This window comes from Paramormyrops kingsleyae, chromosome 18, assembly GCF_048594095.1.
Source record: "Paramormyrops kingsleyae isolate MSU_618 chromosome 18, PKINGS_0.4, whole genome shotgun sequence".
NCBI lineage: Eukaryota > Metazoa > Chordata > Actinopteri > Osteoglossiformes > Mormyridae > Paramormyrops > Paramormyrops kingsleyae.
The window spans coordinates 23,491,743-23,563,831 of NC_132814.1; the positions used below are offsets into that span (position 1 = coordinate 23,491,743).

Below are 72,089 nucleotides of genomic sequence, written 5' to 3' on the forward strand. Positions count from 1 at the left end.
CAATCTTTAACCAAAGATGTAATGAATTTCTTGGGCTACTCCAGGAAGAAAAAAATGCAAGAATCTCTTTAATGTGACCAATTGGGTGACGCTTTGAATTTTAATATACATTTTGTTAAGAACGTCTGACATAAGAAGGAACTATGCGTTTACTTAATGTAACTATCAGGAATAATAATTCTTTAATTTTCATTTTACACGCACAACTGAACTTCGTCGCTTTATTTGCCAAATGTCAGTATTCAAGAACTTAGATTCTCTTCCTCATTTAGGTCAGCCAACGCCATTTCAAAGGCATTAACGCACTAAGATAATGCGTTACCTGAACAGCATTGCGATTAACATTTAAACAAGAATATTTACGAGGCGAAGTTGTTCACTAGTGGTTGCTGAACCACACCGAATGAGAAACTTTTGCTGCACACACAAAAAGCATTTTGCAGATGTCGCAATAGAGGTTGGGTGAATATACATTAATTGATCAAATTTGTTTCTTGACTAAAGATGTAGGCCTCAGTTTAAGAAGTCCTGAACATTGGATAGCTGCGATATTATTTAGAATTTTGGATTTCTTCCCGAAAGTCACAGTCAAAATGGTACTTTTTGGAGATTGTAGATACAAATATAACATATAGGCCTATACCCTGTTCGAAAAGATAAAGTGTCTTTTTTATTTACATTACAATAGCGATATAATTTCAATTTTACTAAATGCACGAATCAATAAGACATTCAAGATAAAACTACTGCGTGACAGGCCTAATAAGTTCTTTTTGCTCCATCACCAACTCTTACGCAATGCTGCCATCATGCGATTGTATTTCTGTAAGCGTTGCATTACAATAACATATACAAACACTACATTGGCATAACTATTACAAAACATTTATTTTGGACGCTGCTTAGCATTCAGAGATACTTAGTTATTATGTAAATAATCTTATAAAAATTTCGGGCCTAAATAAAAATTGAATAAGCTATTTTTCATTTGCCATCTTCCTTCGCGTTCCAGAAGGGGAGGGGGCTGGTGGCCGCTGGGTTCTGAACAGCCGCTTAGTTCGATTATGCCTTGAGCCGGCCATGAGTAAATCCTGTCTTTGAACGGGGTGTACAAAAAGGAATGTCAATAAAAATCATTTGTTCCTTTAAGGTGAAATCGCAATACGTGTGTTGCGTACTACACACGCGTTCAACTTTCTATTCTAAATTTTCCAAATAATTTAGGATTAATCGAAATCTTAACCGCTTGACAATTTGCTTAATATATATCGTAAGTATAAGACTGACACACTTTTTTTTTGTAGACCACTTGAATCTTTGTAATGTTGTGCGGGTAGGAACTATAGACGTGCGGAACCATTTTTGTTTCCATTCACGTTTTAAAATAAGGTGGAACACTCCTACACATTTCCGGTCGTTGGGTGGCCGTCCACCGTCTTAAATTTTTCACTATTATGTCTTTACGTTGCCAGCTAACTAGAGATTTGTGATTAGCTGAATCTCTTTTCGTATATTTAAAAAATTACACTTGCCATATCGGCTAGCCAGATAACTTAGAATGAAAAGTAAATCATCAGAAAAGTTAGTCCATGTAGTGCCATGGATTAACAAAGCAGAATGGGACCAGGTTCTTGAATATCTATATTCAAACGATGCTGTTCTGCAGAAATACGCATTGCAGCGAATATCAGCCTGGAAAAGCCGGTAAGGAAGACGATAATATTAAACGATAGTTCTACCATTATATAATTGTTTCACACTCCTCTCTCCCTCTCTCTCTCACACACACTCTCTCTTTAATTTCTCTATATTCTTTTATGTGTGCATCTGTATATGTTGAATGTACATGATACGATATATTAGATGCAAAAAATAAAATAAAAAGGGTTTTGAATATTCAAACAGAGGGGGTGGGGGGGTGGTCAAAATTTCCAGAATTGCACGTGTCACTTTTAGCATCTTAGTTTAGTGATGGGCTGAAAACAAATGATGAAATATAGTACAGTGCATACAATATTATACGCAATGCAATAAGAGCTGTTAAATATTTTGCTCATGCGTATGGTGCGTGGGAGGCTGCATGTTAAACAGAACTCCATGAATTTCTTATGTTGTAGCATTTCGGGATGTCACTTGTATAATACCTTTTTAGAGGATTACACTGGCTCCGTCGGTAGCACTGCTGCATTGCACTTTCAGTGTCTGCTTGTTCTCACCATGTTAGGGTAATTAACAGTTGTGAACTATGCATACTGGGTGTTCGCTTGGTTTGGCCCTATGCTGTCTGTGATAGTCCAAAGCAGCCTTCATGACCTGAACAAGGATAAGCAGTTGGAAGATGTATGAGTAAACTGACAGAATACAGTTTCAAAATTATAACCTGCAGATAATGTGGTGATGGCTTCTCGTAAAGAGAAACATATGAGCAATTCAGGAAACATTTTTCTCCACCAGCATCACATGCTGTCCCGGCCACTGTTCTTGTATCTGTTATTCCTAAGATCAATTAATGCTGTATTAGCCAGAAATGGCCCTACACCATGCTAATCAATTATTGTGGTCTAAAACAAGGTGTTTGTTTCATTGGCTAACCCCTATATGTATATATATATATAAGTGCAAATGAAGTTTACACCTATCAGTGGTTGTAAAATTATATCTAAAATAGCAAACAAATGCTCTCAGCAGCTTGTGAGAACTTCTATATTGGTCATGTGAGGTTCCATTAGGCACCATCACAATTAGTGTCAAACTACAAAGTGGCCCAAAAATAGGTCTACAGTTATTTTACAACGTAAAGGTTCATATGTTCAAGTATATTTTTGCATTTACTGTGTAAGTAAATTGTAGCAACACAATGCATCCTTGCAGAGTGTTAAACAAGTTTTTTGTTTTAATCCATATTTTTGTAAGGTTTGGAAGCAGCACTCCTGTTGCTGTCGAAAGCACGGCAGATCTGGTGCGATGTCAGGTTTTGGACAGTTCAGGACAGCTGGATGCAGATGATCTTGTGCTGCTTTATGGAACAGCTCTTGTAAGGTGGGATCTTTTTAACACTTGTTTTTACTGTTAAAAAAAACTTGCATGTGACAGGTTGTGGATTTTTCTAGTATATAATTTATATGCATAAAATATTATATGCATTTTAATTGATGTATCTTTACTGTTTTGGGGATTAATCTACAGGAATGGTGAACATTGTTTTATAAGGGAAGGGGAGTTACTTCTCTATGAAAGGGATTCATACCTTTAGTTCTGTTTTTTATTTCGGCTCTTACTGGGTTACCCTTGATCAAGGTTTTGACAGGAAAAAAAATGCCCCATTCAAATTGTATTAAACCAAACATATCAGAAGAGTCCTTATTTACTTGTAAGTTATATGCATGCCTTTAAGTCAAATAAATGCCATGTTCAATGGTAATTTAGTGTTTTTTTGTATAAATGATCCAATTAAATGAAAAGTATATGCACAAATACACCTGAAACAGTTTTCTGTCTCACAGTGAGCCATTAATTAGCTAAGGTATGATTCAAGTTGATATGTAATCTTAATGTAATTATGGTCTTTGAATTTACTGTGTGTAAAACTACAGGGTATGTTCTGTTGAGTCTATTAAAAATTGTATTTGTTCTAGATTTGTTAATTTGATTACTGAACGCAAGCAGAAGAAAGTGACTACTTCTTTGAGACGGTTAGCTGATAAGGTATGTATTTTAACTCTATCAATGCAAAAAAACAAAAAGAAATAACAGCAGATCATGACATAGGGTGATACGCTGGCTCTGTTTGATGCTAAGTGAAATGATGCTAACAGGCTTATACCTTGATGGAATTTGTGTAAAAATAGTGCATTATATCTCTTAATTATTAAAAAAAAACGTGTTTAGGCTATATTACAACAGTCACTATATTCAGATTGATAACGATATAAATGTTTATAATCACAATGCGATATTTTATGGATATATTGCCCAACCCAAACTCTTGTCAACTCTTTGATTTCTGGGACTGGCTCACATGATCCTATAGCAGGATAACAATTTATTTGAAAATGTATGGATAATTAATTTAATAATAGAGCATTTGTGTGTGCACATGTGCATATTTTTGCCTGCATGTATAAAATATTAAATAATATTTTTTTAGATGAACATTCCTGAGTGGATTGTTAACCTCAGGCATGACATAACCCACCACAAGTTACCTACTTTAAAATTTTGCCGCAAAGGTGAGAATGTTTTCTTCTATTTCATTCTATTTCTAGTGAAAAATAAATTATTATTGTACTGCACATATTAAGTAGTGTTAGGAAATCTGTATTTAAGCCTTTGTGCCATTGGGATTTACTGATTCCTGTAGAATGCTCAAGAAGGTATTTGCTCACCAGCTTGTGGAAATAAGTCATAATTAAATATTATGTGTGTTCTATAATACTCTGTCAGAAATCTAGAAAGACTTCTTATTTCAGAAATACATTTTTATTTTCTAATACAGTCATTGAAAACACGGAATAGAAAACGTATCGCTAATACAAATGTTAAAATTTACTGTTGAGTAAAAAAATCCACTTCCCCTCTACCCTGTGTTTAGGCCACTGTGAGTCTTTCTGTTTTTTGCTCTGAGGTTAAGATAATGGCTCTCAGACCCTCATGCCACCTACAATCAGAGATGGATAATTCAGGTCCAGAAAGTAAAAGTCCAAACCAAGATTTTGTTTCAACCAACCAATTAAGTATAAAGAGTCATAGTCACAGAGTACTCAACTAGTTGGCTGGTTGGATTTTTACTTTCTGGACCTGAAATGTTCACATCTCTGATAATCTTTCCAATACACATAACTACTGTAGTTTTCAAAAACATCTCTAATTCTGTAATATTCTTAAGTGCCATTCACCTTTACTTTGTTTACTGTTAATTGCTTTGCTATTGTATATTAGAATGTATTTTGTTGTATTGGCTGGGGACAACTTGTAGAGTGCAGAGTGAATGTAATTTACTTTTGTTCAATTTCCTGCTTATAGGATGCAAGTTCGTTCTTGCCTGGTTGCAGCAAGAGTATTGGTCTCGGCAGCTAGGGGGGCAACTAGATGAACACTGGGATTCCCAGTCAGATAAAGAGGACGAGGAGGACCCCAGTGGGGAAGATGAACTTGCAATAAGAAAAAGAAAAAGAGACAATGCCAGTAAGAATATGGTGGTACTAGTCACCAGTCAGTTTTTGGGTAGATGTGTAATATGTTGACTGTGAAACTTTAGTTTTTGCATCTAAGAATGGCAAGCATTGTATTATGTGTATTAAACTACAACAGAACTACTGTCATAAAATTTTAAATGTGACTTTTAAGCACTGTAACCATGAATCTAACTAATGATTTTTTACTTTTCTTCTCAGAGAAAGCCAGAGAGTTACTGATTTCCTATGAAAATGAACAGTTTCAGGTAATTCCCAGCTGTAAAATACTCTTTAAAGCAGCTCTGTGTAGATTTTGGTTGCTTTGTCCTTCTAAAGGATGCTTTCTACATATTTCAGCAATGCTTCATTTTTCACTACATTGTTCCATTTCTGGGGGACACTTTGTGTCATTTTTAGTTTGTCAGTTGGTGGAAAAAAAACTCAGTGGGTAACACTGGTGTCCCACTCCTCCAGGATTACAGAGTCAGATCTTCTTCTGTTTATTTGTTCTTACCCTGTTGGCCACTTTCCCCAGTTCCCTCCCTCCATTCAATGGCATGCAGTCTGGCTAACTTGTGTCTCTAAATTGTCTTTATTTTTAATTTAACAATAAACATATAAAATACATGTAATCTTATTTATACATTTTAATTTAAATTGTACTGGTACTGCTTAGTTTTTTTGCCCTTAATTTAACTGGAAGAATTATGTGCGGCTGGCAGTTCTAGAGGGAGAAATTTTAGATCTGGCAGACTACCCAAACTGTAAAGCACTGAACGGAGGAGAAGGCTCATATACTTATATGTATGGTTAGTTTGACCACCTGTTAAATTACTCCGAATGGCATGCCGGATACCTTGATAATGATATTGAAACCAGGCCTCAACCAAGTAAATTGATCATTTTTTTATGTAGTTATTGATTGATAAGAATAATCAAACGTTAAATGTCTGACAGAATGTGAATCTCTAGGATTATCTGATGAGTTAAGGGGATAATTATAGTCAGTTGTGTCAGTCAGTGGGCTTGCAATCAGATATAAGTTTGGGTAACTCCCAGGACAAGTGGTGATATGCTTATTCTGGCAGTTATGAGATTTGATCCCATGGTCATGGGCACAGTCCTCTAACCCGCTGAGCTATGCTCAGCCCTTAGATGAAGATCTGATCACATTTTGGGTCAAATTTATGCAGTACAGACAGTCCTCAGGTTTATGAACAAGATCTGTTCTGTCTTTATGTAAATAGTGTGTTTATAGTAATAGTGTGTTTGCCATTGTCGTGAGTTGGGAAGATTGACAATGTCACATCACCAACTGTCACATTAGCAGCCAGAGTGTCAGCCAAGAGTGCATCTTCCTGGTGGGAACTGCCAGCATCACTTATATGGATGGTTTATATTCAGAAACAAAATTGGTTATATTCATTATTATCTTTCTACAATATATTTATATTTTATATCTATTATATTTATCATTATCTTTCAGTTTTTTCTGTTTGTGTGTTTTCACATGCCACTTCAACTATGTGGAACCTTATAAGAAAATTGTGGAAACAAATTAATGTAACACAGTGTAACTTACCACAGTACCAAGTTAGCTTTTTATTCAAAAATGTTTTCCGGCTGTAAAATATTTCAAACACAGCAAGCCAGGCAGTTTTGAAACAGTTTTTAATATCCAGCGCGCACACAGAGATGCACACCAATCATTTTTGCATTTCAAGCCCCCGTACTCTATGTGCTAAATCTTACAACGATAAATATATACAGAAGTTGGTACAAGATATTGGTTCAGCATTTTGAGCTGGTAGCAACTTCTGCACAACCCTTGGTTTTCCAAATTTCTTTACGGGCAAATTTTAATTAATATTTAGTTGTTCTGGCTAGAAAAAAAAACTAATTTTTTTCAGACATGGATATGATCTGGAAGCCTATTCTGCAGTCTGCAAAATGTCATTCAGCCTAGACACAATGGGTGTTAAGGTTTTATGTAGCCCAACCTGTAAATGAACTTTTTCTTTTTTTTTTTTTAACCTTCTTTCCCATACCTGCCGGGAAAAGTTGGCAGATAAGCTGGTGCTGTCTTGCGTTGTACCACCAGACACGAAGCAGAGCCAATATTTACTTCTGCTTAATATCCTATCTCTATGGAATACAAAACATTTCCATACAGTGGAAGATGAATGTCTTTTTGTGACCAGTTCCTGTTTGCTTTTCCCTACTTCACTTGTTTTTCTCTAATTTTCCACAAACACCACGAGATCTATGAGTCCAACAGCAAAGACGAGAATGACTATGATTGTCTCAGAGAATGCATGCAGAGCTCATGCAAAAGCAGCAACAGTAAAGTTCATGTCTAGAAAGTACAAATACCGACCAAGGTTTTGTTACAACCAACCAGGAGAGTATAAAGAGTCACAGAGAACTCAGCTGTTGGTTGAAACCTTGGTCTGGATTTGTACTTCCTGGGCCTGGACCTGTGCTTTAGAGTTTTTTGTTTTTTTTTTAAAACATACTACATAATGGTGAAAAGGAACCGTTATTAAAATTGCAAAGCTTGCCAAGTTCGGTTTCCTTTGACTGAGTAATATTAATGGTTTGAATGCAATAGACTATATCGTGATACTTGTGATGTGACAGTTGCAGGTGAATGAAATCCCATGTCAATATTAACATTGTACGTCGTGCAAGTTTGTCAGGGTGGTGCAGTGGCTCAGTGGCTCAGTGGGTGGTCCTGTCGCCGCCCAGCTCCGCTTTGTGTTTGTGGAGTTTACGTGTTCACCCTATGTGTGCTTTTTCGCCGGATCCTCTGGTTTTCTTCCACTTCCAAAAGACTTGCAGCTTAAGTGAACTGGAGTGCCTACATTTTCCAAATGCATGACAGCGTGTACACAGAACGCGATATATACAGTACAGTATATTATATTGTATTACTCAATGAATTGTCAGATTAATCAATTATTGATATAATCAATAGTGACAGCCCTAAAATATTTATAGTTGTTGATTTGATTTTTGTGTCTTATTTTATTTCAGTTCACAGAATGTTTTCTAGTTTTAGTTTCAGTTTCCGTTAGCAGTAATAACCCCGGAAGGGCGAAACGCCAGAAAACGTTGACAGTATAGTCTGTTGCTGGGTTTTTTTCTCTGACTGCCTTCCGTCCCTCTTCCCTCTCCTACCTTACATCTTCAGACTGAAGGTGGAAACCCGAATTGCTGGTCTCTGACTGTAAGCGCTTGCATTCTGTATGTTCGACTGGATGGCAATGCTTTAACTGGTGAAATAACGTTATATTTTTAGTTGGCACAAGTTTACAGTAGATGGCACCACTCTGAAGCGTGCTGGATTTTAAATGGCGCCTGTTTACATTGTTTATCCACAACATCTCCTTTCTAAACATGTTGAAGCTGCTGAGCTGTCTCTTATGAGAAACTCCCATGTGATTGGGTGGAATTGCGTTTCTTTCTGTGACGTGATAGGCTGATGTTTGCTCTCAATGTTTCTTTTCTACAGTTTATTGAATCTTTTGATTTTCTAATCCTTTAAACTTTATATGATGATGAATTGCCTAGCCATGTGTACCTGATATGAATGTAGCTATTCTGGTATTAAAAATCATATAAGTGACACTAAAAAGCCTTAAGAACCATTAAATTCAATACCTACATAAACCCATCTACTAAAAAAGTGAATTTCCAGATTGTGTTCAGTTTTGGGGTGGCGTGGTGGTTCTCCCTGGCTCTGAGGAGTTAGTGTTACTCTCTCTCATGGGGTTTCCTTCAGGTTTTCTGGTTTTCCCCTGCATTCCCTGCGATGGGCTCTGAACCCCAGCAACCCTACGTGGAACAAGCAGTATAGAAGATTGGATGGATGGATGAATGAATGCCCAGTTCACTTTATCATGTATAGGCCTTTGTTTTTACGTAAAACTGCATAAACACATTTTGTATATTATTTTCAGTAGTCTATGCTGTACAAATGTTTCCCAACCCAGGCCTTCAGGACCACCAGACACCCCACATTTTTGCTTCCTTCCTGCTTCCTACAGGGCAAAAATGTGGGCTGTCTGGCAGGGAGCAAAAACACAGATGGGGGGGGGTCCTCACGAACTGGGTTGGGAAAAACTCCTCTAAATGTTTTCCCTGCTGGTTAGTGTCATGGGATAGAGGAAAGGGGGAGCCTCAGAAATGGGTTGCTCTTGAGTACGCTACATATCTGCATTACAGGTTGAATACATTTGTTGTTGGAATGCTTCTGCAGCATTCCACTGAGCATCAAACTGTGCCTTTAAACAGTCATCTCTCTTTGTGTAAATACATAACTGAAGTCCCATCTTCGCTGGATGCAATATTTATAACTCCAGGTTGGCCTTACTAGTGATGTCACCTAGTTGTTTGGGCTTGTGAGAGTGGAAGCCATGTGTGTGAGGATATGGAGGTTTCTTTGTTTGTTTTGTTTTTTGCTTGTTTAATGCAGTGGCACAGGCAAAAAGTGGAAAGAACAAGCAGTTTCTGCCTTGCTAACATTGTGCAATCATTAGGGTTATGTTTTTCCCCTAACCCTCCTTCCTTATTCTAGCCTTATAACTTCTTGTTTTGGGCTTTAGAGCTTGCAGATGACTTTGGTTGTTCACAGTGATTTTCTGTGTAACTTAACTGCAGAGATTTAACTTTAAAACTCTTCTTGGATATTCAACCCCGTATCCAAGTCAGTTATTGCAGCCAATATCTGTGGCCAAGTACAATACATGGCTTCCCCTTTACATTAGAGTAAAAGCCCCTAAATCTGATACATCTTTAGACCTGCTGTCATTCCAGTCTGCGGCGGTTAATGATCGGAACCTGCTACAAAAACACTAACGCTGGATAAATTTAAGGCTTTTAAGGCTTACTTATGGATGTTTTAATGATACTTGCAGATATTTTACTTCAGTTTAATCTAATACTTTTTCTTTTTTTCTCATTTATTTTCCTTCCCCCAAAATCAGTTTCTGGCACTAGGCAGGCTGTCATTAAAATTTAAGTTAAGTTAATTTTAAATAATAATATGATAAACACTGCAACAACATGGTGATCTCAGTGCTGCTTCTTAGGAATATAAGAACTTAAGCCTCAGAGAATTAATTTAAATGGCGACAGGACTACCCACTGAGCCACTGCACCACCCTGACAAACTTGCACGACGTACAATGTTAATATTGACATGGGATTTCATTCACCTGCAACTGTCACATCACAAGTATCACGATATAGTCTATTGCATTCAAACCATTAATATTACTCAGTCAAAGGAAACCGAACTTGGCTACCACCAGTCATTTTAAGATGAAACCAAGCTTATTCCAGTATTCTACACTGTGACAGGGTAGTGTAGGACAGGGAGAGCCATAATTATATTTAATATTTATGTTTTCTTTATCTCCATCCATTTGTTTCTTCATATGGGAGTACATTTCACCTACATGCATTTCATCTGTGCTTTCACACATAATTGACTGTAGTAAAGAGAGTATGCAACTACGTTTGGGTAGCAGCCTTTTGTGGCATAAACGGTATTGCAAGATGCTTAAAAATGAGCTTGCTAATAATGTGCTAATATCTGGTCACATTGTTTTACAGACTTTTGATAAGTTGCATAAAAAGGGTAAAGATCAGAAGCAGTGGTGTAGTTCTTCCTCAGATTTGCACTGGATCCTCATTCAAATCAAAGACTTTGCCATGGATTCCAGGTTAGTACATCGATCTGCTTTCTCACACTCTTGCTTGTCACCCAGATGATCACGCCGATAAATATCCGCCGATATTTATGAATGCATGCAATTTGCCAGTTTCAAATGCTTTACTGTAATATGTGCCCTGTTTAGTAATGCTCAGACAAACATGTTGTGTTCTTCAGGGAGTAATGCCAGAAAATAGGGCATACCTGTCTCAACAGGGGGCATTTTTATGGATTCTATGCCAGAGATATGATTTGTAGAAGGTTACAAATGATTCAAGTGTGCTCCAGAATGCCAGAATTGCTGGTTCCCTACAATGGATGAAAAATGAAGAAAAAAAAATTGGATAACAAAAATTACATTATGCTATTTTTTATTGTTTTCCATCCATCCATCCATGGATGGATGGATCGATGGATGTATGGATGGATGGATGGCCTAACTGTACAAGATGTGCTTGTAGATGCATAAATAATCTGGCTAAAGGAGTGAATTGCACTCATACATGGGAGTAGGGTAAAGTTATATTAAAGAAGAGTTCCTGAATAGCTGTGCAATCATTTGTTTCCCAAAACCTCTAAAGATCTTTAGATTGATGTAGGACTGCCGCGATTAGTTGACCTAATCGATGACGTCAATGCTGCAGATGGGTCGACATCAATTTTTTAATCGACGCATCATTTTTAGAAATAAAATTACCTTTTTGATTTCTAAAATTCTTCAATTTGTTATAACAAAAGTTTTTCTTTAAAATCACTATGTAATTATGGGAGTACTTGTAATCGTCACAAAATAAGAAGGTGGTTCATTAAATTACCATTAGTATGGAGAGGTTTTTAATACCCTTTGTCGTTGTAGCTGCTAAATACGCTCCTTTATTAAAGCCATAAAGCTGTCTGCCTGCTACCTTAGAATTTCCATTGAATATGTGTTTTAGAAAACATTTAGGCTACAATTTGGGCTCATTCCACGGTGATTGACGGTGCCAGTGTGTGAGCATTGGGCTTTTTGGAACCAGTGTTGTTGTCATAAAGTACAACTGAAACGAAAATGGACACAATAAAAATTGTGAACCGAAATAATAATGAAAACTATATTTACCAAAAAATTTACTTTAAACTGCAAACAGTACCACCACTAACCCACGTATTTTAACCTTGTTTATCCACAATATCTCCCCTTATTGAATAAAATGTCAATGTGGGTTTTGATTGTGAATGTCTTTTTTTTTTTTTTGAAAATTGTTTTTGATTGCTTCTATCCTCTGTTGACCTTCTGTTGTTACATTTTGTGCTTTCCTATGAAGCAGCTCGTCACACTCAGGTCCTCACACTGCAACCTCAGCACCATTATTCCATTAATATAGGGGAAGCCCTGTTTGGCTCCTGCCTAAGCTTATCAGGCATGACTTTGTGTGAGCACTGGAGCCAAATACAAGCTCTTTATGAAATTGCAACTGCACTGACACTTATTTCAACTTGCTTAAATGAGGAAGGACGGTCAATCAGGCTTGTTAAGAGAAATGCTCAATTTATATGCTGAATTGTTTTGTTTATTGTATTTTTTAGTTTATAGTAAATGATTGTATATCAAAAAAGTTAGCAACGGTGTAAATTCTTAGTGATTTATTTGCAGCTCAGTCAGCAATGAAAGATAAATAACTCTTATTCATATTTTTTTCTAGTATAAAATATAATTACTGCCTGTGATTAAAAATACACAACAGAATATAATGTAGTTGCAATCCTCCATTGCTAAATGTTTCCACTGATATTGTATTTTTAATTTATGCTCCCCTAATTTTTTTGTGCAACTTTTTGTCTACATTATTATTTTTGTATAGCTTGATTTTTGTAATGGTCTGTTGCTTGTAATAACTGTTAGAATTGTGTTAAAATATGTGTACTTTACCGAGCGTCATCAGACTGTTTCTGCAATTTTCTGTTTAGTGATGCTTTAATAGACACACTGCTGATGGATGGATACTTAGTCCCTACCGCGGAGCAGCTGGAATCTTTGGACATCGACCCAGCCGGTGAGACGCGCCAAACCAGTGTTCCAAAGAAGATGCGTCTCTTACTCTTTTGAAATGACCACCACCGGGTTTCTGATTCCCTTTCAGACACGGTTGACCCGACCGCCCCGTCTATCCCCCGCCTCTTCCTTCGCTTCTGGCAGCCGCTGCTTAAGGCACTGTCCACCCACTGCTTTGTTTGCTTGTTCCTGGAGAAACTGTTTGCAGAGCTTCACCTTTCCAGGGAGTTTCCCCAGCACAGGACGTACTACATTGCAGGGTGGATTTCAGAGATCTTCTCTTTCAGCAGCTTCCGTAAGATCTCCATTCATGTGTTGGTTTTGGCTAAGGATGAGTCGGTTCCTTTTTTTCATTCTCCCAGACCGAGTACAAGCACTGCCAATACCAATCAGGCCTGGGAGATGTCTTTAAAAATAACAACATTTTAATTTTAAAATATTGGGATAAACGTTAACATCAAAATTACACCACGTAAGAGTATGAAAAAACATAATCCACTACTGTCTTTTTTTTTTTTTATGGATGAGTCATTGAGGCTCAGAGCATTAGATATAGTTTTGTAAATATTTAGAGATATTTATTTATATTTACAGTTATAAGCATGCCAGATGTCTCTCCAGAATTTCTTTATTTATAACTTAATATACCCCTGTGTTCAAATTACTTAACTGTGATGATAAGGGCCTGTTAATTGATTTGTTAATTGAATTTATCTAAATTACGCAGGGTCCAAACAATGTATAAAAACAATCCCTTTATTGGGTTAACTCAGTGGCAAATTTTTAAATTTTTTTATACCTGAAAATCAGATATCAATCAGTTACTATTAACAAAACTGTGTGTTAGTTTTCAAAGTGTACTCACCTATGAGAATAAGTAGCTCAACATAAAGAACTACTGAAAACTGAAATAAATATTGGATACAGTGAAATATAATTCCTTATCTATCTTTTAAAAGTATTGTATATCTCCGTAGAAATCCCAAACACAAATGCGTCTAAGGGCCAGAAAAAGGCAAGGCTCAGAGACCAGATATTTCCAAAGCAAATTACATTGCCTTGGAAAAAGCTGTTGATGATCTGCTTGGATGCACCCTGCTTGGCTACTCCGCATCTTCTCCAGCAGTAAGTCCTCAGACCTTTTTGTATAAGGATTGTTTGTTTTTAAGTTTAGCTAGACTGGTTTCCTCTGCTAGATGCAAGTACATTCTACCTGAGTAAATACGCTTAGTAAATAGTCTCATACATCCCCCTATCCATAATCAATAACATGCATACATTTGTTTGCTTAAGGATGAATTTTTATTCGTGTCAGAACTACTTGCTCTCACCTTCTCTTTATTTACCATCTCGGTATCTGAATATCTGCTCAATTCACATTTACATAAATTCAGATTCACAATGTTTTAAGTTGGTGTTCTTCGTGCATTAGTGGCAGTACTCATAGACTTCTGGGTTGGATGTGAGTGAATGAATGAACGAATTTTTACGTAGAATCATGGAGAACATGGATCCGTCTTTGCCTGTGGACACTCAGAAGAAACTGCTGCGCCTCTGCTGCATCTACACACAAGGCGCTGACTTCACTTGTTCTCCAGCTATGGAGAGGGGAAATCAGCCTGTGTATACCTTAGAGAGCCTGCAGAAGATGCTGTGGCTGAAATCTAAGGACAGCACCACTGGTGACAGCCTGTGCCCAGACAGCACATTAAGTTCACTGCAGAACACGTCGATCCCTGTGCCCATGCCAGAGGTCACGGAAGACCTACAGGAGCAACTTAGTGCAGAAATCCTGGCCGAGAGAGCAGCTGCACTCAGAGGTTCTCCTTGGCAAGTCTGTGTAGGTGAGCATAAAACATCATTCAAAAGTGTTTTCCAAACACTGCATGTAAAACAAAGTTGGAGATTTCAATGTTAGGCATTGACCATTTCATGTTTCATTGTGCATGTGCAATTATAAGTTTCCTTTAGGAGTAAACTTATATGCAAAAACAGGCTTTTTGTATGTGTTTGCTAGATAATGTGAAGTGGAAACATTTTCCACTGGGAAAAGTCCCAGGTCAATCAGAAGATGCTTCATACCTGATGGCAGAAAACTACTCCACCATGTCTGTGTTTGACCAGCATATAGAAGTTGACAAAGCTGCCCCGCACAGCAATTTCACTAGGTAAGTACTTCAGGCCTGTCTGTTATTTATTTGAATAGCATGAAATGACTTGTGAGGTTAGGAATTTAATAATATAATTTTATGTTGATGTATGAAAATTAATACAGTATGTACAAGTAAAAAACTTAATCCTCGCCAAAATAGTTTGGCTTTTTTTTCCTCCAATATTCCTCTTCTTAAGGAATTTGGCCTCAGATCTCCATTTCATTTTCTTTCTTTTTAATAGCTTCTAAAGTAAAGGATCTATTTTTTATGGAGCAAAGCTGGAAAGAAATTGAAGAGTTGCATAAAGCTAAATTAATGAATCACAAAATAACAAGGATTAGAGTCAGAGAGGAGGGGTAGCCCTGTCATGCATAGAGTATGGTCAGACATAATATTCTTGCTTATTCATTTGTAGTGACACCATGGAAATGCATTAAAATATCAAGTTATTGTCAGATTGCTCCTTGCACACTTACCTGTAGTAGAGTCTGGGTAGTAAGTGAGGTTTTGGCAGCACTATGGTAAGTGAAATAAGTCAAAATTCAAAATTGCAGGACAGAAATCAGCTTGTCGTGCAGGAATATCTCATCCACTTGAGAAATTAATGTCTGGTTAGAGCTACCAATGAAAATGAACATTAAAACATGATTTTAGTGTAAAAATGACCCTTTATTAAACTGTTCACTTTGGGCGCTTTTCCACCATACTTCAGTACCGTACTTCAAGAAAGTATAAAAATACTGTACTTCGAAGTGTTGGTCTTTCACTGGTGTAAAAACAGGTACTGAAGGACATCACAATGTAAGGCAGGTTATTTTGTACTGAATTCGAACAACAGCTATTGTATATTCCAGGTCTGGACGATATGTGATTAATAATACTAACATACAGTTCTTACATCACTAGTCAGCTAGATTGAGATCAGTCTTTTTTGTACTTACATACTGTACAGACATTATAGCATAGGGAGTTAAAGTTTTGCTAAAACATTTTTACTCTGTCACAGGAATACAAACTTGCTTGGTTAAGTACTAATTTTCTCTGTGGAAAGCAATGGATTGGCAGGTCAGATTTAATTATAATTTATAAACGTGATGAGGACAGTCTAAAACCATCTAAAGCAGTGGTTCACAAACTTCTTTGCACTATACAGATTTAAGTTTTTTTTAAATGGAAACCATTGTCCTTTAGTCTGCAAGTATTTTTACACATTATGCTTTTTTTTTTTTCTTCAGTGGTAAAGTTTTGATTTTGCTGGTTTGTTTTTTTCTGCTTTCCCATATTTCATAATGAATGAAATTCCCCTCGATTGCATGTATACAAGTATAGATCAGCAAGTAACCTGAAATGGATTGACATAACCATCCCATTAGTAGTCTTTTGATGATCACTAATTGTTTGCAATCACTAAAGTTAAAATGCATCAGTCATATAAACAATTGTATGATGAAGTATTATCAACCATGATGTTTTTTTGACTGTTAGTACTGATTCAAAAACGGGGCCATAAATAGACTAGTTCAATACATAGAAAATAGTGTGGGACATTTAGATATTTGTATCTGCATTTGATAAAAATACCTGAATGTAAAACATCCAAGGAACAAGGTAGATAACAAGATAGGTAACAACTTATTATGGTTAAGCTTGTGGTGGGGTGGGGGGGGGGGGGGAGTCTGAACCCTATCCCCTATTACCAGAAATGAGTGCTTTGTTTAGTTTGCCCCAACCATTCCTGGTGGTGTTGTCATTAATATACTAATCATGGGCATGATGACTAACTTAACTTCCATAAAGTTAGTTCTTCCATGTAAGTGATTCAAACTGATCCTTGCAAATATGGGTATAATACTTGTTGCAATGTCTTGTTACTATGTATCTAGACAAGTGTAGTTCCTTAAAAAGGGTGTGGTTAAGTAAACCTCTTTGCGTTGTGTAACCAGTTGTTACACAAGGCATAAATAAGAGGTCAGACATTTCGAAACATTGTGTTCCTCTTTCATGACCCAAGATTCCTGCATTCTGAAATCAAGTTTACTGAAACAGTTTTATGTTGATAAAATTACTATTGTCACAATGATTCCAAAAAGATGATGGATGATAGATTTTCAGTATTTCGGAGACAACAATAACCTTCAAGTAATTAAATCCACCATTGAAAGTAAGTTCCCTGTAAGTTACCTGTTCAGCTGCCTGAAACATGGAAAGTGTATGCAGTACACCTGGGCATAAAAAGGGCCAAAGCTTAATGTTGTGCAGTGAGTGTTTCCCCCCCCCCCTTCTTTTTTTTGCCCTGCAGTGTATACCCTTTGAGATACTATACTGTACTATACCATGCTATACTATTACAGATACTCATCACTTAACAACCGTGTTCTGTTACTATGACTAGGTCGATAAGCAAGGAGCCGCTCCTTACCGATATTTCAGGCAGTGGGTAGTGGGTTTGTGTCAACCATCCTTAGATATTGTTTTAATGTCACCTTTGCACCATTTATAACATTTAGTATATTTATAAATGTTGACATGTAGCAGGTAATCGTTTTTATTTATTTTCGCCAACATCTTGTACTATGGGGTGAACAATAAAGTACAAATTTGTCATCTAAATATGTAGTCTTGGAGATTGCGAACCCTAATGTGGTGAATGCTGAGGGACTGTGGGAACACGACTGAAACTGGAAAAGGATGATGCGAGATGATACGTTTGATGCTGAAACGCCGCGCTGTCCTTTCCACAACCAAAGTACTCATATAGTATACAATACTAACTGGTCAGAGAGCTGGTCATACATCTGGGTGGTCAGGAAGTGAGGAGTGTCTGTTCTGTACTGTACTGTACTATACTGTACTATGTCATGACATTATTAGATGGATAAATTGTATCATTATGAGGTATGGTTGGAGTAGAAATTATGAGGTATGGTTGGATGCATCACACTAACCGGAGTACATGTAATAACCTAAAATAGACATTTGTGGGTTTTTCTAAGCTCATGCATACAGTACGTCATTAATCAAAAATAGGCAACAAAATGGTAATAATGCTGAAAATTTGTAACACAATTAAAAGATTAACTGTACTGCAGTTTAGCATCAGTGAAATGTTCACATATTAAAATGTTGGAGGGTTTCTGATATACGCATGAGGAAGATACCTGAATTGCTCCATTTAAATTTGTTAAATGCCTCAGCTTAAATAATTGTAGTAGTAATTAAAAGAATGAAAAGATTTAAATTATTAACACACTAACCAACTGTAACTCCGCTTAACACTTTGCTCCAAATAAGTTTAAATCAAGATGACTGCTTTTTCTGAATGAAATCTACTGTGTCTCTTTAAAATAATAAGTATTAGTTAGCAGTCATCTTTAAAGGATGAGATTGTGTAGATGGGGCAATAATGTGTAGATGGGGCAAGGATTGTGTTAGCCAGTCTAAAGAGATGTTTGGAGTACTAGATTACTGTTTTCAGACGTTCCCCAAATTTATTTACAGCACTTTTTCCATGAATTATCAGCATAGATGTAAATACATTTTATTTTAACAAGTTATAAAAGGAATGTTCTCAAATATTTGCTCTAGAAATTCAGCCTAGTAACATGTTTTCTTTACATTCAAGATAGACTCTACATGTAAGCATGTGTAGTAATGAGCTTTGTAGATATTTTTATTTGTAAATTTATGTAATGTAAATGTTTTTTTTCATTTTAATTCATTCTGTAGCTCACACCAAAATCTATGTAAAAATCACTAATGTAACTAATGTTTACAGGATTATGCTTCTTCGTTCTTATGAATACCTTTTATTTTTCTCCACAGCACCTCTGGACCAATCCGTTCCAGTTCTGATGGCCCTCTTTGGACACACAATGACCTCAACAAATTGAAATCCGGCCTACAGTTGTTTTGAATAGTGATCAAGCCATTTAGTGATCGAATGAAACAGTTAACTTTTCCTCTCTGTTGCATTTCCCAATCCACAATGTTCAAAGTAGCAACTAAAAGACAGTTTAATATGTTTACAGTACCAATCTTTCCTCTTTTAAGGTTTTGTTTTTTTTCTGTTTTCAGTGTCAGACTTTTTTTGTAGATAGTATATGGATGGCTTTTTTTTTTTTTATTTGGACAATAAAACTGTGCACCTACTTCAGCAATCAAGGCAAAATACAGATTTTTTTCTTTTAAAATGGTTTATTCAGTTTAAGGCCAAAGCCCCAAGACACTTTTTGTAATCAAATAAAGGTCTTTTAATAAAGAGCTCCATAAGTTGACACCTGAATTTCCAGCACACATTTGGGTAACGTCTGTCTCACCAGCCGCTAAACTGCCCTTAAAGGGAATAAGCATGATCCATGATAAGAAACTTTAACAAGGTCTGCTGCTCGTCTTTGTCGTCTCCTAAAGGGAAGCCGGCGAACAGGAATACCAGCCAAACTCCTCCTGATTCCCCTTGGTAACTTCAAGTTTGTGCGACAACACAGTTATTCCATGTAATCAAGGGATGCTTTACCGAGCAGTTTATCGTAATTGATTGAAAACACTACATAGATTATTGGTGTGTAAACTATCCAGTGACAGGATGCCAGTCTATTGTTGAACACGTACACAGTCTTGGGAGTAACTGAAGAAAATGGGCAATTTGTTGGTTGTGAAATCTGGTGAGATTGTTGGTTTTTGATCATTACCAAGAAGTAATACTTGTTCAGCCACCAGGCTTCATTCATCTGTTTTGGTTCCTTTGTTGTGGTTAATACAATTAATGACCCAAAAAAAACTATTATTGTACCTTCTCAGTCCGTCTTCACACATCATAAATCTAGCATATGTTTTTGCACCTCATTTTTGTGTAAAATCTCACCTTTCTGAAGACGTCAACTAACTTCGAACTAGTGCAAATCTCAGCTTTGCTAAGTTTGGCACTATAAATCAGTTGCTGCTTTTTCTTTTAATCCCTATAATGTGATTCTACCAGCTGTGCACAATTCTGATTAAAGCAGTCTCTCTTTAAAACATTCAGGTTTCTACAAAAAATTTTTGCAGGTGTCATCTATACCTAGACGACATCCCATCACCAAACTGGCTGTCCATTTCCCAGCCATATCGCCAGTACCATCTCAACATCAGTCTAACGAATACATTTTGCCGTTTTACTTTTTTTCCCCCCCATCATATAGCAATACTAACCCAATTATGTAGTTACACACTAAACAATAGATCAGCATTTCTGAACTAGTGAGTCGCAGAATGTGTGATTACAAAAAAAAAAAACAAGTTATCCTCCCCAAGGAATAATGTTTGTTCCGAGGCTAATCCAGCAACAGATGACATTTTCCCCTACCTTACAAAAAGGGCATACTGTATATCAAAACAGGACACAGACTTCATTCAGCTCATGTGAATAATAAATGGTAGTGAGGTTTGTTTGTGAAACAAATGAAAAGAAAAAAACATATGTTGTCTGCTAAATTCCATGATAATCAGTGAAAGTGAGAGTCATTTAGGCTATGAACGCAATTGCGCAAAGCAACTTTGGTCTAATGACCTGTATTAATGTACTAATTTTTCTATTATTATTATTAAAATAGACAATACAAACACGTACAAAAAAATGGAAGGACATTTAATCAAATTACAATAAGAAGAGAAATATAACACGATATCCTATTAAATTAAAAAATACACATAATGATTGATACAAATATGTCATTGGATTACAAACACTCCTGTAGGTTTAGGTGATTAAGGCCATTACATGTTAAGATAAAAAAAATGTGCAGATGAAATGTACTATCAAAGTACATTTCAAACCTGCAAGTAAACAGGGTTTAAATGAGGGGACCTTCTCGGGGGGAAAAAAATTATATCACTCATCGAATTTACTGCACACAAATCACATTTTATTTGAATAAACATACACACTTTGTCATTAAGACTTACGTTTTGTTTGAGTCATCAGACCCAAATATTTATATACATATATCTAGAGCAAAAAAAGCACAGAATTTAATTGACTTACCACAATACACGAATGTTCAATACATTTTTATATTTTAGTTTGAATGCATACATTTTTTGAAATTGTTTTGACTACCTGAGAATAGCTATACTGTATGTATAGGGCAAAGTAAAAAATGAGAAAATTTGGATGTTTTTAAGATCTTTTACTTTTTATTAAGGTTAAATTAGAACCGTAAAATTTAACAATGTACCCTAAAGTAGGGATTTCCAAACTTCTGATGATGGTGGATCTATTGGCAAGCCATATATACGTTTATTAATTTCCATTTTTGTTTCTCAGATGAAAATATATAGTTTATTTTTGGAAATGACCAACCCCTCCCCTGGGGGTTGGGCACCCTGCACTAAAGCAAAGTCATTGTCTAATCTATAAAACTTACAGTAATTAAATATGACACACTTTAATCAGCTACACTATAGACTATCGTACAGTAATCTTCAGGAACAATTTATACAACACAATAATATTTAAAAATTCAGTTTCAATTCAATTCACATTATTTAAGGCAAAGATAAGTGACAAAAGAGAGTGACATAACTGTCATGTGATTTTTTTTTGCACCCAGGACTTTGTCATAATCAGTTTGTTTGAATTAATTTTATCTTTAAACTACAGAATGACACAATGACAATTCTCCCCACCCCAAAATGTTACATATTTTGTACAATACATATTTTGATTTGTGTAAAAATATTGAGATACTGTGTAAATAAATCTGCAGTATCGGTCGGGGTCCCACACTTCCGTTAAAAGATATGAGTACAGCAGCACCAAAAATGAATACACTATTACTGCACAGCATTATATTTGTTTTAAATACATAGAATAATTTTCACAAATGCACACAAAAATAAACTGAACTGTCATATCACATGTACATTTCCCTGTCAATAAACTGCTTTGCTCAGTGAGAAAATATATGCCCAAGGGCTACTCCCAGTGACACATGGTGTCACTAACATTACGGCATCTATTACGTAAATCTATTCTAAGGAAATACTGTACATTTTATAAATATTTTTACAGTCAAGAAAGAGATACAATTTGTATCAACAAGCAAAGGTTGTTTCTACACATTTAGGCTTAGCTGTTCACTGCAGTGAAGTAAAGGTTTTGAAAAGATTTAGTGTATCAAATTTTTATCGTGCTTCTCCATTTGTGCCCTCGCTCAATAGTCAGCAGTTGCCTGTTATACTACAGATTACAATTCCTCTTTACACAATTGGGAGGAAGCCAAAGTAGTAGAATGATGTTTATCTTTATTAGTACTCATAAAAATAGTGCCAATTAGAGGCATAAATCAAACATGCAGCAAGTAGTCTTTTTAATTACATTGTCCACCCTGACCCTCTTACCCTGCAGCAGAACTGCTGAGGTTATTGTGACATCACTGGCACCTGACGTCAATCAGAAATAAATCCCTTCCTTGACAAGACAGTTTTCCATATATTGTTTCATTCTTCTGAAAAGGAATTCCACCAAAATGCTGTATGTAATAGGAATTTACATCAAAACACAGTTATTATAAAACTTGCTTTTGTGATGTGTTTTCTGCTTTGGGGATTAATGCCTGCCATCTCTAGCTTCACCTAATCCCCAGTTAGGATAACCATAATACACTGTGCCTTTTTTAAAGATCAATATTGTGAAATTATGTATACAGAGATATAGTAGGTAATGATCTGTCAATATAAAAATACATGGTTGTTCTACTAAATAGACAAACTAATAGCCATAATATAAACCAGACCTCTCCTAAGCGAATGGTTTATTAAAATCTGTTTCTGAGGTAATCCATGACAGGCTGGTTTTACTGAGGATAGTTTCAGTTACACATCTTGTGAACTACAATACCTTTTTTAACATGCAAACTACCAGTCTACAACTTCCTTCTATGCTGGATAGCTTTAGTTACCCACTCTGGGCTGGGTTCAGTGGTTTAAAGCCAAATAACACAGCAGCAAGAAAACCGTTCAGCTTAATGGCAGAAACAACCCTGTTGGCGGCTGTACGCCTGGAATTTCACGGTAAGAAACAGCAAGGCAGCGTCACACTCTCTCATAGAGACTAAAGGCTGTACAATGCCTTCTTCTCTTACGTACTAAAAAAATCAATGTCATAGGTTTTACTGCAAAAAAGTTCATAATGTGCAATGAGCGATACAAGCCTTTCCGCATTAAAAACAAAGAAATGTCTTTTCAAGGCATTTGGCTGATGTGAAAGTACACACCTTCAAACCATCCGTCGATTATAGACTTGAACTCATAGTCCTATTTTGTCAATGTGCAGTCACGCACATACATGAAAATGTTTTTTTTTTTCTCATCATGACATCATGACATTAAATCAGCCACATAGAACACCTTCTGATATCCAGGTGTCTTTTTATCTGGCTGTAGCTGCTGTCTTTTCCTTGTTGCATGACCCTCTAAGTCAAAGACAGCTACCATACCTTTCCTGCAGGCAATTTAGACATGGATTTGTGGTTTATCTGACCCAATGCATAAGCAAAGGTACCCAGAGTCAGATCAAAAGCACGGTTCAGTAAAATATTGTGAGACTATTAGCTAGCTTTATAAAATGAAAAGACACAGTTGAAGCAAATAAGCTAATAGTACAGTCATGCGTCGCTTAACGACGGGGATACGTTCTAAAAAACTTCGTTGAGTTTCATTGCGAACATCATACAGTGTATTTACACACTATGCGGAATGCGGCCTACTGTTTTCTGGTAAACTTTTTTGTAAGTAGAAAAAATAATGATTAAAAATTACAGTATAGCAAATACATAAACCAGTAACATAGTTGTTTATTATCCTTATCAAGTATTATAATCTTACAGGGCTACTGTCATATATATGCGGTCTGTCGTTGACCGAAATATCGTTATGCGGCACATGACTGTACAATCAAAGGCATGAAAAAGACTGAGCAAATAATTCAGCCAAAACCTTTGGTTATGTTCTAACCAGGGAGTTACCACAGCTATATGACTTGTAACCTGCAGGTTCATGGACCTGGTTTAAAAGAACGTCTAGATCTAGACCATCAAACCCTGCAGGTTGGTGAGGTTCAAAACACATATTTGTCCAGTTTAAATACAGTCATAAAATAGATTTAAAAGAGACACTAAGAGATACATCTATGAGTACTAAGGCAAAATTAAACCACCAGTCAATACAAGCATCATTAAAAAACTATGTCTTCTTATGGCACAGGTTCAGATAGGATTTGGCAATATATCAGCATCTTACCGGTATTTGCATCTTTTTTTCAAAATCCTAACAAATTCCTAACCAGAAACAGTATTTTATGAAAAAATATTTCATATACTCCAAATATGAAGAGTACTTGAAAAAAATCAGATATTTCAATATTACATTTAACATTAAAACTTCAAATTAATAGTGGTTCAGATGACTCCAGTGAGGTGATTGAAATAGAAGGCCAAAAACGTTAAATGTCCTTGAGGTATGCATTCCCATAGGGTCCTTGTCAACTATTCCCCAAAACTCATATAATTCAAGTGTCGGTCCCGATATATCCCAATAGTGCTTATCGGGATATAAATGTATGCACAGGTAATCACAGGGTGTGTCACTTAAATATATAATATTACACTCATTTTGCCTTCAAATGACATATTTAACGGCAAGAGTTGCTGGTGACAATGATGGCAGCAAGTTGCTGTGGATCTGTCATATGTGGATTTTTCTCCATGACTGACCGTACGATGTAGGAGGGGAAGATGTTGCACAGATTGCGGTAGGTCTCATACTGATGATCTGGCACGACCTGACCCTCTACGTAGTCGGTGGAAAGGCCTTCCCAAGGCCTCATCCATATCTGCTCCATCTTCTCTGGCATACTGCGCACCATAAAACGTTCACAGCCCGACCGCATCGGGCTGTTGCTTAAGGGGTAGGAGTGGTATCGGAAGGATTCGGCCCCAAAGGGTAGGGGGTCCCAGCTGGCATGTTGCTCCCGGCATAGTGGTGGTCTCCTCTGCCTCATGGGGTTGCTCTCATAAAGGCGGGAGTCGGAGATGCTGTCCATGCGAGTCATGCCCAGGGAGCGGCCAGGCTGAGAGATCGGTGATGGGTGGGTCATGTAGGGTAGGGGGTAAATTCCTGGGCAGCTAGACCTGGCCCCAATGGATGGATGCTGGACATGTGGAGTTAGGTGGAAGGCAGGCTGTTTATGCGACATCTGCTTGGGCTCCTCCTGACCATCGCTCTGTACCCTGGTCAAAGCTTCATGATGAAATCCATGAGAAAAGGCCCGAAGCCTGTTTTGAGAGGACGTTTGATGTCTTTTTACATTCTCCTCCAGGTTACTGTCCACGGAACTCAAATACAATTCCCCAAATGAGGAGAATGAGTTACTGTTGGAGTGGCTGAGACAAGGCTCTGGACGGGTGCTATGATTTCGCTGGTGTATCACATACTCAGACTCCGTATTATAGAAGCTGTCTGTTCTGTTGTTTAAGCTCATTTTTTGGAAGTCATTCAGCATGGAATAGTACCCATGGTCACCCACGGAGTCATACTTAGTGAAATGTTCACTGTAGTTAACAGAGGAGATAGGGCTGTTGGTGACCAGGATGGGTGGGTACTGTACGCTAGGCATATGCTCCAGAGAGCTACGGATAAACTGGGAGGAGCCAGGCGCTGGACTGCTGGCAGATCGGGTATTCAAGGCAACAGCTACATGGCTTTTAGCGGGCTGCAAGGTGGGTACACTGAGGGCAGTTACAAGAGAAGGCACACAGCTGGTTTCTGTTTTCCTAGTGGACAATAGTCTCTCTTCCGGTTCACAAGCCACTGAGCGGATGCTAGGGTCTGACTGCCGCTTGGGGGCGACACGTTTCGCTTCGAAGCCGCTCTCATCTTTCAAGGCAATAGGCCCAGAGCTGCATTTGACCAAAGCTCCTTCACTCATTGTTTTCACAGCAGACATTTTGGCAAATGCTCTAAGTTCATCAGCTACAGATCGCTGAGGCTGATTCGCTCGCTCAGGATGGTAGTATCTGCATTTGTGTCCATATGTGCATTTCTTTCCTGGTTAAATCAAAGATATAAACAATTAGTAATGTTTTTAAATCTGCTGTAAGCCACAGCGAAGCTTAAGTGGTTAATTTGTTGATATACTCACCATAAGGACATGGCTGCTTTTTGTGCTCTGGGACGACGGGACATTTTCTGAGGAAATTTTCTAAACTTGGCCCATGTCGCCCCAAAGGATCATCTGGTGGCATGAACCTAAGAAATCGTTAAAATTACACTAGTTAATTGGGCAATCTGTACCATGCGGTCATTTTCAGTTTCTGAGCAATAATTAATTAATTGCGAGCAATGAAAATGTCACATTATGAGCAATATTCCTCAAATGATTTAACTTCAGTAATCACACCGTCAGGGTGAACCTGGAGCCTATCTCAAGAAGTACAAGGCAAAAAGCCAGTTTATTACGAGCCACACACACTTACAATCAAAAGAAAATTTCAGGACACCGTGTCAACCAAGCATATGCCCTTGGATTGTAGAAGTACACTACAGTACTTTGAGAAATGGAATGAATATACGAACTCCACACACTCACTGTGCCTCAAGCTTCAAATTATAGCTTTACAAAATAATGTTGGCTAACTCAACACATATACAGTACATTCATAATAAAACCAGTCAGAAAAGCAGCTGGACCGTCCTGCAGATTTCTGCAGATTTCTACAGCATCCTTGAACTTCTAAGTTCAAGGAAAGCACCTAAAGTAGTCTATTATTTGTTGTAGCTTATAAAAAAGTTAAGCTACTGTTACACAATAATGTTACTCTTTGTAAAAAACAGATATCCATCTAACTTTTTCTTACTTACTTGTCATTCACAAAAGAATACATTAGAAGACGTTCCTCTATGAACTTTTTCCATTCTGGTTTTTCATTCTGGAGGTCTCTGTAGTTGTCGTTGGATACAATGATACCATCAGAGTCACAAGCCAGTTTCACTATGAAGCGATCATCATAGCACACAACTCTTCTACCTTGGACCCGACGGGATGGTGTGAACACCAGAATCTTCTCTTTCTCTAGCTTCCTCAAGATTTCTTGATCTAGGGACCACGTAGCAATTATTTAAAATCAGACAGCATTTAAACTTTGCAAATACAAGAGACTTAAATCCTGTTTCATTTTTCAGGGCTGAAATTAATCACAGTTCCACACAAAGATGTATCCAAAGATTCTGTACATTCTGCAGTGTGGATAAACAAATCAATCAGATGCTGTGCCTTTAAGAAACACAGTCTGATCTCACTGGGGATGCCAAACATGTTTTCAGCCGTTTCAAAATTTAAATTAGCTGGATGGCAATGAAAAGTAAACAGATATTTCGTTAATATTTTACCATAAAAGAAAGCACTACATTTAGCAAAGAGTCTTCCAGTATTGAACATTAATGTTAACATTGTAAAAAAGTACATAATGTCTGTATTGCAACATAATCAAATGTCACCACCCAATATTACAGTCAATGATAATAAGCCACAGTCCAAATTGCCTTAAGAATCAGGCCTCTGATACCTGTAATAGGGGCATCAGGTCTGGACTGCTCTTTTCTCCAAGCTGGAACAAATACTGTGATATCTTTGTGTCCTTTCTCGAGAAACCAATCCACGGCCAACTGGATACCACGGCAAGAAAATACTTCTTTGTTTCCATGGCTACAAGAAATAAAATGATAAAATAGCTAATAAACCTCCAGTTCTGAAACATTCGCCTACATAAAGAACACTGGTGTGACAGGTCAAGGCATAGTTAAAAAAAAAAAGAACAGTAACATATTGACATCTGTAAGTTAGTGAGACTCACCTCATTGCCACGTTCGAGCCATCTATGACTATAGGTCTCAGGTTATCAAAACTGTCAACAGCTTCTTCCTCTAATGACAGCTTTGGACTGGCAATTTCTCTGTTACAAGCACCTCGACTTACCAAGGTGCTTGTGCTGATGCAGTTGCTGGCCGGAGCCTCCAATTCACCCTTGTTGCCCAGTCTGACCAGTTCAGCCAGGATGTCATTAATTAGGGCACTGGGTCCCAGTTTGTTCAGCACAGTTTCAATCTGTTCCCCTGAGTAGCCCAACTTCAATGCAAAATCCATCTTGGCTTGGTGCTCCCTTTCACTGGCAGGAAGACTGTCACAGAACTTGTTTTCCTCAACATGGAGATCCTGAAGAGTGCCACTCTGAGAGAAACTGGGCCGGTCCAGGCAGGGAAAGCGGCAGAGCTGCCGGTGCACTTTGGTAGAGATAAGCGGTTCTTGTTTCCTACCGCTCCCATAGCCGTGCTCCATCTCACTCTCCGAGCTGCTACCCTCGTCTGACTCTCCGCTGGCATCTTGGGTCACCTTCAGCGTGCTGGAGGCATCACCAGAAGAGCATTTCTCCATTTTTGGTTCATCCGACATGGACCACGTCTTACTCTTTGCTCATCACCTGAGGTTTCCGCTGCATGCTCCCTCACCTCAATCACAGTCTGAGACTCATATTCTATGTCCGAAGTGAGTGTCAGCAGCTCTTGGAGCCGGGCTACTGTTCTGTCCTCCTTCCTTCTGCGTTTTGCTGAAATTAGGCACAGTATATAGCCCTGGATGCAAAGAAGTAAAAGTTTTCTGAATGTCTTGGGCTTCTTAATGGCTACATAATTTCACACAATAAAAACATTATCTCAAATAACAGATTGTAAAAAGTAATATTAAACCCAGATTTAATTCAAATGAATAGTATAATAGTATAATTACAAAGAAAAATGTGTTCCGAATCACAGTAAGCCATTTAAATCACTAGAGACATTCAGATTTTCCAAACAGGAACTCATTTTTAGAGTTTGTAATTCAACTTCCTTTTTAGATTCGTAACCAGAAGGCGGCATTATCTTCGTCGTAATGATGTAAGCAATGAACTGCATATCTGCCTTTGGAGGTTTAGGGGAAATCCAAGAAGTTTTACACTGAGCGATCGAGCGATTCGTTTGCTGTCTAAAAAGAAGACCATCTGTAAAGCTGTGTTTAAATTAATAAAAAAAATAATAACCATCACTGGCGCAATAAAAAGTGTATAGACGATGACAATGTTCTTGCTGAAGACCACGAAAATTCTGCTTATGTTACCCCAGTAATGCTCATTATAATGTAATAATACAAGTCAGCTGCGCGACAATGTATAAGTACGTTTACAATTTTTTTTACTTATGAATAATTAAGTAGAACACGAGCTTGTCTGTGTGTGTGTATGTGTATGTGTATATATATATATATATATATATATATATATATATATATATATACATATATGTATATATATATACACACACACACACGAGGTATACATATGAACTACGCTCTCTAACCAAGAAGCGAATACACTGAAGGTGAAGAAAACAAACCCGTAGGCGAAATGCCGTATTTACCTCCGTGAGAAGCGGACTGTCAGATGCCACAGTTACACAAGCAGGACTGAATCTCTCTCGCCCGTCCGCCCCCTCAGCCTATTAAGTGACGATGGGCGGCGACCGAAACTCCGCGCGTCTTCAAAAAAAAAAAAAAAAAAAAAAAAAGATCCCAAGAAAATCGTCGTTGTATTTTACCGGCTAGTATGTTTTTGTGTAACACAAAAAAAGACCCTCTTTGATTTTATTGTATTAGGAACGTACTGAATAAACAAAATCTGTTTCATCCATTTAATATATGCCCTTTTAGTGTAATCAGGTAAAAGATATTGTATTACCACACTCCAGAGCATTATTTGTTGTTATAAATTTGAAGCTATGCAAAATGTTTCCTTCCTATTGCATAAATTAACATATATGCATCTTGTTGAATTATATCGAACATTGTGGTATATTGGGGAAAGTGTTCTGGCCTAAATAAAGGACTGATTGAGAGCAGAACTGCTCATCTGAAGTTTTGTAGGAATGCAAGAATACCATGGTAACTTTAGATCTGTCTGGTAGTATGTAACAAACGACAAGATCAGTCTCCTATCAGTTCAGTAATAAATGGTGTATCTCTGCAGCATTACTTTTTCAATATAGTATCTCATTCTCTCTACACACTCCTAATATAAACATAAAGGTTATCATGTGATTGCAGTTTGCTCTCAGTTCCCAAAGTTTAGTACAGGAAATAAGATATAGTGCATGCTTATGTATGTTTTTTTGGACAACTTGTGCAAAACACAGAGTATGACTGTGTATGTGTGTGTGTGTTTGTGTGAGCGGGTTTACCTATCCTTATGGGGACACAATGTCCCCATAATGTGATAAAACTCTATTTTATAAAAATCGGTAACTGCTATGAAAAAACTAAAAATGCAAAAACTCTTATATTTTGTTAGGTTACTTATGGTTATGGTTAGGGCAGGGTGGGGGTTAAGGTTGTCATAGTTAGCGTTAGCATTTTTCCCATTGAAATGAATGAGCGGTCCCCATAAGGATATGTTTACCCTACATGTGTGTGTGTGCGTGTGTGTGTGTGTGTGTGTGTGTGTGAATATATATATATATATATATACGGGTTTTACATTTATCTGATATCTGATGTCTGTTAGCTGACGGGAATAGCAGCAGTTTAGAATGCAAATGTTATTTTAATTCAACCTTTAAACAAGAACCAACAGGCTTAACTGCTAAAGCTTTATGAAGTTCATTATAATCAAAAATATCAGATTGTCAGCTACATACCATTCTGGATGGAAAATATGCAAAATATATCAAATTTGTTATTACATTAATTAAATTTTTTAATCATAAAAATGAATTCCCAGGAAAATGAATTACATATACCATACTTGCAAGTTTCATTGTCCTCAGCTGATAAAAACGTAACCAAATGTATCATTTTAATGCTACCTCAAAAATATCATTCATATAAGCAGCTTTACGTATAATTCATAAAGCACTAATCATTGTGCCATTTATTTATAAAGATTTATAAATGAGCTTTAAGAAAATTATTTCAGGTACAACATATGCATGCAAAGCATTACTTCCCTAGTCTTGCAAAGAGAAAGATGCTAACATGTAGCTGATGTAGCTTCACAAGGCTCAGTCTATGACATGCGTTTCCTAGCAACCAAGCCCTGTCATCAGCAAACTGATTTTTAGCAGTCACGACTAACAGGCAAAACACATCTTTCTCTATGAAGCACTGACAAACCGCATTTACACAGAGGCTTGTTTAAATTCAAGGATTGCAAGTATTTTTACAACACAACTTTAGATTCAAATTTATCAGTATTTTCATATTCAGCCCACAAAGCCATGTATTTGTGCTATACATTCATTACTAACCACTGCCTTTCCACAGATTGGAGGAAAAATCATTGCATATTAATAATGGCTGAAATTACAAAATAAATATTTGTTTGTCAAATAAATTGCTTAGTCTTGATACTTTTTTTTTCAACAGACTTGGTTCCTCTTTCATATTCCATATGACTATGACTAAAACCAAATCTACCCTAGTTACCAATATATTATATAATTTAATCTTGGCCTAAGCTGAACAATATTCGTTCAGTCAATTTAAGAATATTTATAATATGTAGTCTTAAGAGTATACAACACTTTGTCCAAGGATATATAGAAAAACCAGGAAAGATCCAGAGCTGTATCCATTTAGCTACACATCATGTGCACATCATAATAAAAGGATTAAGGGGAAGTAGCATATGTTGCAAAACACCAGAAATTCATCAAACTTCTTCAAATCACATTTCTTCCACTCTGATGTTTGAATTGCATGTAAAATAATGCATTGGATGCAACTGGATGGAACAGCCTTTAATGGCACCCTGAAGAATGTGTCTGTTGCTATGTTACACCTTCTATTGACATGTAGTGAAAAAGAATGTATGTGCATCTTATAATGATTTTGATTATGGTGTCTGTATGTTTTCAAGCAATTGTTACAGCATTAGCCATTGGGGAAATCTGCTAGAAGTTTTCATGTGCATATTGAATACAATAGACCAATATAAGTATTGAAATATTGAAGCATTGTTGAAATATTATTATTCAGATTGGTATAATTATCATTATTCTTGTTAGTATAACAACACATACAAATCGCCAGGGTTTTCTTCACAGATGTGATGATTAAAAAGCTACATGGTAATATAACTGTTAGGATCAGTCTTTACCCTGTGCTGTCATTTCCCTTTTTGGCCAGCAGGTGTTGCTGACCATCCCATTCGTAGTGTTTGAGTCCTTAGTGTTTAGTAACCCTCACCTCTGGCATATTACTCCTAGTCCCTAATGTTTGGTTAATTGTCAATGGTCCGCACCTGTATCTTATCTAGCTTTGTCACTATATATGTGCCTGGCCTTGCCCTATTCCTCAGTTGGTCATTGTGGAGTTTGTATGTGATTGCTTGTTACCTGCCAGTGCCTTTGTTTCCTGCATGTTCTTGCTGTTGAATGTTCACTGATTAGTACCCTGTTCAGAGTCTGTCTCCCCCTCGCATTTCCCTAGGTTTAGTTGAGTCTGGGTTAATTCTTGTTCTGCTTTCTTGCTCTTTTGTTTAGACCCCTTGTGGTCCCTTTTGGTTTTTGATTCTGTGAGTTCTGTTAATAAAATCCCCTTCTGTTCCCAAGATGTAACGTGGATGGTAGTTCTACCATGTCCAACTGTGACAATAACATCCTTTTTGTGCTCCAAACTAATTCTTTTTTTTGTATTATATATTTGTCCTATCTGGAGCAGAGGAAAAGTTTGATTTGAGTAAATTATGGGGCGGACACCAAATTTTTCATACCACAACTTCTTTTTGTTTAAGGAGACAAGTACATGATGATGCTGTAAAATTACACTCAGCGACAAAAAAAGTTAATTGCCCAGATGGTGTGGTGGAAATTACATGATTCTGTACATGGTGAAAGGTCATGTGACTGTATCACAATGATTATAATATCAGACCAAACAGACAACAGATCCCATACATGTTCGATTGGGGAAAGATCGGAGGACCTGGCTGGTCACAGCAGGACCTGAACATGACACAGGCAGTCCATAGACACACGTGCCGTGTGTGGATGGGCATTGTGTTAAAAAACTGTACCAGGGTTCTGTCCCAGGAGGGTAAGACATGCGGACGCAGGATGTCACTGACGTAGTGCTGTGCCGTCAGGGTCCCCCGAATCACTACCAGAGATGACCTCAAGTCATACCCTATGGCTCCTCACACCATGATGTCATACCCTATGGCTCCCCAGACCATGATGTCATACCCTATGGCTCCCCACACCGTGATGTCATACCCTATGGCTCCCCACACCGTGATGTCATACCCTATGGCTCCCCACACCATGATGTCATACCCTATGGCTCCCCACACCATGATGCCAGGAGTAACACCAATGTGTTTCTTCACAATGGCAAGATTGGGTCTCTCCCATTAGCACCACCATACACACACAAGACAGTGTGTGTGGGTGCTCTCACGTGCCCATTGGTTCAAACATCAGGTGACTGTGACATCTACATGCCCCACATGCATAATACGACCATCCAGCCTCACACAAACCCACAATGTGACCCCTATCAAACTCTGTCAAGTGCTGGTAATGCTGTTGAATGCATCTATAAGGCATCCTCTGTGTCTGGTGACTAGACACGCCAGCTCCTTGCAAATCGAATCGTTTACATACCCATCACTGGTCTGCACATGTACCAAATTACATGCAAATCGGACTATGTTTGCTCAACTTGCTTTTGTCACTGAGTGTATGTTTGTAGATAAAATAAGGTTACAGTGCTCCTATTGTATGTTATATTATGTGAATTAACTGCACTATTCAAAAAACACTTCACTAAATTTAAAAAGTTATTTAATATATTTTATGCCATATATATGGTATTTTAACGTAACAGGAAGATCAATATATAATGTTTCTCCCTAAAAAAACAGGTTTAAAATGAATTTGTTGTCTAATATAATTTTATTAATTACTCCCTAAAAGACAAAGATAATTTAATAAATATTTTGTGACTGACACATTAAATGAATAGTCATTTATCAGTTTATGAATTATATGAATAAATATAAAAATAAATATAAATTCATTTTATTCCATGTATTTTTGGAGGGTTTGAGTATTTGTATGCATTTTAGTTTGTGTTCATATTTATCATCTCTGTGTGTCTCTATATGAATCTTTTGCCTTATTTTTCTTATTTGCGCCATATTGGACAGAACTTCCTGGAAGAAGAGATATTGTATCTCAATGGAACCTTCCTGGTAAAATAAAGGATACATAAAATAAATATTTAAAAAATCTCAAAATTAAAGGGTTTTTTCAGGGCACATAAACAGACTGCATATTGCATAAAGAGAGGTCAGGAGCAGATGGAAAAAAAACATTTAATTAAACAGTTAATTCCTAATTTTCAAGCAATTCTAAGTTCCTAATTCAATATATTTAATCACATTTAGCCAGATTTTTAGTTTTTTTTATTCAAAATACTTAGAAAAGGGGTAACACAGTGGTTAGCACTGTTGCCTCATACCATGAGCTGGAGGTCTGATCCTCACCTCTGCTCTGTGTGAAGAGACGTTGAGGAGATTTCTTCTGTGTATTCTGCTTTCCTCCCACAAACACGTGCAGTTAGCTTAATTGGCACCTGTAGTGTGTGCATATGAATGTATTGTGATGGACCAATATCCTGTCCAGGATGTAGCTCAGTACTGTTATGCGATGCTGTATGGGATTTGTAATAATAGCTTTTCATATGAATTGGTAGTTATGTTTGTGGCTGCTTGCAGTTTCGCTATGGGTTATCACAGATAAATAAACTGATTTTAAGTATATAAGCTACCACCAAACCTACACTCCCCCTCTCCTTTACAGGTTGAGCCTAGCAAGGCCACCAGACTGGCAGCTACATGAACGCTGCCTGTTTCATAGCAACAAGTGCATGCAGCCTTCCCTCAGTAAAGCTGCGATAAAATTCAACATTTTCTGTTTTTTTCTATACTTTCTATTTCTTTTTTCAAACTGGTCCTACTGGGGCATCAAGGTGTGTCTACAATTTCACAGAATATTGACTGAGTAATAAACTGTATTGATCCAAAACAGGAAATCCTGCTTTCATGCAGCATTCATGCAGCAGCACAAAGAACAAACTGTGCGAGTGTATGGACAATAGGGACAACAAAAAGCAAAACACAAGCAAACAAGAAGAATGAAAATCAAACAAATAATAAATGGATGGATGGATGATGGATGGATGTAAGGATAGTTACCATATGCATGATTTTACTCATACTGGTCCTTAATTAAGTAGTCACTGGCTTTGAGAATATATGTGAAATGTGCATTGAACTATTAAAAAAAGGCTTGTCACCAATGAAGATCGATACTGTTTAGTGAAAGCAAAGCCAATCCATCTTCTGAAGCCCAGGTTTCAAATGTATAGATATTTCTACATGTTATCTAAGAAATCATGATGGAAATAAATAACAAACAGGAAGGTTTAACCAAAATCAGGTTATGATGCTTATGCTGAAAAACCGAGACAATGTATTTAACAAGGTATAAATCCCAAGCTATACTTCTTTTTCTTCCAAACCTGGTATTTATCATGCTTGAACAGATCTTTTTCCCATAGCATTACTGAAGTATGCAAGGGCATAGATTTGGGTATGGATGGCAGGGACATGTACCTACCAATATTATGGGAGTACCATGTGTAACTAAGCGGATGGGGAAGCTCGGGACTACTTTGGTCCCTACCAATATTATAGGAGTACAGACGCTCATTGGGAGCCCAATGAACACAATTTGGACTTACAGTCCTCTTTGTTCGTATGTCTGAAAGTTCGTGAGTTGACAGTTTGTAAGTAGAGGAGCATCTGTATTGTGTGTAACTAGGGGGATGGGGATGCTCAGTACTACTTTGGTCCCTACCAATATTTATAGGAGTACTGTGTGTAACTAGGGGGATGGGGATGCTCGGAACTACTTTGGTCCCTACCAATATTTATAGGAGTACTGTGTGTATCTAGGGGGATGGGGATGCTCGGTACTACTTTGGTCCCTACCAATATTTATAGGAGTACTGTGTGTAACTAGGGGGATGGGGATGCTCGGAACTACTTTGGTCCCTACCAATATTTATAGGAGTACTGTGTGTAACTAGGGGGATGGGGATGCTCGGTACTACTTTGGTCCCTACCAATATTTATAGGAGTACTGTGTGTAACTAGGTGGATGGGGATGCTCGGTATTACTTTGGTCCCTACCAATATTTATAGGAGTACTGTGTGTAACTAGGTGGATGGGGATGCTCGGTACTACTTTGGTCCCTACCAATATTTATAGGAGTACTGTGTGTAACTAGGGGGATGGGGATGCTCGGTACTACTTTGGTCCCTACCAATATTTATAGGAGTACTGCGTGTAACTAGGTGGATGGGGATGCTCGGTACTACTTTGGTCCCTACCAATATTTATAGGAGTACTGTGTGTAACTAGGGGGATGGGGATGCTCGGTACTACTTTGGTCCCTACCAATATTTATAGGAGTACTGTGTGTAACTAGGGGGATGGGGATGCTCGGTACTACTTTGGTCCCTACCAATATTTATAGGAGTACTGTGTGTAACTAGGGGGATGGGGATGCTCGGTACTACTTTGGTCCCTACCAATATTTATAGGAGTACTGTGTGTAACTAGGTGGATGGGGATGCTCGGTACTATTTTGGTCCCTACCAATGCGGAAACCAAACCTATGCCCTCAGAAGTATCTATACATTGTAATTGTTCCGGAAAGGCTGTTTCTGAGTTGCTGGAACCATCATGTCTGGTAATAACAATTACACAATATTCAAAATGTCTTAAATTGTGCGTGTTACCCTTTCCAATGCTTTGTCAAACAGTAAGTGACCCTCTAGAGTGACCCTGACTGCCTGCTATATGTATTTAGTTGCAACCACATGATTCTGTTTGTATGAACAGACAGTAGCTTTTAAATATCAAATGTACCTGATAAACTAATCACTTTGTATCTAATCTTAATACAGCTCTATGTAATTATACTACAAGACCTATGTTGACATTCGCATATACTGTATACTTATAGCCTATCACTAGATATGTTTACTAATATGAGTTTAAAAATCTCCTAACAAGATCATGAACAAATTAATTCTAAGTTTTGATCTGTTTAGTTAATTAGAGCCAAACTGTCACGCTTCTGTTTCCACTTTCTCCACTAAAGACATAATCTTTTTATTCCGATGTTTTTTGATTGTTGTTTTTAACAATACATTATTTCATGGTAGCCTATAAATCGGAATTGACCTGAGATCAGTTACTAAATATATACAGTAATGTACCTTCGTCTTGACGTTCTTATCATCAAATTGTAATACTGTAAAACTTTTTGTCGTTATCAGTGCACATGAACATAAGTAACGAATTATGAACCTAAAAAGAAACAAGCGGCAAACGACGATGATGATTAATACAATATAAGACAGGATCACTTAGGATAGTTGTTATTTGTGATTCCAATTGCTTTAAGAATGTCGCAGCTTGTCAGATAATTTGCTTTAATAACAAGCAAAATTAAAAGCGTAATGTTCTTACGTGTTCCTTACGTGCGGGATCTCCGTTCTCGGCGCCGAGGTTCCCTCTCACCCGGAAAAAATGTTCACTTTCCGAAACGGGGTTGGGCAGTAAAGGACACGTTGGCGCAGGCAGCTTCAAAACCATTTATAAAAATATATATAACGACAGACCAAGTTCACAACGACGCCTCATGAATGTTTATAAACCGGTTTTCTGATAGAGACATATACTTTAAATGTGAGTGAAGTTACTAGTACATCGTATACGCATTACGGCAAAAAGACGCTCCGGCCTCCTGCATCATCCCAGCTGCCTCCTACAAACTGTTTCTTAGCAACAGGTCTGCCGCCCCCTGTCGCTGGTCACAGATTCGAGCCAATCCACCAATAGCCTATAGCGCATCCTGTAATGCACACCCCTATTTTATTGAAGATCAATTACAAAAAAGACGCAAACGCACACCAATGACAACAAGACTGCAACCTCTTATTTAGGCTACTGTATACTCCCCTGGAAAAAAATATATTCACAAATGCAAAAACTGAGCATTTTGTGTTGGCCCGTAAGTTTGGAAAGTATGGCCCAATAAATGGAGATTTTATTTAGTTATTTATTTATTTTTAAAAAGAAGTGTCACACGGTAGGCTATATTGTGTTTTACTGTGTTAATCGCATGTTTAAATGGAGGTTTGGGGTTAAATTAATGCTAGTGATGTAAGGCAACCCACACGACCACAATCCCACCACCACCGACTGTATCAAAGCAGATTAATCAATTTAAGAATATTAAAAGGACTTAAAAAATATAGCAGATACTCATTCCAGACTGGTCACCGGATATTAACCTACATCTTACTACAGGAACATTCTACATGTAAGACGAACACCAGAAATTAAGTGGTTTGAAATGTCCGAGTTGTTGTAGGCACAGGAGATATTACATCCCCAAAAACCTTTAAAAGAGAATCAATATACAGCTGCAGATTGACAATTCAGGTTTATCACTTGACATGCTTCAAAGAATTTTGAATTCTTAAAAACCTGAATATATATATAAAACAAAGAACACAAATCAAGCCTGTATGAAAATCCAGCCCATGTCATATAGCTTGATTTAAGGACGTATGTTTGGTTTTCACATTTATAGGGACCAAATCAGCCCCGAAGCCCTTGGCCACATAACACGACCGGTATTCCCACAGTACGAATAGGAACATATGTCGATCCCTACCGTCCATACCGAAATCTATAGGCTACCATTGGCTTGTTTGTAACAGTTCGTATTCCGTTAACGCATATTCTCGAAAGCATATTATAACAGTAGCCCTTTAAATTTAACAATAACATGTTGCGGTGTTACGCCATATTTTGTGACCGTCCTAATGTGTGACTCCATGGGCTGTTTCACATATTATTGGGAATTAATGCAAGGTTCCTGTTCACGTGCACTAGCCTTCTGCGCAAAATACACAACATTAAAACGCCAAATAAACAATCAGAAAGTAAAATAAGACATCTGAAAAGAATAACTAGCATGTATTTAAAAAAAAATACTTATTTGAAATCTGCATTAACATTAATATATAGGCCTATGCTTTGTGGATAGTTCTATTTAGGTTGCAGGAATCCCCTTTGAAAAAAATAAATAAATAAAAGCGAGCAATCGTAAAAAAAAAATGTTGCAACACCGGGTATATGATTTATAGCTGAAAATTACTTACTCTTTCAGGCACCTATATAATTCGCGAATACTGATTTTGAAAGAACATGCCCAAGAGTTGTCTCCAAGCTTCTGAGACAACACTAAGAAATACAAATAAGAGGATGGAACAGAAAATGGAAACGCTGCTGCCTTGAAAAATGTAAATTAATTGCGGTACCTTATTTGTGAAAGGTAAAATAATTACAGTACGTGAAATGCGCAGAGGGCTCGTGCACGTGAACAAGAACCTTGCGTTCATTCCTAATAATACATGAAACAGCGCCCCTAGAGTCACATATTAGGAAGGTCACAAAATATGGTGTAACATCGGAAGTGACGTCAGCGATCCACAGCTTCAGAGCCGGGAACCTCTGCAGCTGCTGCGCAATTTGGGTGGCCTGGTGATTATTTCATTGTTTTGCTTCTTTCTGCCAGTACCGCCTTAAAAGCCTGAAATTCAACGTAGCAATCATGACGGATGAGCAGGAGATTATGTGTAAATTAGAAAACATTAAAGAGATAAGGTAAGTTCGGAAACTGCTGTCTGTTTTAACAGTTGTATTAGTATATTTCAGCTAGCTGTTATTCCTAGACAAAATGCTCTTCTTCAAGACAGAAATTAAAATGCTTATTATGTGACTAGTATATAGACAGAGAAATTGCTAGCCGGTCATGAGAATTACAGTTTAAGCAGCGTTGTATCTTTTCTGTGCATATTGTAGCGCTTTATTCACTGCATGGAGACTGCCACTTAGATATGTGGCTAACTAGCTTTCTCGGTACACATCATTGTCAAGCGTCATGCTTTTCTAACTGAGAACACTACTAACAAAATAACAGCTGTATGACTCGTGCTGATAAGCGGTAAATGATGGACTAGCTGCTTTTGAAATGGGGAAATCGTTTTAAGTTTAGATCACCAATTTAAGGTGTAGCTATGCTTATGCTGGAGTACAACTTATTGCATTGTATTTTTCCATGCAAAGAACAACCAAATTTATGTTCTTGTTTTCTCATTGGGCTGACTGATCTGGAAAGCATATATAAACGGTAATGAGCGTGCTTTTTTTTTACACTTAATGATTTTCTCTGTTCTGGACTGCGTTTATTTCCCCAGAAACAAGACAATTCAAATGGAGAAGATAAAGTCCAGACTGAAGTCTGAGTTTGAAGCGTTGGAGTCTGAGGAGAAGCATCTTAAGGAGTACAAACAGGAGATGGACCTCCTGCTGCAGGAGAAGATGGCCCATGTGGAAGAGCTAAGACTGATTCATGCAGACATCAATGTGGTAAGCAATAATACTTTGAGAGGGGCAATTATTTGAAATGATGATTTCCATTGTGCTCTTTCACCCTCATCCCTATTGCCATGGTTTTAATCTTGGGTTGCCAATTTATTTTTCATTTATGTGGAAGATGTTAGTTTCTCATGCAAATCTAAAGTTACCAAACGGCTAACTTAAGCAACATGCAGCCCGTACTGAACCTTTTATTATAATAATCAGGGCTACACGGTATACATTTTAGCATCATCGCTATTTGTACTTGCACAGTAATCACATCGCATTTGTTAGAACTGTCTTGCGTCTTGACACGACTCATGGCAACCCCACCAACTAATTTGACACACAGATAATAAGTAGATAAGTTCAATTTGGCTGTAGGTTATTTCAGGTAAGTTCATCTACTTTTATTTTATAAATATCGCTGTATTACTTGTGCATATTTCACATATCACAATGTGACATCGTGCAACCCTAATAATACCAATTATTCCCCTTCTGGCAGTTAATTGTTAGTGTTTTGTTCTTTTTCTCTCTTTTCAGATGGAGAACACAATCAAGCAGTCAGAGAATGACCTGAACAAGTTACTGGAATCAACACGACGCCTCCATGAAGAGTACAAGCCCTTGAAAGAGCATGTGGATGCACTGAGGATGACACTGGGACTCCAGAGGCTGCCAGACCTGTGTGAAGAGGAGGAGAAGCTATCTTTGGAGTGAGTATAAAACCTGTCTATATCAAACTGGTTGGGGCTGGCCGATATGAACCAAAAACCATATCTTAGCATTTATAGGCAGAAAAGTGATGCACGATAAAAGGCTACTTGGCAAATGTTTTTAAAACTTGAAGCCTGGCAACCACTTAAAGTACCAATAATTAGAAAGATCATCTGACCCACTTGTTAGTTTTTCATGAAATGAACCAAGTGACATTGCTTTCTTACCTTTCCCATCCATCCACTTCCCTGTGCCACACTAAGATGTACTTACATCCCATAAGAGACGTAATGTACATTAGCAGAAACATTTTACCACGTGTGCAGCCTGAGGCAAGGACCAAAACAAACCAGCTGTGCTCCTATGTTAGAGGTTTAGTTAAATGTGTGTAATACTGTGTCTTTTGTCTCCCCATCACAATCGAGTTATGTTCAGGTTGACTTACGCAGTGGTGGAAATTCAGGTCTACAAAATACAAATCCAGGCCAAGTTCTTGCTTCAACCATCCAGTTGAGTAATCTGTGACTGTGACTCTTTATACTCAACTGGCTGGTGGAAACAAAACCTTGGTCTGGATTAAAACTTTCTGGACCTGAACTTTCCACCTCTGGACTTATGTCCTCACTTCTCGGACGAAACCTGGACATAAGTTGATGGATACCTGCACCTCTTTTCTGATTAACAATTGAATGTTCTGTCCAGTTATTTTGAAAAACAGAAAGCAGAGTGGCACACAGAACCTCAAGAGCCCCCAATACCAGAGTCTCTTGCAGCTGCCGCAGCAGCTGCTCAGCAACTTCAAGTTGCGAGGAAACAAGATGCCAGACAGACAGCGACTTTCAGGCAGCAGCCTCCGCCAATGAAGGTGAACAGTCTCCTGTGTACACGGCAGCTTCATCACATAGCTTGTGCTCTTAATAGTGGAATGCTGGCGGTGAATGAATTGGGGGTGGTTGAGTGATGAACAACAGTCCAGTACAGTATTGTAAGCTAACCTGCTTGGGTCTGATCAAGCTGACCTTTTGAGCAGAACAGTGATCCTAAGCAGAGAATCATAAGTTCTAATCTTTTGAGAATTTGTGGCACTACTTGAAATATTGTGATCCACAAGTACTATTTAACCAACTTAACCGAGACCAGATCTATCAAGCAGAATGTGCAGAAATCACTCAGCACAAAGTTAGTAGATACCTACCGTAAAACATTTCTGTGCAGCAAATGGGAGCAAAACTATATATTGCTTATGCTTTGAATACCTTTTCTAGGTGGGTTATCTGATTAAGTCAATATTATTTTGTAAACACTGTAGTAATTGATGGAGTAGATATTTTTAGAGTAAATGTGTAAAATAAATTTGCTGATGTTATTCAGGTATTCATTTTGAAAGTTGTTTATCCAGTGATTGTGGAAAAAGTTCCTCACCAGCTGAATGCTGTCTGCTGTGCAATCGATCATGAATGGCACTGACACATTCTGTTAAGATTTGCATTAATGTCGGCTGACAATGATAACCTTTGTTTTCACGGCAAAGAGTAAATATTGCGCAGAGTGTTGCATATATTCAAAGTCCATGTCATATTTAGTTTTATTGCACTACACAGTGTACTGTATGACGACCTGGCATTTATTATCCCACATTTCCAAAAGTGAAATACTTCTTTCACCTGTGAATCATCCATGATATGTAAAAAGTTACGAATAGAACCTTTTGGCAGCTATTGTATTGCTGAGGAGGAACATAAATAATAATAAAAAAATCTTGTCTTTGTTTCAGGCTTGTCTGTCTTGCCATCAGCAAATCCACAGGAACGCTCCGATATGCCCTCTTTGCAAAGCAAAGAGCCGTTCCAGAAACCCAAAAAAGCCAAAAAGGAAGCCAGACGAATGAGGAAACACCCCATAATATTTCAGCTTTGGCTACTGGGACATTTTGTCCAACATATTTGCAGTCGTATCTTTTTTTTAAATTTTTTTTATAACATTCTCATAATTTTTTAAAGACTGATTTTTTTTTTCCATTCGTAAACACTGCCTAATATAAAGTGTTTTTGCATAATAAATTTGACATGTAAGGTGCTATATAAGTGTAAATAACCAGTGGTGTCTCATGGAAGAACATAAATTATGTTTTTAGTACTGTTAATTTAGTCATTTTAATTTCAGTTGTAATAGGTAAATTTTATGTATTTTTATGTTCTATGTAACTCTGTGTTGGTTTGTTGAACTGTGTGTGACCAGTGATCATATACCAGCCAGATAGCTGTCTTTTTCTCATGGGTATATTGTGCAAGAGGTGCTTTCCTCTTAAGCAAGTCATGCAGCTTGTTTTGTCGCAGTTGCAAATGACTGCTAATAAATCCGTTTTCTACAAAGGTTTTCCATAACTCTACAAAAAAGGCAAAATAATGTTTAAAACTTAACTTGAGGAAATGATGCATTTCAATGCACTGTGACACTTCACATAATTTGTAAAAATCATAATCAAATATTTAAATGGTTATGCATGCTCTAAATTTAAGAATGTTATGCTGCTGTTGTATAGACATAGTGTGGTATATATTGAGCTGTTTTAAGTGTATAAGATAAAAACCCTTTGTGAAATTTTTACAGAAAATTGTTCTGTATATTGTCACTGAAAGTATATGGTCAGCCTTCAGTTTCTTGTTTACATGTACACAAATGTTAGTATTACTAACAACTGTTCTCTGAGTAAGCCCTTAAAAGGTTTCATTCCAAAAGTCATGATTAAAATTTGTGTCATTGCCAACACGTTGGCTTTTGATTCATTTTAACTTATGTACATTAACATCTCTTTACAAAAATAAAACTACAGTTCCTGTGATTTTCATTTCTAAGATGCATGTCTCTCTCAGTGCAGCTTTCAAAGCTCCTTTCCCCGAAACAGGTGGACATAGTTCTTGCTATGCTGCTGACCGGGAAGCATCAGTACCCTCAGGACGTCCTCCAGACTGTCCAGTACCGAGGGCAGAAAAACTCTAAGCAGCTCGTTTTGAGGTAACTAGTCTTACGCCCTGGTTAGATCAGTTAGCAGTTGCCAGCTATGTCCTGTTTGTGCAACATTGAAAACGTCCATGACGCCATAACAGCACCGAGTACATTTAGCATCTCTGGATGCATTTTATCTACCTCTGCAGCCTTTACACTGCAGAAGCCCTTGACCACTATAGGATCTTCAATACTCCATTGATCCATCTGAAGTTTTCAACACTACACCCTAATGAAAGGGAACTTTCATTAGCACTCTTCAAAATTCCTCTTCTTGGTTTTTTATTTATAGTAACTGTTATCCGACTTTGCAACCATGAAGGCTGTATTTGCATATTATATGAGCATGCAAATCATTTACATTGACAAAATCTGCTTATATGTGTGCGGCACCTGAACAAGATGTAAGTCTTGTGCACGATGCACATTTACAAGATAGTTCTAACATTTTCAAAAGGAAATATGTCTACCCCAGATTTAATAAATCCATTTATTTTTTGCGTACGGATTTTTTCCACGATGAAATTCACTCAAAGATTGATAAGTAAGACCCCAGGGTCTTTTTTCATTTCCTTCACTCTGTCTATCTTTCACTGGCAAGTCGTAAATGGTGACGAAGTACAGAACATATCCACTCACACTGTGAATTGGGTCTGTATTTTGTAAGGGTTACCTCAATAATGCATCTGTGTTCCCAAGCTTTGAAAATTTCCAGCGCTGCATTCTAGCTGCGAAAATGTAGGCGCTGCAACGTTCCAACATTAAGTAGCTCAGAATGGCTTGTGGTCTATTATCAGACTAAACCCATATCCATATAGATCTTTGTGAAATTAAAAAAAAAAAATCAATTAAACCTTTTTGGAAATGAATTAAAAATTGATAAGTACAAATTAAGAAATTAATCAATATTATTTATTAGTATCAATACTGGTAATCAGTGTTTTACTCATAGTGATTAATTCATTAATCTTAATAAAAAATTAAAAATTGATAAGTACAAATTAAGAAATTAATCAATATTATTTATTAGTATCAATACTGGTAATCAGTGTTTTACTCATAGTGATTAATTCATTAATCTTATTCGTCCATAATCTATAAACAGGGTATTTTGTAATCAAGACATATCTTTATGCAAACAAATAGAATATTGTAACAGTTCAGTTATAATTTTGTGAGTCTGTTAAGCTGAATGTAAGGCAGGGGTGGGCAACCTCATTTGCAAAGGGCCGGTGTTTATGAAGGTCTCTGGGATAACCTTTAGTCAGCTGTTCAGGCCCAGGTATGAGGATTCTTCATTCAATCAGTCCAGTCGCAGTAAAAAAGCCGCATACACAACGGCCCTTTCTGGATAAGATTGACCACCCCTGTTGTAAGGGTTGATGTAGCTGTAAGAAAAGATGAATATGTGAAACGAGAATGTGAGAAATGCGTGATATGTGAGATAAGCCCTCCTTTCCCAGAAACCCCGAGCAATGGGTCACGTCTCAGACTGATAAAGCTCCTCTGGTAGGATGCATGGGGGAATGGGTGGGGCCGTCTGATTATTTCTCTGGCAACCTGAATAATTTCCAACTACGGTAAGGAGGAACCACACTTTGAGGAATTTGAGGAATGTTGGTGTTGTTGCGCGAGTTTCTCTTTTATTGCGATCAAATACTAAACAGGAGTATTAGAAATCTTCTCCTGCCTCCAGGGGCAGATTAACTTATCTGGGGGCCTTAGGTTGACATCAGCATGGATCTTCAGGTGTTGCTGATTTAAGTAACCCAGGGGTCACTGGGGGCTACTGACTGGTTGGTCTCCTCCCAAACGGCTGAGCTATTTTTTGATCCAAAAGAGAAGCAAGTGAGAATTTTTAAAAGTGTTGGCAGCATGATTGCCAAGCATATTGCCAGGGATGTTCAGCGGATTAATATGTAGGCCTAAGTGTAGAGTGTAACTGCTCCGTTTTTGCTAAGGCGTGATGGGGCCCTGATGTTTGCATCATAATGTGTAAATTATATTTCATCCCAGATGTATACATGTACATCAATGGTACTGAGAATAAAGATCTCTTGAATCTTGAATCTATTTAACCTAGTTTTTCAGAAGCATGGGTTTGCAGGCCTGAAAGTTATCTTCACACTATACTATCCGTATACAACTTGTGTTAGAACTGAAGAATACATTCCAAAATTAAATCCTTTTAGCCAGTTTCTACCCAGAAGGGCAGGCTTTTCAATTTTGGCAATCACTAAGGGAAGAGTGGCTGATTCAGATTCAATCAGAAATTCACATCAGAAATTACAGAAAAGACTGGACCACTCTTTCTCAGAGCTAGCTATCAATAGAAACTGACATTTGGTTATACAGGTCCAGATAGGTGGTATATCTGTTTCAGATTACAGATCCAGCTGTAATCCACACTGATACATAATAAGTACTACAGGTTCTTCTCAGCCACAATAAGATTCTGAATTCCAAGGTCTGATTGGCCACAGCATTATCACCCTGCTGGAATTTGCATAATTGATCAGGGCCCCTTTCCTCCAGCTAGATAGTCAGACTCGCAGGAATTAGTTCAAAATCTTTGCTATGATTTTAGAGCAGTGTTGTCCTCATACTAGCCTGGCGTGGCAACTAAAGTGGATTTGAAAATTTCGGAAAAATGTAACTATCATGATTGTTGTGACTGAAATGTTGGCATTGTCTTTTAACATTTATTTACATTAATTTATTCATTAATGGGCACAAGGCAGGGAATAACCCAGGATGGTGTGACAACCCATTGCAGGGCACACACACTCACACCATTCACTCACACCTACAGTACAGGCAATTTGGTAACTCCAATTAACCTCAGGATGTTTTTGCACTGTGGGGGGAAACCTGCACACACAGGGAGAAAATGCAAGTTCTACACACATGGAGAACCCTGGACCTAGAGGAGGGAGGCAACAATGCTAGCTAAGTCTGCTCCACCATGCCACCTAGTCAGGGAACACCTTTTACAAAATTACACTGTATTTCAAAGTACTAACAATTTAATGGCAACATAGCCCACGTGCCTTCAATTATAGGATTACACCCGGGGGCCTGGATGAAATGCATGCAAATACACAAACTCAATATAATCAGAATTGTGGCATGCATCTCCAGTAGTGGGGGTGTTTATCGATATGTGTTCTAGCTAACCCTTTTGTTCTTGCGTTCTAGCTAAACCCTTTTGATATCTTCCATTGCTGAAGTACAGTTGCAGTACTCAAGAGCAGAAGTATGGAGGATGCTAAAAATTCCTGGATGTTGTTCCTGCCCCCGCCCCCAAATATCAAAGGCCAACGCGACCAATTCCATGATTCTTTGCGTCCCAAGTTCATTTTTTGGGAGGCAAGTTAGCAAGAATGCTCTTTGCGGCCTTGGTATTGAGAAACACGTTGTGTATGAGATTTTAACATTATCATCCGTGGCTAAGAAGGTTTCAGTTAGGACACATTTGCAAAATGCTGAAACACTGATTTTTTCCAACATACTCAGATTATATCTGGCAGCTGTGTGACTCTTTTCCTAGCAGCTGACATGGAAATACTTCTGAAGGACTCTTTTATGCTATAACTCTCTCAGTATGAAAACGGCTTTAATTTTCTTAATGCTGTTTTCTGGTCAACTAATTGCAAGTGGTAAGCTGAGACAGAGGAAATGGGTGAGATCAGTGGGTGAAGGAACAGGGCACTACTGGGGAAATATGTTTCTCTTCTGTTTCATTATTTTAATTAAATAACTTAGAGAAAGTAATTTATGATATAAAAAGTGTCCTTGCATATCCTGTTAAAAGGCTTTATTTAGTTCCCTGGCTCTTTTTTAAAATGGCCTTTACAATTTTATCCATTTATGCAGCAATACATTACAAATCTTCACCTAGCAAGCCAAATGTCCATAACCATTACGTCCCAGCTACCCCTGTGAGCCTGTTAACAGCTACTGAATTTCCAGAGAAACAGCGAGGTCTCTCAGAGGATGGCAAAAAGGAATATTTTCATAAAGTTAAGCTTTTTTTTTTTTGTTGAGAAGTAACATGGTAGATAAATTCTTCTGATCATAACAGGATTTTTTTTTTTTTTCAAATAATCTCTCACAATGATTTTCCAAAATTAAATTAGCAGCCTTGTAGAGAGTAATGATTGTAATTGTGTCTAACTGCACTCTCATTCTTAGTGGTGCCATTTGTTAAGTAAAAGAATCCACTGCTTATGCTACTTGAGGGATCCCAGGTCGTGCAGTTTGCCCGAGCAATTTCAAGTAATTACATTCTGGCATGGGAGCCTTTCTCTTATTTCACCAGATGAGGTATTATTAATCACATTAAGGGAGAAAAAGACATACATCTCAAAAATATGCAGCACAAAAATGGTGATTGCTATTATTGAATAAATTAGCACTTTTAAATGTCATTGAAACATTGTTAAGTTTCATTTTTAACACAAGCAAAAATGCACAGTTAATAATATATAAAATAACACAAATATTCCTAGTAATAAGGAGCCATTTTTGATGTCTGAAACAGTATAGATTATTGTTTACTTAGGAAATTCTTGCTGCATTCCTGCTGAGATGATTAAAAGATTAATCAATGTAATTAATATTGTTCTACAGCCCTGAATCTAGTTTTATTGGCTTTTGGTTTATTGTATCACAGATTTTAGAGGAACCCCTCACTTTACTTCTGTGGGGTAGAAAAGAAATGGTTCAGTTTGTTAAGCATTACAGAATCATTTTTGTCTTACATTTATAACACATTGTGAATGAAATGCGTTTCTATATATTGTATATATCATTAGGCAATATTTTACTTTTAAAATATTTGAACTAGTATTTTATTAATTATTATCTTACGTATATAATCTCATTGTGTATCCTGACAACCCAGACAGAACACAGGACATCTTCTGGAGGAAGGCTGCTCCAGTGGTTGCTAGGCACCAACGCTGAATTGGCAGAACCTAATCATAATAAATGTATCATTTTCTTTTAAAAATATGTGTTGTAATGGATAGTTAATTATTTGAACATTTCTCAGATTTGACCATTGATTTCAGTACTCAATTAACCCAATGGGTCAATAAATTGGCTAATTTTCACAAATATTTTGTATTCATTTTCGTAGAATTTTCTACATACGTTAAATGACGCAAGCCAATGAGAAAGCACTTTCGAAATTAACTTTGCATACCTGTGTCTAAACCCTCCAAACCAGTTGATTTGGTATACAGTACAGCGTGCATTCTCAAAAATGCAGTAGATAGCTAAAACAAAACACGTTCTTTGGCAGCGGATAGCATGATAAAATCATTTAAATCCTACTTTTTAAACTTATATTGTCCCACAATGGGTGTTGTTTTGGAGAAATGATTAATAACAATAATATCAAGTAAAATTAACATCACAGAAATCTTGACAGGTGTATAAAATGATTTTCAATATGCTACATAAGTAATGCCTACATGCTACAGCAGTCCTGTAACCTTACACATGCAAGACCTTTCTGTGCCAAAACAAAGGATCTTCTTTCCCTAATCTCCCCCTGTTCAAGCCTCCTCTGTGGATGAACGGGTGAGGTGACCCAAGTAGATTTCCCTAATTGCTGGGGAGGTTTCCCACTGATAGTCCTATTATCATAAGAACAGCCCTCTGTCCTCTCTGTTTAGAATAACAACTTCTCTGACAACGCAGAAAACGTAATTGTGTGGCGTAGCCCACTTAAACAATGTACATTATACTGTCTACTTTTTGGTTTTATATAGCGTAGAAACTTATTATGCAAAACTGAAAAGCTACAATAAGTGATACAATGCTATTTATTTTCCAGGTGTTTGCATCACACTTCATAATGATAAAACACAATCTTCACATTGCGAGATACAGGCATGCCCAGATAAAGACACCATTTACTAAAAATAGATAATTTTCTTTGCAGCACAAAGAGCACGATATATATTATCTTGAAATGTTTAAGTTATTTAATTACATTTAGGTATCCTGTAGCAAATTAACCCCCATGCACACACACCCAATTGCTGAAGAAGCCCAGAGATGTCATCATGCTTTAGCAGAGATTAACCAGGGCACATTTAGAGTAAATTGCCCATTCTCTTGGCCTGCAGCAAACAATGGTAGTCACCACAGGTGGTATGATGGTAATTTGGCAATCTTTGTTTACTGTATTTAACTTGCAAGAATATTACCTTTAACTATTTGGCTAATGGATAAAGTACTCTTATTTGTTAAGACATTGTAGAGAAATACTTTACTGACTTTGTCTCGTAGAATGATTTAATAAAAAGAGCATGCTGCATTCGTATATGTCCACATAAAAATTCAGGAGTATGACAAATTGTAAAAATGCATGAAAAACTTAAGAATTTAGGGTTACTTATACATGCTCATAATATCAATAAATGTAGTTTAGGCACTCCAACAGAAATGCTTCTTTTAAACTTATAAACAATAGTATTTTAAAACATAGGGTTTATATATACCAGACAACCAAAAACAATGCATTGTTCTGAGCAATACTTTTTTTATAAAAAAAAAAATCCTTAATAGAGTAAAGTGCCACTGGAAAACAATATGATGAAGTTTATTTCTTTAAACATGCAAGAAAGAATCATGTCTTTACATGCTTTTTACTCACTCACATTCACATAACCTCCATAAAACACACACACACACACACACACATACACACATGCACCACACAGAAGACCAAAAACAATTTATCATCATAAGCAACTAATGGCTCATTATTCTTCCTGTCTGAGACAAGAGACAAATGTGACACAGTACTATTTTTTGTGGTGCTGACTGCAATTACACGCTCACTAACTGATTTCCCAGACAGGCTGTTTTTTACTGCCTTTGGCTAATAGGGGTCTCAGACCCTTATAGTTTTTACAGATGCACCAGTATTAGCCAGAACCCCTAGACAGGAAAATATCCACAAGGACAAATAGCCAACACTCATATCTATTATCTCCCCCGCTGGCATGCAGAGTGCATTGTTTGCACAGTTGGCTTATTCGACCTACAGAGGTGGACAGCTGGGATTTGTAGGGAAATTTTAAAAATGGATGTTTCATAGGGTTTACCCTCTCAAAAATGCCGCGTTTCACTCTAATGTCTGATCAGGACAGTGTTAAAAATCAAATCCTGCCATTTAATGTGACATTATGAATTGCTTATACCATACTGACTTACGCAAATTAATTTAACTACGGCGTTTTGTGAACAGAGACTAAACGTGATACTTGCAAATCTATGAAAATGTGTCTTCTTCCTATTTTTATTTTTAAAATATCTAAGTAGTAAAAAATATTTTCTTTGCAAAATGAATAAACATTTCATTGTAATGAAATATATTTCCAGCTCAGAAATGTCCATAATGATGTCTGATTAACTGCTTTTGGACAGCTGTACTGAAAACTGGGGAAATATAATTTTACCGAGCGCTCCATATTTTCTAAATCTCTGCGCCGTGTAATCGCCAGTAATTGCATTTCACTTAACTCAAAGTACACCGCCCTGAGCTCCACCCTTAACCCCGGTGCCATTTGAATGGGGTTAAAAAGCTTCTTGTTCTCCTCGGCACTGTCGAGCGTCTTCCAGCTGTGTCGGAAGTTCTGCTTTGCAAAAACTTACTAAAACGGTTGTTGTTATTTTATTAATTTATTCTTATTCTTACGTGGATCAATTCCTCAGTTTAACAAATTTGGATTTTTTTTTCTTGGATCTGCTGGATATAGCCAAAGCTGTGAACATTTTTCAACGAAAGATCTACCAGCATCATGCCTGTTTATTTTCTAGTTTCTTTGTATTTGCTGTCCTCTGGGTTGCAGCCCCATGCGGCGGCGGGTACCGGGGAGTATTGCCACGGCTGGGCCGATGCGTTCAGCGTCTGGCATCGCGGCTTTCAGTGCCCCGAGCGCTACGATGGCGAGGATGCCAGGTACTGCTGCGGGACATGCGCCCTCCGGTACTGCTGTACGGCGGCGGAGGCGAGGTTGGACCAGAGCGCTTGTGACAATGACGACTTTATGGAGTTCGAAAACGACGGGAAAACGACGAAAAAACCCTCACATGGTATGAATGAGTTCCGCCATAATAATGTTATTTTGGTTATCAGCGGAGTTGATAATACCCTGTTTAAACTAATACTGTGCTCCTTGTGCTATTTATTTAGGGTTTCTCTGAGCTTTCAGAACTAATTAGGGCACATTTACACATGTATATAGTTTAAAACTGCATACGTGGGGCATTTTAATTGTATGGTGTTGTGGTAGTAATACGACTTTTCGTCTTCTCTTTTAGTGCCGACATATCTGCCTTTTCTGATTGTTGCGGGCACGTTTGTGTCATTCGTTGTGGTCGGCTCCATGGTTGCTATTTGCTGTTGCCAGTGCTTGAAACCCAAGTCTGGGGACAGTCAGAGTGGCTCGGCACCCATTCAGAGCTGCCTGCTGGAACCGGGTGGCCATCCCTCGGATGGCATGACCCCCTCCCGCAATTCCAGCACCAGCTCCAACTCCACTGGGAGGTCCATGGCAGCGGGCCGCCAGCAGAATGCCGGGACGCTGGGCACAGAGGTCGCTGTAAATGTGTTCAGGCAGGCGGGAAGTGGGTACCCAGTATCTGGTGCTCAGTCCCAGCAGTACATGTCTCCTCCCCAACCTCCTGGCCCCTACTTCCAGCCGTACCTGAACTACGGGATTCCCCCTGAACACACTATGCTGGTGCCTCAAGCTTTTCTGGACAACTGCAGCACCTACGGACAACAGCAGACCTACCCCTTCCAGCACAACCCCATTCACTCTGAGCCATTATACTCTGGTATCACTGTTTAGATACTTTCATATTTGCTTGCTTTTGAGGCAAGCTTCAAAGTTTGTTTCGCAGCTGCGATATTTAGTGTGAACGCCTGTGTGTGTGAAAAATAAAGAAAATCATTTCCTAAAGAAGTGATTAACATTGATTAACAGAGTAATACTAATGACCAGTAAACTGTGATGCTTTTCCTTACAGTGTTTAAAAAGCAGGAAAAATCTGGAACCATTCCTGTGTCATGTATTTTTAAAAAGTTTGCCATTATTTAGCTTTTTATTGTATTGAGAAATGTTTTTTTTTAATGTTCTTCTGTTTTAATTTATTACTTCTTGAAGAAGGAGTATAATGTATTACATTTTTGTAAAATGTTGATAATTCACTGATTTCAGTGTTTATTTAAAACTTACATGTATGGTCTTATCCTCGTATTTGCAGTTAAACTACTTGATTAAAGTTATCTTGCTTTACTTGTCTCTAAGCACACATGGTTTGGTTCATTTACATTGATAAACTTACAGATAACGAGAGACTTGCAATTAACAATAGTGGGTGTTTGGGTTGTCACTTAAATGATTGTGTTGGTCATTATGATGCAGAGTGCTACCATTTTTAACCAGAAATTATTTAGTACATTGGATTTTTTTTTTCTTGCACAAACCAAAGAGTCACACTCTTAAGATGGAATTTAAAGTATTCTTTAAAATGCGGCTTTGTCTTGAGGAAGGCCTCAAGGTTAAGACATTTAAGCTTTAATTGTGATGCAGTCCAGATGTCTTAAGAATGACCCTGTACTTAACGGGGATTATCTCTGTAAAAGAATCAGCAGGAGGTGAGAGTAACAGCGGAGACTGCATATCTCTTCACACCAGAACAGGTTGCAGTGGATCCAGGTATAATGGCTTTTGTCAGTCTCCACTGAGAATTTTGGGGGAGGCAGCAATTTGGCTCAAAAGGTTTAAAAACCTTTGCAAATAATTTATTGCTAGAGTAACAAAAAAGCTGAATGCTGTTAAAATGATTGACACAGGAAAACGCAAGTTAGATATTGCAGTATTAACTATATTTGCTTAAAAGGCAGACTCACTAATTCCTCTGATTTACAAATACCAAAATGTAGCTGATTCACAAAGCCAGCAATATGGGGCGTGCAAAATACAACGTGAAACACTATTCGTTTTTGTGACACTACTCATTCCAAATCCAAACAATTATCTGATAAGATGCAGGTAAATCACTGGGGCAGTGGGGCAGTGTTCTGAAAAGGAGCACTACACAGTTTCCGTGATCATACAGTTGAAGTAAGTTTTTTGTTTCCTTTCAGAGTTTCTCCTTATTTTTTTTTATAAATAAATAAGTTGGAGGAGAAGACCAGATAACTTTAGAGTGTATTTTGATGTGACTATGGAAAAGGCAATAACATGGAAGGGCAATTATAAGAGCGATGCAAATAACATTTTCAACAGTAAATAATAACATATGGATATTCTGAAGATTTGCATATGTCTTGCAATCTCCATATTTCACATAACAAATAATGAAGTTTAACTAAAGTATTTCTGAAATAACCTACTTACTGAATATGTTACAGACAGCATTGCATTTAAATGAGTCCACTACAATAGTGGTATCATCACAATGAAGTTCAGCAATTTACTTCCTGGAGATAAAGACAATGTATTGCAAGAGAGAGCTATAGAACCAACTACATTCCTTTTAATATTTTTCCTTAAAATGATCAATTTTGAGTTGAACATTGGTGGCTAGGTGATTCTAAACCCTATTTAGGGGGATTCATTCACTCTTTTTTTGTCTCAGTCCCCTCAGAAGTTATTATTTTAAATCCATTTAAGTGATTCCATCGTGTATCTTACGGGAGGCAAGCTCCCCTAAGGGTCAAATGCTAGAATCACTCCTGGGTTACCAAATCTTGTTGAACGCAAGTTCTGGAACCTGGTCCCTGTTTACAGTTTCATGGGTTGCCCCAAACTAGAACTGCTGTAGCCGAAGTACAGTTAGCAGTGGGTTCGATATTAGCCAGACATTCATAGAATTTCTCTGTGTTTACTCTATTAAAACATTACAAAAACAAGCAAATCCCACATTCACAAGGTTGTGCATATTTGTGAAATTGCATGCACACCTTGGGTATTTAAAAACTATCTTCAATAAATTGTGAAAATGTGAAAAACAATCCAGCTCCTGTTGTGTATTCATGTGCTCACTGGGCTTTTTACAGTCTGCAATGTTTCAAAATAAAAGTTAAAAAAAAATCTTAACTAATGGTAATTATTAAAGACATACAACACTTTGAAGCTCCATTCCAATGTGAAGTACACGTTCACAAAATCACCAGCACATACAGAACCCACAAACACTAACTAAATAATGTTTCTATGCAGATGGCTTTGGGCCTGTTCTGCTATCACCACAGACATTTCCTTGATAATTCGATAACTCAAAAAGTATTTGACCAATCTTTTTCAAACTTTGCAGACACATTGTCTGGGTGACATTCTGGAACTCAACAAAGCTTCAGACGGAGTGCACCAAAAATTCCGCTTCGTGGCAGTAAATAAAATGTTGACTGCAGATGACAAGTGTTTCATCATATACATTTTATGTATGATGATCGATAACTGGTTACATTTTGAGATTGCCCCAAAAATGAAGCAGCAGGACTATGTGGCTGCAAAGTAATAAAATGAAGGCTATGGAAGACACTGGCTCTTAAAAAGAAAAACAAAATTACCTCTATAAGTATGGGACAGATTTTTTCAAGTTTTGTACAGAAATTGTAAGCATGAATTTTGAGAGAAATTGCATGAAAACTGATGGAGCACTGTATAGTCATAACGAAGAGAAGGGTAGCCTCAGACTCTTGATTTTGTCAGATCTTTTCAAAACTTTGCCTACACGCAGTATGGATAGAGATCTGGACCTTTTAAATTTTTGAGACAAATCACAGCAAAACGCAATACCACTTAGTGACAGCAAAAGGAATGGGCACTGCAGAAGGAATGGTTAACTCTATTTAATTATATTACTCTAATTACTCTATTTGATCTTTGGTGCATCTTATTACTACTTCACAAAAAATATCATATGAATGAAAATCTACTTCTGATCCCCCTCCCTCTCATGCTCAGCTGACAAATTGACAATTTCCCCTAAAGTTGAAGCAGCAGTGCTAGGTGGCAGGAGAGAACAGAGGCCATCTTGTGAATCTAAATCTGGATATTTTTCAAACTTCCCAGGAACATTGTGTAGGTCAGTAGTTCTAAAACTGTGGGGTGCAAGATGAATATTTTACTATTCTAAAATAAACTTTGTATTGATTTTCATCACCACCACCGACCCCCTCCCCACTCGGAAAAATTTAGCAGTAGCAGTCAGATAGCTGGTCAACTAAATTCATCATGGGAAACTGGGAAAATTTATTGTAGAGGGGAATTGAATTGAATCACATAGCCCCAGTCCTAGTCAGTGGTGGCACATGAAAGAACAGGCGCAGATCTGATGAAGCTGATTACATTGATGTAAGTCACAAGAAGTTGGCCTTTTAATAAAGATTTTTTGGAGAGGTGCGGAGAGTGTGCAAGGTGAACTTGGATGGTATTTCTGAATCATTTTCAGCATACTGTGGTATTTTCCTTCAGGAAAATTGAACCCCCCTCCCCCTAATGAATGGTATAACAGTATGAAAAATTTAATTCTGCCCAAGCCCATTGTAGGGGGGCTAGAGATGCATGTTGGGGGGTGTGGGAGGAATAATGATTAGATAGGGCAGGGGGAGGGGTGCTGCTTGTATGCATGCCCATCTTAACTAGCCTTCCCAAGTTAAAATGCTAATATAACAAAATTTGTTTTCTAGTTTTTAGTTTTGACAAGTATGGGATGTGGCACATTATACAGATTCAATGTACACCTCAATGTACCTGTGTGTGTGTGTGTGGGGGGGGGGGGGTTGTGTGTGTTTGGCCAAAAACAATCTAGGTAGCAGTAACATTTGATCTCAGAAGAAAATCACAAAGGGGTCTGTATGTGTGTGTCTTTGACATGACACCCTCTGTACCTGAAACCTTCAGCATTCTACTTCTCAAACATAGAGAGGTAGGAACTAAATGTATTTTTAGAGCTTTGTGAAGGAAATAAAAAGAACAACAGTCTCTGAGTCAGAATGCAGGGCTGATGGTCCCACCCATTTGCAAGTAGCAGAGCTGTTCATATGATAATGACATGGCGAATTGGCAGTCGTTAACTGGGTCAAGAAAACGTGTAAAAACGGCCAGTTTGACTCCCATAAACAAGAACACACGTCTGGTTTTGTTCATACAAAGGAGCCCCAACATGACACACACACACACGCACATCTCTGCTGCTGAATCCTCGTGCCAGATCCAGGTGAGCCTTGCCCGGCAGAGTGAAGAAGACTGCAACTTCTCCTTGATGAAATTTAGTGTTGAGGGCAGTCAGGAAGAACTTCACCATTCTGAGCTTTATCTGTATTCCGTTGAAGCTTTCGTGTGTAAGTTTTGTTCATTTATGTGTTGAGATAATTACCTCCTTCAACACTGTACAGGTACTGCATCAATATAAATCGCCTGTGCCCTCATGTTCAGAGTAGGACTCCTTTCACCGACAAATTATTTTATGTGTCATTCTACCAAGCTCAATTCTTCTGTCATAAAGCAGCTTGCATGGAAATATGCAGAAACTTCTCTGTCTGCACAGTAAATAGCAAAAAACTGTGTCAGTTCTAAAGCTACCTGATATTGTGTACTATATAAAATATGATTATAATAATTACAATTAGTTTTTTTAGTGTACGTTGTTGTGATGCATATGTCGGTTGTAAATGATGGAAATACTTGTAAGTATGTGTCATGGCTGCTGTAGTGCAAATGGCAAATTGTATGTTTTCACTGATTATGTTACAGAGGTGTAGAGAACATTGCCCTTGCAAGCAACAAAGCACAGTGTCAGCTGAAACAGGAAATGATGACGGTGCGACTCCATCACCACTGTGGTTACTTCCTGCACGGGAGCATGGCGTTGGCCTGCAGCTGAGCACACGGGACAGTCACACTTCCACAAGTCTCCTCAACTTCTTCTTTTCAGAGGCCTCTGTTGCAGCACCAAACAAGCCACCAGGAGCATATCCTGAGGTGCGACGTACAGATGGGTGGGTGTTAGAGTTGCTGAATTTTACAGATACGTTGGACTGACCATAACCATGACCAACTGGATCACATAACTAAGTACTGGAAGAAAAACAGGATCTTTTCCATGCTTTTCTGAGGACAGATATCGGACAATATCCTGGAATATACACATAAGTGATCAAGTGATTTTACACCATCTCAGCCCCTCCGTAAATAGGTTCTTGAAAAGTGTATGTTTATAGTTGATTTAAACAAAAATGATTAATGACATTCCTGGTTATTGTAGACCTGTGGGTTGTGGCCAAAGATAATTTGAGGAAATGTCCACGCATATATACACTTATGACAAGGGCTACATGAGGGGCAGGTGCAGACCATAACAATTAACTACACACTACAGCTGGGAACAAGACACAGGTGAGGGTCATCATCACTAAACACTTAGGGCTGAAACAGTAGGAATGGGACAACAGACAGGCCAAGGCAGGAACTGGGCCTGACACAGACAGTCACGGATATATCGATGCATACAATACTAGGCATGAAGTACCCAAAATGATTGTTTGTGATACAAAAATTGTGATGTTCCGAGGCAATAGTTCAGATCTGATACTCTATTTGTGAATGAACTGATGTAATTAAAGCGTGACTGAGAAAACAGAAGTGCCCTGTGGCTGATAAGGTAGAAGACTAAGCTAATTAGCAAAAGAAAATGATGTAAATTAGCATTTTATAATATTCCAATATACTCTTAAGAATTTAGTCCCTATACGGATAGAATGTCTGGTCAGGCTGCTCACTGGAAGTGACATGTGACACCTCTGGACAGCAGCTGTGGTATAATGCTGGGCAATGAATACAGAGAGCTGGTGTGCTTTGCAATGCCTAAAAATTGTGTTCAACAGTCACAACTTGAAAATGACCAGTTAGAAGACTAAGGAGCGGGTTCATATAACATCTTACCAGAATCAGATTGTGTCTTGGCTTGGTCAACTACTCTCAGATTTTTATTTTTTTTGCATAATTAAGTGGCTACTGGCCACTTCTTGAGTCGATATTTGGTCAGAAGAGGAAGTACAGAGGTAATATGAAACTAAAACAGGTGTCTCCACATTGTTTTAGCTATTAGAAACTTTTGATGCTTTCGAGAAGCTGAGAACGACTCTTTCGCACACTTACGTATTAGCTCTAGTGCAAACCTTTATGTTGTTCTCTGATGCCTCACAGGATAGCATTGATAGTGTCCTGTCACGGGTACAACAAGGTGAAATGACATCTGTGCCTGTAGCTTTGTATTCAAGCAAGTTTCTGTCTCAGACCCAAAAGCATTATCCAGCTCACAATTTGGAGTTTTGGCATTGAAGTAGATTGTATTTCATAAGCTTGTGTTTTGCTTTTTCTTCCCGTTTTTGATTGTGGTTAAGTAGGCTTGACTGGACAGACTGTATGACCAGTATGGGTGTACATAGCATCCTACACTCAGAAACTGGATCGAGTGTTTAGTTTTGCTCTCCTTCCTCTGTATGCCTGGGGGAAACTTGGTAATTGGCAGTCTGTTTTAGGATGCTCTGTTTAGTAACTGTCTCCAGTACTACTACGCTTTTGACAGGTGGTTGTTTGTGTCATTTTGGTGAAATTCAGTGGTAGAGATTATATGTATGAGGGCTGTCAAAGAATTCATTTTAACTTAAATGAATCACATATACAGTTGTTTTGTAAAACCATCCAAAAAGGATACATATAGTTGGTATATTCTTTATAGAAATGTATATTTTCCAAACAGAAGTCTCAAAATAAAGACAAAAATAAATGACCAGTGTAGCATGGGTCAAATAAAAGAGCTATATGACATAAAAGTTGTTTCCCTGCACTATGTCCACCAACAGACTCTTTTATTCTTACAGTTAATGACATTGCTCTCAAAACAGAAGGTGAATGTTTAGGAACAAAAAAACTATCCAAATATAAAACCTACATGGCATTTGGCTCTAAAGACATTAGCCTGACAACAACTGAATGTGTACTTAATAACTGGAGAGATCCTTATTTTAAGATATTAGCCTTCAATAAAATGTAATAAATATTGCAAATTACGATGTTGTTATTCTCAATTTCTAAATGAAATTAGCTATGTAATGATGTTTCCTGACCTTTCCTCTCCATCAGCTTCCCCATGAGATCCTAACTGAATTTTGTCATTTTGGTTGTGAAATCTGGGCCTGGGGCTTGTGCAATCAAAGTAATGATTGTTATGTAATGTGTTATGACTTTGGCAGCCCTGCTTATATATAATGTATTTATATAGAGTTTGATTTTTACTAAAATTACCTTTTTATATGAACCTTTTACATTTCTGACATTTAAATCGCAGCATCTATAGATTACACAATAGAATTGTGTAGTCCTTGTCTTTAGTTCACACTCCCATTTTCTTTGGTGGATGAATTGAGCAGTTTGCAGTTACATTGATACATATAACTGAGGAACATATCATTATGCTCATCTTCTTCATAGAATAAAATGAGAATGTAACAAAACTTTTACCCTTGGCTACCCCTCCCCCACCCCGCAGCTTTCACAAAGCATTGAAGTTTTGTAACAGAACACAATGTCCATCATACAAACCCCAGGAACCACAACAGATGTTGAGTTGTTGACTAAGGTATTTGGTTACGAAAATTCTTGTATTTAACCAAACTCAGTTTAAAAGACACAAAACTATAGATACTAACTTACAGTAACCAGTTAGCTAAAGGAATTAGTTATAGTTAGACTGGACATGCAGCAATTGTTGCCCCAAAGGAAGTGCTAATTATATTGTGTTAAAATCTAATTTTAGCCTTCACAGTTTAACCCAGTTAAGCCAAATCATTCCTTATTTTCCTTAATATATTTCATGTATACATGTGTAAGGAAAAAAAACAGACAAATGTACTTTTCCAAGCAAAAAACACAAAAGTAAAATGCATATTCATGTGTGAAATAAATATCACCACTGTTTTAACATATTTTTTTAACCACATTAAAAATATGCCAATATACCTTTTAGCTATGGACGCTTGCCTGCTACGTCACACTCTCGCGTTATTTTATGAGCTCAGCTGATTTGGACCGTACACACTCAACATGGCGAAATGAGAGTTCCGGAAATGGTCATAAATTTCATCTCCTAAAGTAATAGATTCATAACTATATGCTGAAAACAGTGTACGGTCGTTGTACCGTCGTTTTACCATGGAATATATCACTACGCCAAAGGTAATATCTAGAGTATATTAAACTATTTAGTTCATATGGATAATGAAACTATATTTGGGTCAGTCTTTCTAATTAGGAATTAAATTCTATTGAGGCTAGCAGCAGGTCCTTTAAGTTCTGTTCTGTGATTCACACTTATCATGACCTGTTTTAAGTGTAAGGCATGTTATATGTATTTTTTCACATTGCAGTTTTAATGTACCTAAAATATAAACGCTGACATACGCATATTAATCATGTACAGAAATATTCGCAGTGATTATCTTCTTAAAGGCTTAACATTTATTAGAAATAACTAGCATAGAAATATATTCCCGCTATGATTATTTGAAAGAATATATTTTGCAAAATAGTGTTGAAGAAATCCGTTAGTTCTAAAATTTTAGTTTAGGTTAAATGGGTATTGTACTTTTTAGGACATTTAAAATAGTTTTCAATCATTAACCGCTTTTAGGCTAGACATCCTGTTTTTTTTTAATGTATAACGTACTAGTGGCTAAACACAAACTTAGAACGGCGTAAAATAAGCCTTCCGTTCTGCAGTGCTGCTGAGTCGTGATGATAGGAATCTGCGTAGCCGTGTTTCAACACCCCCTTACAATTGGTACAATTTTAGTACCATTTTCCACATTTTTGCAGTCTGAAATATTGCACAGAAGAAATTTATATAGCCCTTATGAAAGTTTCATTTCCGTTTGCCTAATGACGAATATGTAGGCACTGTAAATGCTGAATATAGCTGCAGCTGAATAGAAGCTGTATGCGGATGAGTACCCCATGAAATGTGTGGTTTGTGTTTTATTCTATGGCATTGAATAATACAAGTACTTATATGGTGGTCTAGTCACTTAATCGCTTTCCCATACATTTTTACAAAATGTATCGCTTTTATGATTTTAGTAGTATCGATCTTCATCTTGTGTTCAGCAAGGCAAAAGTATGCATTTAAATGTAGAGTTGTATTGTAATGTAGTTGCAATATACCTACATGATTTGGTTTTAGAAAAGTGTTTTATTTTGGCTGACTACTATTGGTATTGCAAAGCATACCACTTTGCTCCTAAGAGTATACATGAACTGAAATTTGTAGAATATGATTGTAATAGAAATATGATTGTAACACATTCATATAGGTACACTGTACTGCATATGGGATACTTCTCAATTGTAGGCTTCTTCACCCATTGTATGTATCAAGTTTAGCCAGCATTACCATACAGTGAGCAGCAGGCAATGATATTGCTTTTGTAACACATTCTGTAACTTTAACTGGAAAAAACAGTAAACGGCTTGAAGTAACAAGTCAATGTTTTGTAATGAAATACATATGTATGCATTTCACTTAATTCAGAAGAATGTATTCTTTACCTTCTTTCAAATGGGAAAAAAATAGATTCAAAAGGATGTAGGAGTTATGAGGCTCTGAACTGAAAAAAACACATAATCTCATTCTTTTAAACCCTTTCTTCCATGAAAATAGACCTTTTGAGTATGTAAATTATGTAAAGTATTTTCGAGAATTTCTCCTTTGTCTTTTTTATGGAATTTTCTTTTGGGAAATTAGTTGAATTGAAATGGAATGACCCTAACCCCACACTGATCTAGCTTTTCCCAGCTCACATTGCCAAGCTAAAAAAATCATTTGTTGTTATTTGGACAGAAGCACTTATTTCTTTGTTCAGTTTTCTGTCTCTCTCATAAATAAGAAAAAAACAGAATTTCCCAAAAGTAAAACATGGTTTCTTTCATACATATTTTCTGTGTAGCTGCAGAATTTTCAATCAATATTACAAATTATGTGTAACTCTGTAATTAATTGTTAAGACTGCTGTGTTTTTCTAGGTCATGGTTTCTTCCATTTTCTTTTCATGACAGTTATTAAAAATCTAAATAATTCAATTCCATTCTAAAGAATGTTTTTATACTTAAAATTAACAGGTAGAACAAGTTAAATTACTGGACAGATACACACCCAAGAAGCCTGCGATTGGCACTCTTTATTTGACAACAACTCACCTGATCTATGTGGAAACAGCGTCAGAGACACGCAAGGAAACCTGGGTAGATATATATATATATTTAAATTACATTCATGTAAACACTGTGAGACCTGTGTTTATGGAGAAATAAATTGCAGTACATTGAATTATGGTTTTACATTGTCATTGTCTCTTGCTGGACAGATCCTGCACCATCACATAGCGACAGTTGAGAAGCTGGCTCTCACACCAGCAGGGTGCCCCCTTCTCATCCACTGTAAAAACTTCCGTGTAGCTCACTTTGTTCTTCCTCGGGAGAGAGACTGTCAGGATGTTTTCCAGTCCTTACTCAAACTGTCACAGCCAGGTACAGTGGTCATGACCACAGCACTGTTGATTTGCTTTGTGTTCATTGCTTTATAATTCTAATTCAAGGGAGTATGACGCATCAAGATGTATTTCTCAGCATTCCGGAGATTACTCTGTGTTTATGTGTGTAACGGTTGTTTGTGTTTTTCATCTGGCAGCAAAATATGAAGAATTATATGCTTTCCTGTACAACCCAAAACAAGATGAAAATGACAGAAGAATTGGCTGGGGTGCGGTAAATCTGAAGATGGAGTTTGAGAGGATGGGCTTGCCTAATGATTTGTGGGAATTGACTGATCTTAACAAGAACTATGGAGTAAGTGCTTTTCTCCCTCTCTTTTGATTCCTTGATGACTATTTTGCTGGATTAGCATAAAGCTAATGGTAGACATAATGCAGGCAGCTGGTATGTATTGGGTATGTATGAGTATGGGTTAATATAAAATTTTAAAAAGGTTATAAATGTATAAATATTATATATAGAGAAGAACAAGCTGTCATTTGTCTTGTGGAATATGAATAATTTCAATGCATTATTTGCGGGGAGTGTAACTGTACAGAAAGTTCATGGTTCAGTTTTGGGATCACGGCTCAGTGCAGTTTCGGTACCACAGAGAAAACATAATTTGTTCCGAAATGATTTATTATTAAAACTGCACACAATTAGGAACAGATGTAAACCAAAAGCAATGTGTCTGGATAAAAAAAATAAGTAACGCTTATTTGCGCATTGTATCTACAATGTAACAAATCGAAAATATAACATCATAACAATTATAATCCTACTAAATGTTGTCTAAATCCCATGTACTATGCTAACTATACTGAATTTCCTGGCAAAAGTGCCTTGGATGCCTTGGTGAGAGGCTGTTTTCAGCCTTTTCTGGTGGTACACGCACTAAGATGATGTCGTCTCAAATGAGATTGATGTGTTTCCACCAACATATCCAAGTCCTGTATATCAGCCGACAGACAGCCTTGGTCTCATCAACTACTCTGTCTGGTGCTGGTGTAATTTATGGAAAGAACAAAATGTTCTCAAACTGGCCATTATAACTGACTGTAACCAGCATTTGTCGTAACCAGCTTAGCCACAATTAGCATAAATGTTATCCATGTTGAAAATCATCTTGTGAATTTAGGTTCTGCCAGTGTCAATAAATGAATTGATTTGTTGTGTTGTACGTACAGAACTGAACGTGATGTACCAAACTGCAAAGATGAATACATGTACTGTTACAGTCCTACTATTTGTTCTTCACTGTAAATCTTCACTCATTAATGCCCTCATGATCATCATCTACTGCCTATCGTGATCCATAGATCTGCAGTACGTATCCTGCTGAGCTGGCTGTCCCAAAAGCAGCAAGCAACCCCACGATAGTGGGTAGCTCCAAATTCAGGAGCAGGGGACGATTTCCAGTCCTGTCTTACTTCCACAAGGAGAACAGTGTAAGTTTAATCGTGAAACACCCACAGAGAGTTTTTTCCCAATTAATTTATATTCCAGAATCTTGCATTTAAGGAGGTTGTGTTTCCTTTTTAGGGGGAGGCAGGGGGGTTGCGTATGACTCTAATGATAATCATTATTTCGCCCTTCCCATAGGCTGCTATTTGCCGCTGCAGCCAGCCTCTGTCTGGGTTCAGTGCTCGCTGTGTGGAAGATGAACAGATGCTGCAGGCCATTAGCAAGGCAAATCCCAAGAGTTCCTACATGTATGTGGTGGATACCCGACCCAAGGTACTAATATCTGCATTAAAAAAGGATTAATGACTGGATTTCAGATTACCGTTTCTCGTACAAATTCCACAATTCCTTTTCTTCTCTAGTTGAATGCTATGGCCAATAGAGCTGCTGGGAAAGGTTATGAGAATGAGGACCATTACTCCAACATCCGCTTTCAGTTTGTGGGTATTGAGAATATCCACGTGATGAGAAGCAGTCTACAGAAGCTTGTGGAAGGTTGTTTTTTAATTAATTTATTTTTTTTACACAGCCAATTACATTTACCATAACCTTTGATTACTCAGCAACATTATTAATATGTGTTCACTAATCTATGTTAAGAATATAAAGATACAGCTTAAACCACAATCTGCTGTAAATGTTCTACCTGGTACAGAAATGTACATATTAATTTTGTCAACAGTGTGTGCAGTGAAATCACCCACGATGAGTGACTACTTAACTGGGCTGGAGAATTCTGGTTGGTTGCGTCATATTAAAGCAATAATGGATGCTGGAATATTCTTAGTGAAGGTAATGCTATCTCCGAATCACACTTCTGAAATGTAATGTTACCCCTGGTGTTCGTTTATTTTCATTTTATTTTCACTTGCTTCATTTGAAAATTTGTTGAATTCAATTGGTTAAATGGTATCATAGTGTGCAAAATTATTAAAGTTTATTATTTAGTTTTTTTAACAAATACAATCTTGCCAGTGAATTCCAATTTTTTTCTCTGTATAAAAACTGAATGATTATCATAGAGTTTAATCATGCTGGAGTCACACATAAAAACTAGCAATTTCAAGTCATCTTGCATCTTTCTGAATGGTATTTCACAATTTTTCTGTTTCCAGTATCCATTAGATCTTTTTGGTCTGTTTCACCTGTAGTAAAAAGTTGCCTCATTATGCACACTTGAATAAAACACATGTCCTTTCTCAATCCAGCAATTATATCACCTGCCAATGATTCTATCCAGCAAATATTTAGACTGATATGATTTGGAGTTGGAATGATGTTCTTGGAATGGTACAGTGGACCCCATTCTGGGCTTCCAACATAGGCTCTATAGGACAAGTGGGTACAGAAAACAGTCGGATGGAAGATGTTCTTGGAAATAATACATGATCAGAATATGGCAGAATGATTATGCACATGCTGTAGTTTTTACTTACGCCGGTTCCTCTTGCAGGCTGTGACAGAAGAAAACGCCAGTGTGCTGGTTCACTGCTCAGATGGTTGGGATCGTACGGCTCAGGTCTGCTCTCTGGCTGCTGTTCTCCTGGACCCCTATTACAGAACAATGAAGGGTTTGATGGTACGGGTACACTAGTCGCTAATCTTTTCCTTTGTTGTTGGACCAGCCATGTCTAGTGTTTAGAAGTGGATCCATTCGCATGGACTGTTGCAGTTTTAAATGAGATTATCTCCAGATTCACTTTATACAGCTCTTTGTTAAATCGCTACATTTTATGTTTAATTATTTAATGTCAGTTCTGTTGCTTTACATGGTTATTTCTTTTAACTAATTTACCCCCTCATTTAAAGGTTTTGATAGAAAAAGAATGGATATCCATGGGACACAAATTCACTCAAAGGTAATTCACGTTCAGTATCTTTCATCCAGATTATTTTCCCATTTCTACCTAGTGTTTACTGTTAGGGTAGGGCTGTAATCCATCAGAAAGTAACTTTGTTGAATTTAACTATTTCAGTCAAGCTTTAGTTCAATTGTTTGTGTAGAGTCAAAACGTTAAGATACTATCTTGTTTGCACAAGATAATCAGGGTATTTAGCATGCTTCTGTGAACATGGAGCATAAAATTTTACTTCTGTCTTAGAATGTCTTGCAACGATGAAGTTAGGCTCATAATCAATATTCAGTTTTCCATCTATAATGTGTAGCCAGTCAGTTTTTAATCACAGATTCTTGATGTCCAATACACAGTGACGTATACCAATCATTTCAGGCCCTTTTTCAGGACTTTGTGGGCTCCATATATTTGGGAATTAAATGGGGATAAATAGTCTTAGTAGTTTTAGTAATAATTATTTAGATTGTTGCAACTTTTTACCATGTGTAACAAATATTTTTTTAGGTGTGGCCATTTAGAGGGAGAACCTAAGGAAGTGTCACCTGTTTTCACTCAGTTTGTTGAATGCCTCTGGCATTTGATGGAGCAGTACCCTTGTGCTTTTGAGTTTAATGAGAGATATCTCACTGAAATCCATGACCATGTGTATGCCTGCCAGTTTGGTAACTTCATTGGCAACTGTGAAAAGGAGAGATTAGAAATGAAGTAAGTATTCCTTTTCTGATCTGTTCATTTATGAGTTTTTTTCTGTCTCACCCCTATTGAGAAAGTGAATACAGTCAAACTTTGGATTGCGAATGACTTGGTCTGTGAGTGTTTCACAAGACGAGCAAAAATTTTAAATAAATTTTAACTTGATAAACGAGCCAGGTCTTGCAATACGAGTATTACGTATACGCTTTGTCTGCCGAGCGTCACGTGATCACAGCTGAGCCAATGGTTTTTCTGTCTCTCTCTCTGCCGGATTGTGGGTAATCGTCTCCCATGCTCGGTCTCAGTCGGTGTGCCTCACTCGTATGGTCAAAATGTAGTAGAAAAGCACCACACGAATAAGGGCGTAGCAGTGTTAGCGATGAATATGTTTAAGGACAATGCAATGTCACATTTCCGCGAAATGGAAAAGGAGGCAGGAGCGGCTCTCATTGGATAGATTCCTTGTTAAAGTCGCACAAAAAGAAAAAGATTACAGTGAGCCAACAGATAGCAGTGATTCCGTTCTATAAAATAATCCTCCTCTTCTCCTCTCTCTCGTCTCCCTCACACCATCCACAATTTTTTTCAAAGGTAAAGTGCAGGTTAATTTGTTTCTTGTATTTTTACTTTATATTTTGTATTAATCATTTTTTATGTGAATATTTTTGGGTTGTGGAACGAATCATCTGAGTTTCCATTATTTCTTATGGGAAAATTCGCTTTGATATACGAGTGCTTTGGATTACGAGCACGTTTCCGGAACGAATTATGCTCGCAATCCAAGGTTTTACTGTACATTTATTGCGGACAGTGATTGATTCATGTCAGTTCATTAACTTAATTAGCCAGATACTTATATATAGTAAAATAAGTAAAATGTGTGTTAATAAATATAAAAGCTTCTTTGTTTGTGCAGATGTATCTGAGTTTTATCTTTATTTTACAGGCTGCAGGAAAAAACTTATAACATTTGGCCATTTCTGTTGGAGAAAATACAGCAGTTTACAAATCCACTATATAAAGGTCTCTTTTATATTGATGTGCTGAAACCAAACACATTACCATTCAATTTCAAGTAAGGAAGAATTAATGAATGTATGTCCGTGTTTTATATATGTGTGTGTGTGTGTGTGCGTGTGTGTGTGCGTGTGTGTACACAGGTGTACACAGTACTGTGCAAAAGTCAAAGAAAATGTTTAAAGCTATTTATCTAGGCAGTAAGTGTATCTTTGCTCACAATTTAATATTAGAATCTATGCACGAAAACGGTAGCACAGTAAAAACGAATACTTTTTCCATTCTCCAAAAAGTTACTGACTTGTTGGATGGCTAGAAGAACACTGCTTCAGTTCCCAAACCTCCTCAGGGGCACCTTAACCATTCCATGTATTGGCTAATTTTCACCACCAGCTCGACTGATTGATTGATTGATAATTAATTAATTAGCTCGGTGAGGTATTGATTAGCAAAACATTGTATGCTAGTAGTCAACCATTATAGAGCTGCTTTGATAGAGTAGTCACCCACAATGTACTTGATATGACATTACCTCAAGCAACAAGTCAAGTTTATGTCTACTCTGAGTATGAACTGATTTAAAAATCTATTTCTTCAGGCTTTGGTGTGGTATGTATAATCGGTTTGATAATGGCATGCATCCAAAGCAGTCAGTTTTGGATTATCTACTGACACTCACCAGACAAAAGATAGAGGATGAAGAGAAGGTTGAGAGTCTTCAAAAGGTAAGCATGAATTTGTCATTGACTGTACAGACTGATATATAACAAGTGGTAAGCAAGTTGATAAATTCTATGAAATTTTCTCTTATACAATTCAAAGAGGCTGGCAGCAGTCGACGGACTGCCAGAACGAGGTTGTTCAGACAATGTGTCTGGTGGCCAAGCCTCCCCTGTGTCAGCTGCACCCCTTTCCTTTACTGGTAATGAAGCCGTGGATATTTTCTCCCATACCAATGGCACTGAAGAGAACTCAAAAGCAAGTCTTGCCACTTAGAGCGATCAGGAAGAAGTATGCTGATATTCGACAAATGAGTCACCATGACAGTCGCAAAACCAAACTACAATTTTCACAACGGTTATGCTCATAGGATCATTGGGTCATACATTTCTGTCCTTTTTAGTGAAAAACTTGTTCTACAAGCACGGCAAGTAATAACTGATGGGCTAAGAACTTCAACAACAAAATGGAGTGAAGGCATTTCACAGATGAGATGGTGCTACAAAAGTTAATCAAAATGGTTATTTCTTTGTAAATTAAGGGGCTTAAAACATACAAAGGATTATATGTTAAGGGAATTCAGTCAAGTAAGGGATTAGAATTCAACTGGATTTAACAGAACTGGACTTAAAAATTTATACTTTTTTTTATCAGGTTATTCTCAAGTAATATTTCTCAATATGTCTTATAAATTCTGTCAATATTAACATATCTTCCATCTTTACCCCAGCCTTTCTTAGATTTTCTGTCATATGATTTTATATTTTGCAAACATTTTAGCTTAGGTTTAATTTGAATAAAATTTCTTTTGAATTCAAATGTATACATACAGGTGTTAATACATCATTTCATAGTTTCTTTAGTAAACAGGCTGAATTATGTAAAATTGCAATTTCCCCCATGCTCAGTATGTGAAATAAGTGTGCAGTTTTTTTTTTAACACCCAGAATTGCATCTTGGTGTCTTAATTGTGGTTGCACAATACATGAATATTGTGTATTTTGAGCACAGATAAGGAATACTGACATCAGTTTTATGCAAGTTTCAATATACTGTATGTGTCAAGCAGTGGGACGTTGCTAGTGTTTACCCCACTGTATGTTCAGAATACTTTGTACATCTATATTACAACTTTTTCAGTCTAACAACGGTAAAAAATAATTTTAAATTCCTGGTTAACATGCGAATGACACCGGAAATGTATGTTATTCAAATTTTGTGTATAAGTGTTTCTCAAATTATGTGAGGCATTTTGTTCTTTATTTGCACAGTTAAAGTAGTACTTTTCAAGATTGTACACCTGACTGAATCTACACATGATCAATGTCTAGTATTACCAGACACCTGGCCGTTTCATTGTTTTTTTTCTCAGTTTTCAGTTTCCAATATACCTGCTAAACGTTTTCGTTGCGTGAATCAGTTCTTGATTTTTGTTGTAATAGTTTGTGATGTTATACGTACCGTTTGGCTAGATATTAACCTAGACTGTTTGGCTAGGGGAGCTTCAACCATTAGTACTGCTTATTTGACCTAAACGCCGCCGAGAATTCTGTGATGCTGACATTTGTGTTATGATGAAAAGTATTGAAATCCCATTTTGAATGTAATGTAGATACAAGCTGAAATGTAGTGCCTTGTTGCATAAAACTCAGCTGGTGTCATCATATGCATGGTAATGTAAGATACTAGACTGGCGTCATTCACAGCACCTGTCTGAAGTTGAGCAGGAGAAATACTGCTGCAGGTGTTTCTGCAGTAGTGATTTGACAGTGTAGACACAATTTCTTGCTCCATTATGCAGAGTATTGTATGCATTGAAATACAGATGGTATGTTTCTCATATTTACACTTTAATGTATTTAGCCAGTATTTTTTTGAGGTATCTTTCAGATGATACAAGCCATGTTTAACAAAAGGTATAACCCAAACACATCACAAGCACGTTTAACTTCTCAAGAGTGATATGTTAAGAAAATGAAAATTGGCTTAAAATGAACACGACCTTCTAAGGCAGGGGTGGCCAATCTTATCCGCAAAGGGCCGGTGTGTATGCGGGTTTTCGCTGCAACTCCCTAATTAGATTACTAATTAGAGGACTGATTGGCTGAAGAGTCCTCACACCTGGGTTTGAACAGCTGACCTACAGGTTATCTCAAAAACCTGCATACACACCGGCCCTTTGCGGATAAGATTGGTCACCCCTGCTCTAAGGAAACACTCCAGTCATTCATGTAATTTTGTCTTCCACAGTGAAAATTTGTGTTGTGGTATGTTAAAA

At 37.4% G+C, this 72,089-nt stretch overlaps 5 protein-coding genes across 5 annotated transcripts in view; 4 read left to right on the forward strand and 1 right to left on the reverse strand.

Annotated features, from left to right (window-relative positions):
• Positions 1 to 1,098: 1,098 nt before the first annotated feature.
• Positions 1,099 to 19,352, forward strand: las1l (LAS1 like ribosome biogenesis factor). Its single transcript, XM_023834094.2, has 13 exons — positions 1,099 to 1,704; positions 2,914 to 3,039; positions 3,636 to 3,705; positions 4,148 to 4,229; positions 5,023 to 5,184; positions 5,394 to 5,440; positions 10,794 to 10,903; positions 12,841 to 12,926; positions 13,014 to 13,220; positions 13,903 to 14,050; positions 14,420 to 14,769; positions 14,943 to 15,093; positions 18,901 to 19,352. Exons 1-13 carry the CDS (start codon positions 1,559 to 1,561, stop codon positions 18,989 to 18,991), a joined length of 1,776 nt encoding a protein of 591 aa, XP_023689862.1. The 5' UTR covers positions 1,099 to 1,558; the 3' UTR covers positions 18,992 to 19,352.
• A 1,328-nt stretch (positions 19,353 to 20,680) lies between these two features.
• On the reverse strand, positions 20,681 to 38,054 carry zc3h12b (zinc finger CCCH-type containing 12B). Its single transcript, XM_072702254.1, is given in 7 exon segments — positions 20,681 to 26,160; positions 26,255 to 26,361; positions 26,974 to 27,208; positions 27,678 to 27,817; positions 27,966 to 28,572; positions 28,575 to 28,740; positions 37,744 to 38,054. Coding segments are annotated over 7 exon segments (2,796 nt in total). The 5' UTR covers positions 37,870 to 38,054; the 3' UTR covers positions 20,681 to 24,745.
• Positions 38,055 to 39,757: 1,703 nt separating this feature from the next.
• On the forward strand, positions 39,758 to 44,275 carry zc4h2 (zinc finger, C4H2 domain containing). Its single transcript, XM_023834025.2, has 5 exons — positions 39,758 to 39,951; positions 40,545 to 40,716; positions 41,254 to 41,426; positions 42,130 to 42,292; positions 43,202 to 44,275. Exons 1-5 carry the CDS (start codon positions 39,899 to 39,901, stop codon positions 43,313 to 43,315), a joined length of 675 nt encoding a protein of 224 aa, XP_023689793.1. The 5' UTR covers positions 39,758 to 39,898; the 3' UTR covers positions 43,316 to 44,275.
• Positions 44,276 to 52,019: 7,744 nt separating this feature from the next.
• Positions 52,020 to 53,762, forward strand: shisa2a (shisa family member 2a). Its single transcript, XM_023834226.2, has 2 exons — positions 52,020 to 52,548; positions 52,777 to 53,762. Exons 1-2 carry the CDS (start codon positions 52,254 to 52,256, stop codon positions 53,307 to 53,309), a joined length of 828 nt encoding a protein of 275 aa, XP_023689994.1. The 5' UTR covers positions 52,020 to 52,253; the 3' UTR covers positions 53,310 to 53,762.
• Positions 53,763 to 61,559: 7,797 nt separating this feature from the next.
• Positions 61,560 to 72,089, forward strand: part of mtmr8 (myotubularin related protein 8) — a 10,927-nt gene continuing 397 nt past the window's right edge. The window contains exons 1-14 of the mRNA XM_023834240.2: positions 61,560 to 61,709; positions 63,648 to 63,770; positions 63,893 to 64,055; positions 64,216 to 64,373; positions 65,381 to 65,509; positions 65,664 to 65,798; positions 65,888 to 66,020; positions 66,208 to 66,317; positions 66,979 to 67,104; positions 67,335 to 67,384; positions 67,886 to 68,086; positions 69,021 to 69,149; positions 69,690 to 69,816; positions 69,914 to 72,089. The exon at positions 69,914 to 72,089 is cut by the window's right edge and continues 397 nt beyond it. Coding sequence (XP_023690008.1) covers positions 61,686 to 61,709; positions 63,648 to 63,770; positions 63,893 to 64,055; positions 64,216 to 64,373; positions 65,381 to 65,509; positions 65,664 to 65,798; positions 65,888 to 66,020; positions 66,208 to 66,317; positions 66,979 to 67,104; positions 67,335 to 67,384; positions 67,886 to 68,086; positions 69,021 to 69,149; positions 69,690 to 69,816; positions 69,914 to 70,087 — 1,782 coding nt within the window. The 5' untranslated portion in view covers positions 61,560 to 61,685 and the 3' untranslated portion in view covers positions 70,088 to 72,089. The remainder of the gene's footprint in view (positions 61,710 to 63,647; positions 63,771 to 63,892; positions 64,056 to 64,215; positions 64,374 to 65,380; positions 65,510 to 65,663; positions 65,799 to 65,887; positions 66,021 to 66,207; positions 66,318 to 66,978; positions 67,105 to 67,334; positions 67,385 to 67,885; positions 68,087 to 69,020; positions 69,150 to 69,689; positions 69,817 to 69,913) is intronic.

What these genes read in the sequence shown, in the direction of transcription:
- las1l (XM_023834094.2), top strand. Translation starts at nt 1,559, where the DNA reads ATGAAAAGTAAATCATCAGAAAAGTTAGTCCATGTAGTGCCATGGATT. An exon ending in TTTAAAATTTTGCCGCAAAG is followed by an intron (nt 4,230 to 5,022) that starts GTGAGAATGTTT and finishes TCCTGCTTATAG; the next exon opens with GATGCAAGTTCGTTCTTGCC. An exon ending in TTTGGACATCGACCCAGCCG is followed by an intron (nt 12,927 to 13,013) that starts GTGAGACGCGCC and finishes ATTCCCTTTCAG; the next exon opens with ACACGGTTGACCCGACCGCC.
- zc4h2 (XM_023834025.2), top strand. Translation starts at nt 39,899, where the DNA reads ATGACGGATGAGCAGGAGATTATGTGTAAATTAGAAAACATTAAAGAG. An exon ending in GAAAACATTAAAGAGATAAG is followed by an intron (nt 39,952 to 40,544) that starts GTAAGTTCGGAA and finishes TTATTTCCCCAG; the next exon opens with AAACAAGACAATTCAAATGG. An exon ending in GAGGAGAAGCTATCTTTGGA is followed by an intron (nt 41,427 to 42,129) that starts GTGAGTATAAAA and finishes TGTTCTGTCCAG; the next exon opens with TTATTTTGAAAAACAGAAAG.
- shisa2a (XM_023834226.2), top strand. Translation starts at nt 52,254, where the DNA reads ATGCCTGTTTATTTTCTAGTTTCTTTGTATTTGCTGTCCTCTGGGTTG. An exon ending in GACGAAAAAACCCTCACATG is followed by an intron (nt 52,549 to 52,776) that starts GTATGAATGAGT and finishes CTTCTCTTTTAG; the next exon opens with TGCCGACATATCTGCCTTTT.